General features: G+C 41.8%; 1 long non-coding RNA gene across 1 annotated transcript; it reads left to right on the top strand.

Annotated features, from left to right (window-relative positions):
• The first annotated feature begins 31,679 nt into the window (after positions 1-31,679).
• On the top strand, positions 31,680-46,753 carry LOC124270440. The gene is made up of 3 exons (XR_006896779.1): positions 31,680-32,128; positions 33,546-33,629; positions 46,619-46,753. It is a non-coding gene; the product is annotated as an uncharacterized LOC124270440 (long non-coding RNA).
• Positions 46,754-72,089: the final 25,336 nt, after the last annotated feature.

The following is a 72,089-nucleotide window of genomic DNA, read 5'->3' as shown; positions in this document are numbered from 1 at the left end:
TGTGAGAGACAAAACTAAACGGTTTGGACGATACAGACTTACAGTGGAGGAGTCACAGGGGCTTGTGACGCTAAAAAATGCCATCAGCCAGGTGTGCGAGAAGCACGTTCACGGACAAAGTTATTTATTCATTAACCTGTGCTGTGCCGTCTCCATCCGTTCTCAAACACCTGGCTGTCCCTTTCTCTGCACTCCTCCCTTGTAACAAATAGTGAACTGTGTCAATATTTTAATGATAGTTTGTTAAACAACTTTTTTATTTTTTGGACAAGAATTCTGCAAAAACCTCACAGAGTGGGTATGATGTTTTGATTATGATCAGCGTTTCGTTGAGTATGTTATGTTTATTAGTTTTCGAGTTAAATTGCAATTCATCGGTCTGCTTTTGAGCCAAACGGACTATTTTTTTTTATACATACTAGTGCCACTGTACATGAACAAACTTCACATGATTGTATAAAGTGTGCATGGTACCAGGATTCTTCGGAAAATTTCATTAGTAACTTTAAAGATTTAATCGAAACTGAACAAGAGACCTTGTGTGATAAGATAAATAACAATACTGACTCAGCAATATTAGCTATCACAAATAGTTTCTATCTGTCTGCAAGGAAACTATATAAACCTAACACAAGGAAACTGCAAACTCAGCCTCCCTGGTGGGACCAAGAATTAGATGAACTTAAATACAAGAAATATGCTGCTCTTAGAGCTCAGAGACTATGGTGTTGAATTTAATGTATTCAAATCGCTAAAATCATCGTTGAAATGCCTTTTTAAAGTGAAAAAGAGACAATACTATGAACACAAGCAACACAATCTTGTGGAAGTCAGGAAGGACCCTAAAATGTTTTGGCACTGACTAAAGTGTACTAGGAAAACACCTGTTATAAATGTTAATATTGACCCATGTGACTGGGTCAAACATTTCTCATCTCTGTTGAATTGTGATCAAGACTTACAGTTAGTTACCTTCATGTGACATTCCAGATGCAGTGTCTAATACTATGTGTGATGATGACTTAAATGATATCATTCACGCGAGGTGAACTCCAACATTGACAAGCTGAAGAACAATAAATCTCCTGGGCCTGATGGCATAGTAGCTGAATGTATTAAATCGTCAAAACCATATTCAGCTAGACATCTTAACCAAATATTTAATACAGGCAACTTCCCAGCTGTGTGGGGTACAAGTATCATATGCCCCCTTTTCAAGTCAGGACTTAGGCAAGACCCTAGTAATTATAGGTGTATTTCTTTAATAGATTCACTTTGTAAATGGTTACTTGCATTCTAACATCTAGGCTGCAGAAGTGGTGTGAGAGTAATAATACAATTAGTGAGTATCAGGCTGGATTTAGAGCTAATTACAAATGTATAGCACTGTTGACCATATTTTTTCATTGAATGCTGTTGCACAAAAGTATGCTTATAAGAAAAAGGGAAGATTTTATTGTGTTTTTATAGATTTTGCAAAAGCATTTGATAAAATTAATCATAAAGTTTTGTTACATTGTCTAAAGGATGTTGGAATAACTGGTAAATTTCATAACATCTTAGTGTCCATGTATTCGAAGTTGGTAGCCTGTGTTAAAATGGCCTCACTGATACTTTCTGGTGTAATCAAGGCACCCGTCAAGGTTGCTTTCTCAGTCCCCAGTTATTCATCATGTTTATCAACAAGCTTTTTTCAGTTCTAGAAAGTTTTGGAGGAAAAGGTGTTAATATCATTCTTAATGTTGATAATCTCTATGCATTAATGTTTGCTGATGATGTGTCAGGAGTTGCAGAAAAGGCTCAATGCACTAGCATTATTTTGCAGGCCTACTGGTATGAAGATTAACTTGTACAAAACAAAGATTATTGTGTTTCGAAACTCAGGATATTTAAGGCATTATGAAAATTGGTTCTTCGAAGGTAAACAAACTGAGGTTGTGTCATTTTATAGGTATCTTGGCATAGTTTTTACTCCTAGGCTATCATGGACTAAGGCTCAACACTGTCTGTTCTCTCCAGGAAGTAAAGCACTTATATCTATACTGAGTCAAAAAAGAAACTTCACATTCTTTGTTCAGGGCACTATAAAAGAACAAGAGATGGTAAGATGGTTAAATTGTTATTATTTCATTGCTTAGATCTGTGTGATGTACTCGATACACTGACAGTGCCATAATCAGTTCCATTAGGCTACACCGCCGTTCCAAAACATGGGTATACAGAATGTCAATTCACAAGAATAAAAATGCGAAATTTCTCAGTTCAATATCGTGTAAGGCCAGCCTGGCATCATTCACCACTGCCAAACACCGTCTCCTCATCGACTGCCTGATGCTTGTGAACCGTGGTTGGGGATTCTCGCGCCATTGCTCTTGCAAGGCAGCGCCAAGTTCCTGCAAATTCTGGGGTTGGTTCCTAAGACCACGAAGCCTTCTCCCAAGTGCGTTCCAAATGTGCTCTATTGGATTAAGGTCAGGGGACCTCGATGGCCAGTCCATGACGTTGATTCCAGTGTTTTGAAGGAAATTTCGTGTCAACATCGCGGTATGAGGCCGAGCATTATCATGCTGGAACTGTTGACCTGGGCCATGAGCCGCCATGAAAGGAATGAGTTCAGGGGTGAGCACCTGGTCGCGATGGCAGCAGCTGTGAGGTTTCCACGGATGACCAGAAGTCGGGGACGGTTGTTCCCACAGAAAGCACCCCACACCATGCAACTTCCGCCCCGAATCTGTCGACTTCCTGTACACAACATTGGGCATACCGTTCACGCGGCGCCGTCTCCAGACTCTTTGCCTGCCGTCCGCGAATCTGAGGGTAAACCTGGATTCATCACTAAAGACGACTTCGATTCCAGTCTCTGGGTCCATCGGAGGTGACGTTTGGCCCACAGCAGGCGTTGACGTTGATGAAACGGGGGTCAATATTATTACGATATGGATGTCGAGAATGGAGATTGGCAGCCCGCAACCGATGTCGAATGGTCTGTGAGGACAGTCGACCTCTAAACATCTCAGCCCTGGTTCGTGTAGCCGGCAGAAATCTGTCACGTGGGTGGCGTAGGGCGATTTGACTGTCTTCTGCACGCGTGGCGTCACACGGGCGACCTGACCTTGGGCGCGATCAGAAGTGGTGCCAGTTTGTTATAGGCGACCAAGTCATACACAGTGCGATGGCTGCATCCAATTGCTCTTGCGGCGTCAATAACTGATCTTCCCGCTTGCAACATGCCAGCGCACGGCACGCTGGCGTTGCACATTTGACAATCGTGGCATTTCAAGTACCGTTAGAACTGTGGTTTAAAAGTGTTTTTTCATTCTTGAGGCCAATGCAAACACGCGTGCATATGAAGAAACTTCGATCACGAAGATCACGTGATCGACTGCACGTGCAAAACCTGATTTGGCACTAACGTCATTTGCACGACGAATGGATGGATTTGAGTGGGTTTTGCTAACGTTTTTCTAGAGTCGAAAGATAGGGATCCCATTTCGGATACAAAGATGTATCATCAGAGAAATATTATTCATTATTTTTCAAATTACATTTTGTGAAGTTTCTTTTTTGACTCAGTATATTTATTCTTTTCAAAGACATTTTGGTAATTTGTCAGCTCAGGATCTCTTTAAGCTATTTGATTCTGTCATCCTGCCTATTCTATGTTATGGATCTGAGGTATGGGGAACATCATATTGTAAAATTATTGAAGTATTGAAGGCCTCACTAATTTCAGACTAATACCTCAGTGTTACGTAGAGGTATTCCCAGTGGGCACACAACGTTGAATCAACGTTGAATCAACGTTGAATTTTGGTTGTTTGGTTGATCAACCTTTCATAAACGTTGATTCAACGTTTATCATGCGACCAAAGAAAGTTAGTCGAGATTCGTTTAGTTGTCAACGTTGTTTCAACGTAAGGAACCAACAAATTGTCAACTAATTGTTTCCTTGGCAAATTTGATACATAATTCATATTGGTAATAGGTATCCAACTTAGCAACTATCCTTTCGGAACATTATTTTCATAAAAGATCAAGATCGAGCTAGTGACAGATATAATCTTATATATTATTTGATTGTGCATCGATCAACGGACGGAAATATTACGTAAATCGCAGTTTTAGGTATAAAGTCATCAGTTATCCAAATTGCATTACATTTGATATTTTCCCACAAAACTGTGAAAATTGTATAATTCCCGACAATTTGCTTTCAAACACAAGCCAGATGTTGACCTTTCGATCGCCTCGTTTGGCCATATCCGGACATGCGCACAATTATCGCGAATTAGGGCTCATGTTTTATCTCCCAAGGTTACCGGTATGTCACAGTACATGTTTCTCAAAATTTAGTGGAAGCCATGAACTTGTTTTGTTATTTTTCAATATATTTGCATGCATATATTTGGCATTTTATTATATAATCGAATAAGATTTCCTTTCATACCCATCACCTGATTTGAATTTTGCAAATATACATTTTCAAATAATCAATGAAGTACATCAATATAAGGAACCGTTCATAATTAAATATATGGCTGCGGGTGGGGGTGATGATTGTAAGGGTTGGAGGGTGGGGTGGGGTGTCACCCATTTTGTTCAGGGAGCTAAGGGGTCAGCATTTTTGTACACACGCACTATGTTTAGAAATTATGGGAAGGGAGAGGCGCCATAGATAATGTACATGACATGCAGGGTGGGCCGTCTCTTATTCTGTACATACTCATACACTTTTAGGGGTGTGGGGGTGTGTGTGTTGGGGTGTGTGTGTAATTCACATTGTACATAAAATGAACATCACCCCAAACATAAAAATGAACATCACCCCAAAGCCATACATTATGAACGATCCCTAAGGGCGGCTATACAAAATCGGATAGGATTAATCAACATTTTATATTGCATCCCATTATTATGAACATTTGTTCATTTGAATAGATCTATCAGTAAATGATGCATTGAGCACGCCCTGAACCCTGTCAACATATGTATATTATTGGGGGGAGGGGGTGGTGGAGAATGGCGTAAGGAAATGCAACGAAAATTTTCACTTTAAAATGTCTTGTGAAAGTCTTTGAAGGATGAAATTGTATATAATTTATTTGAACTTTTATTTATTTACAAAAAGTGTAACTTCACTAATGATTCTTTGATGGGACAATTAACAAAACTGCATCCACAAACTTTCATTCTTACACTTGTTTGGAAGGGATATGATAATTCATGTCTCGTAAAAGGTTAAAATCTTACATACAAAAGAAGTAATTTTAATGTAAGGAACATTTCATTATGAAATAAGATTATTTTAATGGAATTTGCAGAAATCTCATCTTCAAGACTGGGTGGCAGCAATTTTGTGGATCACATAAAAGGAGCAAGGCTAAGGTAACACATTTTTAACATTTCACTTGTTTCCAGTATATCCACCACAAAGTTTAAGAGAAAGATGATAATGCTCTTTCATTACCACCTGTTTTGAATATTTGTGATAATGTTTGGTCTTTTGGTGATAAAAGTTGGTCTTTATTTTCATTTATATATTAAGGTTGATCATTTAAGAGAAAAAAAAAATGACAATGATTTCTCGGAGATGTTTAGTTTAATGAACACTCCCTTGCTTGGCTTATATATTGTTTTTCACAGTAAACAGCTGGATGCAAGATAGCACGAGAGGACAGAAGTCATACATTTATAGATATATAGAGATGTTTATTGCTGGAAACACACTCTTCAGGTATTTGGTCAGCTGTAGAATTTGAATATGATGTTTTTATTATTGTCAAAGGGTAGGTTTTTCATTATTTGCAATCTAATATGTGTGCAGTGAAACATACTGAGATTTTGAAGAGTCCATTATTTAAAAGTACAGGTGTTGTTAGATATCAGCATTTTATGTACATGTTCCTTGTTAAGATCATCTATCGAGTATATTAGAGAGAAGGTGTATATTTGTAGTGTTTTAAATCAGAGTTATTTTCAGTGTATGACCTACATTTCAATATGTTTTGGCCACCTGTCACCCCTTTGGTCAAATAGAGTAGGACTTCCTTTTCTTGGAATTGAGAGTCAGAGATGCACTGTTTCCAAGAATTTATGCAGCCAGCGATATTTGTTTACGTACATATAAGTCTTTTTTGAGTGTAGATTGGAGTTGTGAGAGATGTTATTCAATGTCTTATTATTCAGGGTATGATAGATTATTTCTGGCAATGTAGAGTTTAATCTCATTATTTTATTGTTCATGATTCAGAGAAGCATAGTTATGACGTCAAAGAGATAATACATATGACACATAATTCATTATATGAGAGATTTTCTAAAGCGTTCCTATAAGAGATTAAGTGTAAACATTTATGAATTATAAAAAGTTATTTATCTGAGTTTTATGAGTGTACAAAATGACAAAGAGAGAGAGTAGATAATAGAGAATATATTGCATACTTATGAGAGCTCATTATTGTTTTCAGAACTCCATGCTCCATACTTCCTTGTGTTTGGGAACAAATGGTGTTGGGAGACCTCCCACAATAGACTTGTTCTTTGACCTGTGAACCACCACCCATTTTGTTTTCTTATCATTTAATGTAAAATGGCTTTTGTTACAATTTATGACTCCTGTTAGCAAAATTGCTACATCAGTTCAACTCCTATTAATTTGAAATAATCATTTCCGAGAATCTCTAAAGAAAACTAAATCTGAGAGAATAACAACAATCTTCCATTGTTTTGCAGGACAATGTCAAACAATTTGATGTCAAGAATGAATGTTGATGGGCAAAGCGGCAAGTTTTCTTTTAAGAATACAAGGTTGTATTCAATCATCTCTGGTAAGTTAATTACCAAGTGCAGCATTTTCATCATGACCATAGCAAATAATATATGACAGTAAAGCATCGTCTAATTCATCCTATCGGTAATTCATAGTCTAATTAAATAATCAACTTGCAATTGAGGATTTTCTTTGAAAATGTTTAAGAAAACTTCCATTCCTTCTCGGTTGAAAATATAAATTGTTTACACTTTTCGTCATATTTTGTATTGATGCTGTTCATATGTTCACATGCCAAGTTACAGCAGTGAAATGAACCTTTCAAGTGATTGATTAAACAAATACTTGAATCATTTAAGACAATATATCTTCCATATAACTTATTCATGTATTTAAATATAAAATTTCAGAATGTGTCCTATCTCAAGGGAATGAGATGGGAATGCATCCTAAGCAAATTTCAAGAAAGAGTTAGGAACGCTTCTGAAGTATCCACCTGACCGCCAGGCAGGGAGTGGCAAAACCAAGAGGAGCTGATAATTGTGTTTTGGAGTTGTAACTGTGTTGAAAAATCTGAACTGTGGTACTGAAATTGGTGGCTTAAATGTCACTTTGATGCTATATGCAGATGATATTGTGTTATTAGCACAACAGAGATCACCTACAGACTATGTCATGTGTGATGTTTTACATTATGCATTAAACCACGCTTTCTGTGTGCGTGTGTTCATAAAGATTTCATGAAAAGTGACTTGTTTTATGTGCTGTCTTCAGGTATAGTTCCTGGTCATCTTGGATCCCTTTCATGGTGAAAGTAATTGCATTGTGTTTATTCAGGGTCTGTCTAAGAGCTGAAATTCAGACAAAATGTCTTCTCGACAATTTTCACCTTTTCAAGGTAACAATACAACAGTAAATAGTTTTTCTTAATTTGGAATACTCTTTCTTCTTACTGGAATTATAATGTCCAACTGACATAAAACTTAAATGAACATTATATTGAATGTGGAATTTGAACCAAGTATTTTATCAGGTAAATATTTTTACTGCAATTTTCTGTTTGAACACTGTTTATTGCAGGTAGCTTTTGGGTATTTTAGCTGGATGCAGGAGTTTGGTGCTACTTTATTGTAGTTTAAAGATGAAGTGCGAGTCTATTTACAGGAAAGCGTAATACCTCCTGGTGACACAACCACGGAACAACCCATTTTCAACGCTAATAATATGTCAGACTTCAACATTGATTCCATCGTCCGGATATCTACGCCAAAAAACTTTCATATACAACCTATTTTCAATCTATTTTCAACGCTGAGGATCAACCTATTCTCAACGCTGATAATCGGTCAAACTTCAACGCTGATTCCAAGTCGGATATCTACCTCAAAAAAACTTTCATATACAACCTATTTTCAATCTATTTTCAACGTTGAGGATCAACCTTTTTTCAACGTTGATAATCGGTCAAACTTCAACGTTGATTCCACGTCGGATATCTACGTAAAAAAACCTTTCATATACAACCTATTTTCAATCTATTTTCAACGTTGAGGATCAACCTATTCTCAACGTTGAAACAACGTTGATGTGCCTGCTGGGTTGTAAGTACTAGTATAGTTCTGGGGGAATGTGGCAGGCTTCCATTACAATTTAATTATATGTCTAGAGTTTTTAAATATTGGCGTAGGTTAATTCAATTAGAATCACATACACTTCCATTTCAGGTATACCACATGTTGAAATCTCTTGATGATTCAGGTAGGACTACAACGGCCACAAATATAGAAAAATATCTTATTTACATTTGGTCTTGGGTTTGTATGGCTCTCACAGGCTGTAGGTGATAGCATGGTATTTATGCACCAGTTTAAATTCGGCTTTCTGATAATCTTAAATAATCATGGTCTGCCACTATTCATAACCTTTTAGATTGCTTGCAAACACTTTAAATCATTACTGCATGTAGAAAGCTACGTATCATTATCTATCTCTCCCTATTTAAAATCTCTTCTAGCAAAGTTCAGGTGTAGCAATTTTGGGTTAGGTATAGAGGTAGGCAGAAATAATAACATACCAATGGCTGACAGAGTCAATTTTTACTGTAAACTAGATAATATTAACTGTATTGAAGATGAGACCCATGTCCTCTTTGATTGTAAATTATATAATGATGCTAGATATAAGTTTATTACTCCATTTTTGTATAATACTGTCAGCAAACAAAACTTAATACACATCCTTAATAGTAAAGAAAGAAATGTTATCATAAATGTTATGAATTTTTAAAATGTATACATAAAACTAGAGCTGCAACTGTCAAAACATAAACCTGTCACTTTATATGTGCGCCATTTCAACTCTAAAATTTATTTGTATTATGAGCCTTTGGCCTTTATACTGAATAAAATATCTGTCTATCTAATTAGCTACTTATTAATTGTTGTTTTCATCATCTAAAATCTGCCTGAACTGTTCCATTGGAAATCTTGTTTTCCTCCCTGAACTTCCTTATTGTGACCATTTTGGAATGTAAACGTTTTGGCAGGTAAAAGTTTTCGGAGGGGACCTCCACTGCCTCGCCTGTATCAACGCAAACGATGGTCACGCCCGATATTGAGTGTTAATTGATTTGTTACACCGACTCTCTTTTAGGGCAAGTCGCTACCTCCGTCTCTGGTACAATGCAAATTTTTTCAAACAACTTGTCATGATAAAACACTGATTAGACCAATGAACAAATGTTATGTTGTTATTTTCAACAACATACCAATTACATTACTCCATTAGTTGATATGAAGCACAGTTACATTTTGCCGCCAGCATGTAACTGGAATGCATCTACATGGCTAAACATGGATATATATCTCCTGAATACCCGTGAAGATCCGGGTTACAATTGATCTTCAGTAACCCACGCTTGTCGTAAGAGGCAACTAACGGCATCGGGTGGTCAGGCTCGCTGAATTGGTTGACACATGTCATCGTATCCCAACTGTGTAGATCAATGTTCATGCTGTTGATCACTGGATTGTCTGGTCCAGACTCGATTATTTACAGACCGCCGCCATATATCTGGAATATTGCTGAGTGCGGCTTAAAACTAAACTCACTCACTCTATCTCCTCCAAAACTAAACTCACTCACTCACTCTATCTCCTGAAAAAAATTCAAACCTATATTCACCTTATGTAGAAATGCACGTTGGTACGTAAGTACGTAGGTGGGTCATTTTCAAAATTGGTAGGATTTTCAATTCTTTATTACAGTAAAATCAAACTCCTCAAAATTGATTTAATTTTTATTCAGATAAAACCTCAAACACTTAATTACTCAAAAATACCAACATGCAGACTGAAATGTACTAATTGACCTTTTAATTGATACATAAGTAATTACAAGGGTGGGGGACTGTCCTGACCGTTACCACTTCTTAGTCAGAATATGGATTTTGAAAAATAATTCATAAAAATCTTTTAAAGATGGCAGACACAGCTTTTACACAGACTTAATCAAACTTGAAGATAAAAACTGTCATCATGAATCTTGAAAGTGTTATTTTGTATCTTTCATTTATTTACCACAAAATGATAGCATTTTTCTAAAACATTATTATGTATATAGCTTTCAACAGGTAAAATTGTCTAAAATAAACATCAGCTACTAAGCCCAGAACATCTTTTGATGACACCAGCATAAAGAGGAGTGTTTCATGTATTATCATGAATTAATTAGAGCAGTCAATTAACACCAGTAACGGTTAGGACAATAGTGGTAATGGTTTGGACAGGAATGGTAACGGGCTAGACATAAGCCTTAAACAGTTTAATTCAACATAGAAACAGGTAACATGAAAGGAAAAATGTGATATCATTTACTTGAACTGCTAACCCTATTTTTGACAGACAGTGAAATGTGTAATAGAAATTGTAACTCGTAACTAATATGACATGTTTTCTTCCATGCTGTGGTAAAGGTTTGGACATTTGTTATATCAATATAAAACTTGTGAATGAATTTAGGCTTTTGAATAAAAACAAACTGTAGCTTCTAAAGAATAGAAAAACATACCTGTCTAGACTGAAAATCACTTATAATCTAAAGAAGAGTGCCATCGGGGAACGAAAATTGAATGAATAGTAACGGTTGTGACATTATTGGTAACGGTCAGGACATCAGTGTAACAAACAAATGTTATCCCTCTAAAATAAAATTCTGAAATGTACTGCAACAACTATGATACTGTACACATGGTCATGCTACACAGGCCACTGCATAGATGTCATTTTGCTGTTGATATAATGGTGCAATATTAGTCTCCGCGCGAAATATACTTCTTTCATTCACTTGGATACCTTTAGCTTTTGTTGATAGTGAGATGGTAACACATATTTATCAAATACAAAGGCCAACATATTAGCACTTATCAATATTCTAAGTAAATGGTAGTCTTACATATCTCACAAAGTCAAAACAGACTACACCAAAATAATCTTTAAAAGTTGGAATACAATTAAGTTGTTTACCGTTACTACAATTTGTCCTAACCGTTACCTTTAATTCATAAAGACTATACATCTTATAGAAAATAGAAATAAACGTGATAAATTCGCTTTTGGTTTTATTATCAAAAGCAGATAGACAAGTAAATAGAAATTTATTATCACACCATAGAACATATGCTTCAAAAATTGAAATTTATTAAAGAAATGTCCCTAATCGCTACTATTATTTGTCCAAACCGCTACTAGAGACTGTGTTTTTTATGCTACTACATCAAAACTTCTTTGAACAGTACAAGTCCATGCTTAAACTATCTTAACTCTTAAAGAAATTATAAATTTGTTATACTTCAAATATTAATGAATAACTTTTTGAAATGCAAATCATTTTGTCCTGACCGTTACAAGGACTGTCCAAACCGTTACTTTGCAGAATGGTAACGGTTTGGACAGTAAAGGTCAAGACAATTTGTAAGTAAATCTTAAATAAAAAAAATGAATGATCCCTAAAAAAATTCAAAGGACATGCCTTCCACCTCTTCCATTTCTGGGCACCATATCCATTGAAATTTAAATAAAAAGAGATACATATTTGACACAAAATACACTGGTAACGGTCTGGACAGTTAAGGTTGACACATAACATTTATACTTATTTGACGGTGTCAGTTTTCTTCAAAATGTATTGAATCTCTTTATTTCATCTGCTGTCACATCCACAAGGGCTAGCTCAAACAGACACAGGAAGTAGTATTACAATCCAGCTCCAGGGAGATATTATTGCAGGAATTTCATACACTGGTAACGGTCAGGACACAGGACAAGCATGTGACAATTTGTAGAAAAAACCTTTTTTAAGTTAAAAAAAAATTAAATGCAGTCTGAGTATGCTTGATCAATCCTAATTGGCATAATATGAATTAATTTGTCTATTTGCATTTATATTTACATTATTTGTGAACATTGATATTAGGACCGTCACCTCCGGACGGAGCAAATCTGTCAATTTTGACCCCAAAATGTGGTTAAGTATAAATTTCAAAATGACAAGACTAATGATATACCACATTTACTGACTAGTAAACATCTAAACATGTTTTCTTGAACAAAAAAATCCTTTTAAACTCACAGATTTTTTTTTTATTCGGAACGGACAGAAAATCCTACCAATTTTGAAAATGACCCATGTACATACGTAAAACCCTACTATATGCATATGGCCACTTCTGCTTACATTTGTGACTACATATTGTTCAGGGGTCTTGATACACGTGTGAATTGAAATTCTCATACACTCACGCTCGTGATACATGGTAATGTTGACACAACACAATGCAGCCAACTGTAACCAGAGACGCCAACCCTGAATCTAAGGAAAACGGAGTCATGACTGGCTGAAAGCCAGGTCTGACCACCAAAGGTGCGAGTTGGGCTTGAGTGCTTGGTCGGCTCTGCCATTTTGTTTCACTTTCTTTGACATGCTCTCAGAAAAACTTTGTGAAACTTCATCGTCAATAACACGTAATATACACAATCGACACCCAAAGGATCAAACGCTAAGCTTCTGAATGCTTTGCCAGTGTTAAGTTCAGAATTTTTTCTAAAAAAAATCTGAGTTTTTTAAAGAGAAATCGAAGAGCAGATTTTGTATTTGAAAATCAGAGTAACTCCTCCAAAATCATAGTGGTTAGCATCTCTGTACAGTTACAATGGGAAATGGATTGACTCATCCTTACATGGAGCTTATTATCTGGAACATTTCCGACGGTGCTACATATTTATTGTGTGTGATATATTGAACTAAAACCCCAACCAGTTGGTAAACATAGTGTATGCTACTATTTGGCTGTGGGTACAAAACCATGTTAATTAAAGCAAAATGGTTCATTAACACCCTTGGCAATGTATCGGTATGAAACAATTAATCCCAGATATAGAAAATATTATTTGTAAAGTGTGCCCTTCAGCGATCAGACATGTGTAAATATACCCTTTGGTGGAATATTTGGGTGTCATATTTTGTGTGTCGTCCAATGTTCCAGCAACTTTCATGAAAACTCTGTGTACACTTAGAAATATTGAACCATATAAGCAATTATTGATTAATTATTAACAAACAGCATGGGTCTTTCAGTTTCAGCAAAATAAAACTAATATTCAGTTCGAAAATAGTTAGCTGCCTACAGAGTGGAACTATTTGAATGGTCCGTCCACTGATTTGTATCCAATTTAATTACTGTTGGATGTTTTTTTGAAAAACAATAGCCGAAATCCAGCAAAGAACTCTGAAAGTCTGTAAAGAAACACTGATGCAGTGATGCTTGTCCCGCACATTCTAACAAAACTAAAAACATAATCGTGGTAAAATCGGATTCAAACCCACTATCAAAGTTTTCTGGCAAGTCCCGAAGAAACAACTCGGACAACTGGGCCACTCGCGTACCCTAAAGTAAGGTAAACTTAATGATCTGTTGGAGCTCTTTTCAGGTTCTTGCATCCAATGCCCAGAAAGCATAACAAACCAACATGGCTGTCAGTAAGGTGAGGTAAAATCCATGATAGTATTTGTGGATTATCCCACATGATATTTCATTACACATGTGACTTTAACATGATAACACAAAGATGTACAATGACAGAGAAAAGTCATTTATATTTCAAAATCACAAATGACATGTTGCCAATGTTAAAACAAATTTTAACTCTAGTTTAGATCCTGCTATATAATTAGGCACTAATCATTCTGTCTTTCAATATAAGGCTGCACCACAATGCTCATTAGAAGTCTTGCCCCATGTAAAAAGGGTTGACTCAGTGATCTTAGTTAGAAAAGCTAATTAGATCCTCATTTGGTTTGTAACGTTGGCATTCAATAATGACACATTTTAACAGTCCAATGCACAACTCTGATGATTTGTACCAACTTCACTCTACTGCAGCCAAATGTTACAACCAATGTCACTGAATACAAAGATGTTGATTCTTGTTTGACCGCTACTAGAGGAGTACCCATGCAGAGGTTGAAGTGTATTGTGTTGATGCAATTTCAACCTATCAGTCAACCATGGCTCTACCTGCAGCCGATAGAAACACCCAAGGAGAGAAATAACTTATTAAGGGTCCATCAGTTGTCAACTGATGTTATCCTGAAATAAAGGTGAACTTGTAGTGAGACCACCATCCCTTATGGTGTTGTGATCTGCCCTGGCTCCTAAATCTGTGATAAATAAGAGAATCGCTAAGTCTAACGAGACTTGGTGCCCCTGTCCCTTTCAACATTTCTACTTCCGCTGATATTCTATCCACCCATTGATTGCAATGTCATTCTGACGCCTGATATTCAGGGTATACATCAGACTGACTTTTCGCACCGATATATTTTTTTCTTATTTCAAATATATATCTACCAACTAATAGATAAATAAAAAAAACAAAACAGTCCACAAACCATTTCTAATTCAGGAACTAACCAAACCTGTAAGACTTAGAGATAGCATAACACATTACAACCCGTTTTATCACCCACACTGCATATTTTGACTGTGTCAGTGCTTGTCACCCTCTATTAGACTGTGGGGTTAATACTCATTGGCATGGGTTTGCTCAAATAATGATCTGATACTGCAGTGTTGAGGAAGACTTGTAGTTATAGTTTCATGATGTCTCTCTCCATTGCCGCTCTTTGCTGTTTCCTCTGATAGCTGAACTACACATTTTTATATCAGCTACACATTTCCTAAATGTTCCATGCAAAGGAAATATGCATCTGCTCACTTGACCATAATGTTTCAGTTACATTATTTTATCAAGAGTTTCTAACTTTCAAATAGTAGTATATACAATGGGGTTTTGGATTTTCACTTCCAACAAAGTTTGCAAAGCCTTATTTCCACAAATAAGGCTTTGGTCGGACCCTTAGCTCTTGCTACCATTACCCCTACTATAAAAAAGTTTGGGACGCTTAGCGGGATACTTAACTCCACATGTATACCCCACAAACCACGCCGCTTAACCGACTGAGCTACCGGGACTTGGCTGAAGTATGTTGGTTTAACGGGTCTATCCTGGGATTGTATCATTGCATCATCGCCTCCATGCCGCTATGCCGTTGACTGGAGGTAACACTGTGCCGCACGGTACGATCAATAATTCCGCCTTACAAAGCCTCTACCTGGCCCATCCCTCAAGTAGTACAAGTTAGGCTCTGCCGGCTTTCATGTCCACTTTATCTATGTTGTAAGTTTTGACTGACCATATAGGATCGGTGGCTCGCCACGGCTATCACCCCTCGTGTTCCCCTCGGCTGGTATAGATACCTCACTAGGGCCCTATCTGGTATCTGTTTCTCCTTCCCATGCAATGGAGCAGCCGACTCTGCCACTATTGATTTTAGTTTGATAGCGCCTGCCGGTTTCTTGCCGGTGAGACGGGTGGCTTCATGGTTGATTGTCGACACCACCTTGGGTAACCTCACGACCCATTCAGTCGATCGCTTTTCCGGGTTGCCATCTCCCTCGCATACTGATGCCCTAATAAGCCAGCCAAAGTTCTATTAAATCTCTCAACTATGGCTTGGCTGCGATGGGCTCCAGCCGCGCCACGCCTGACCTTTGTATCGCGGTTTGTCTAACAGGTGTGACACGACACCCATGAACTCCCCGCCCGGGGTCAACTTGCAGCTCTGTTGGCCACGCCAGCGACTGCGCTTGTATATGCGCTCAATCCTCTGGCTACCTGGGCAGAATCTTTCGCGTCAAGGGTTCGGCTTCCTTTGTAGCGACTGGCCACGCCCACTACGGTTAAGGCATACTTGTACCTCTTGTCGTGGGTAGGAACAGTAGGTCTGCCTGGTGAACGCTTATTAGGTATGTTAATACCAAACTTCCTTCTAGGCACGTAGCGCGGTGGCGGTAAATAGATCTGCCACAGGGCTTGTTTTTCGCCACGCTTTGGCCTCCTCCGGGTACTCGCGCCATTTTAGCCAGCTTATCTACAGCGCTAGCTCCTTTCCAGTACCCACGCTGGGCTATAGTAAATAGCCTCAAACTTTCTCTGGTTCCGCGGACATGTCACCCCGACAGGGTATTTATTTATACCTATGTTCTTGGTTCAATTTTTCATGCCCGTGACGCTGCACGTTTTTATCCCATCAATAGCTATCCAACGCTTAGTGTCCATAGGCGACAGGGACGCCTTGTTTATTGTCAGTCCGTATATCCTATGGCCATCACTTCTAAGTGTGTTCATTTTATGTCTAAAGGTACGGGTCTTGAACAGGGCTTCCTTTGAATCTGGCGTGTTTGATGTGTTGTTTCACCACGCACTTAACACCCTTAGCCTTCCGGATCTCACTATTGTCGGCCTTCAGGATGGAGTACATCTTAGGTCTCAAACCTATGTACTGGCTATGGGCGTGCCAGCACACTCGGCCCTTCATCTTACCTAGGACCTTTTTATTTACCGTACTGTGTATGGCATGGTCCTTGGGGTAGTCGCTGGTGTCATACAAATCGAGGTGTTTTTTCATGTCCTCGCACACGCCCTCGGTTCGAATCTCCATCAGCAGGGAATCCGGTCAGTGTACAGCACTTCACACCTGTCGTCGTACTGTTTCTTAAGCTCGTTGTAGTAAAAGTCGTACATCAGGTGTTTGATAAATCGAGGATGCTCATCCCCACGCAAACAGGCCGGTTGAATTTTATGTGGCTTTTCTTCATGTGTAGGGCAACCAGGTCATCGGTGAATATTTTGCTACGGTTGAATGCCGGACTGGCTATCAGTCTCCTGAGCTTGTCTTCCTCATTCGACCGAACCAGCTTCACGGTCACGCTGCTTCCTCAGGTTCTCCATAGTCTTACCGAACACCGAAGTTGTTCATGAGCTTGTAGAGGTTTTTCTCAAAGTCACTGGTGGCAAGCTTTCGGAGGTCTGTGTTCATTCTGATGTAGGGTTCCATCCATGGGCTCTGGTCGAACATGAGCACCCTGTGTATTTTGGTCAGCCTCATACCCAACGATTAGGTACAGCTGTAGGTTGCGATAGTGAACTATGTACTTGGTCTTATTCATTAAGTTGGGCACGAAGTTTTTCAACGCCTGCCACCCGCCCACCTAATAAGTTATGTTGGTACTCAGACATCCAGTTCGGGTTAACCCTCATACGCTCAGGGGCCAGGGGTAGCTGTTGTGTGATGTGTGTAATGCCTTGGGGTATTCCAAGTCAACCTCGAGGATATAACCTTTGTTCGAATCTGGTGCGATGCTCATAACATCGACCTCGCGTGACTTCCCATTCAATCCCCTGTGGGTAGATACTGGCTCATAGCCCAGCCGCATAGGTTGTTGGCGCCGAGGTAGAGAATGTGATTGGTTGGCTTGCTAGGGTCGTAGCCCTTCACGTATTGATTATTTGCTTTCGCAGATCGCTTGGTTGCCATGGAGATCCCACCTCGCAAGCCTTTCTCAATGAATAGGTGCATGTCATAATCTGTAAGCAATTCCAACTTAACTCCGGTCTTTTTTAAGCAAGGCATCCCACCTACAGACCTGGGCTGGTGTAATACCATGCGCGGGTCGAAGTTTATACTGCTTGAAACACGTCCGCCTAAACGCCTCAAACACGCCGGCTAACAGCAGTACATCTGTCCTCAAGTACAGGTCGTGGATAGTCACCCAGATTCTTACAACCCAGTTTATCCCATACATTAATAGCGCATGAGTAATCGCCTTGGGATATTTCCGAAGTCTGTCAGATTGCTGTAAAATTCTCTGATGGGGGTAGTCTGGTCTCGCTAACTTGGCCCAACTATCCATGTACTCATAGGGTACACACCCTTCCTCATAAGCAGGGGTCTAGTCTCGGCGCCTGTGTATCGATCGGTAATAGGGAAGGTATCGCTGGCCTTGACCAGACTGTCGAGTGATGACAGGAGAAATTGAACTGAGTCAATGAACCTAAGGCCGCTTAAGCTGAAGGAGATGTATCTCTCCATGTTGTTGGGGATACACGCTATATTACCATCGATTTTCGCGATGGCCTGCATGATTAAGTGAGAGTCGCACTCTCTCAAGTTGTGAAAGACCACGGGATGTTTATTGTCTTAGGGATGATTCTAAGCTTGAGGTTACACGCTGTGAGCGGCGCTCTATACTTACCGGTTACGCGGCAGTGATCTCTCACCAATCACCGCTAAGTGGTGAGTCACACACGCGGCAGTTAGTGCTACAGGCGTGAGCTAGCCTGTCGGTTTGGGTCATACGCATGGGAGCCGACTCTATACAGTGCGCTCCTAATAATTTTTCTTCCTCCCGCAAAACACTTAAGAAACCTTTCAGCCGCTGCCGACCCTCTATACACTACCGGAGCTTTCGCTTCCCCATCACAACGGATCGACCACGTGATCCAAACCCACAGGCCTCATGCTCCTGTGTTTTCTGTGTGGTTGGGGTACCCCTAACAGCCCTACCGGGCGCAGCCTCAACAGGTTTGACCAAGGCTTCAAAGTCGGCGATATGATATAAGGCACAGACATTTGGTTCTTGTGGTTACCGAATTTTAGGATATTATCACCTTCCTTAGGCATGTCGACTCGTATAGCCGTCTGCCCCACACCTTGGCAATCCTCCCGGTGGGATTCTAATAAATCAGCTCGTGTGAAGCCATGTAGGCACCGTTCGCAGAAGTGGGTCTTTTCTCTGTGTGCCGATTGGTCATACAACAGCCTGCTAAAGTGTTTTATCCATCGCCAGAGTGGTAATTTCTGTCACCTCGCTGGATCATGAATATATTGATAACGCGAGGGGGGTTCCCCAGTTGGGGTTTCCCCAACACTGGACTAACCCTGTGTACTATTGTTGTGTTACCTTCGTGCCCAAAGACATTTATAGCTAGATTATTCTGTTTTTCTATTTTAGTTATCTGGGATATGGGGGTGGGTTCATCTATACCATCCCAGTTGAGCCCATCGTCTTGGGGATAACTAGAAGGCCTGTTCGAATTAGTGTCAGCTGGAAACAAGGCTGACCTGATAGCTAACCTCAGGCAATCGTCTCCTCTATTCCTGACGTTAACCATGGCATGTTTTTTCCTATAGTAGGGGGGCAAGTCTAGGTATGACCCGCTTCTGAACGGCACGTAGTTAGCTATGTCTAGATAGACATTATCGATTTTATCTACAGCCCACCCGGACCCCAAGTGTGTGTAGCGTTCTAGGTATTCTCGTATCTGCTGAAAACTAGTATCGATTGATACGTCTATGGTCTCTATATGGGTCACGACTTCTTGTTTACCTCTGAAGTAAGGCTGAACGTACTCAGTGACCCCAGTGGGGGTTCCCCCCACGTTCTTATCGAGTGACATTTTCATTGTGATCTGAAATTTGATACTTCCTAGACTGTTTAGTTCCTGGTTTATTTTATCAGCTATCAGAGGCTTGATATCTGTAATGTCTATGTTCCTATCAACATACATGCGCCAGCCTCTCAAATAGTTGCCTACAGCGCGCTCAGTGCGCATGAACTGTAGGTCAATAGCTCTATTCTGCCGTAATAGTTCTACAAGCTGTGGTTTCCTCATACGGGAATATCCCCCTAAACCCAAATTACGTGCCTCGGCTTTAAGTTGTTTTACAGTGGCAGGTTGCGCTACGGAGGCATGTGATAACAATGCGATTAACCCGGCTCTCCCCAGGTTTGAATAACCCTTGAGCCCAAGCTGTTTTCCTTGAGCTTTTAATTGTTTTACCGTAGGAGGGGCTTCTAAACCTAGTAATCTCAACAAGGCTGGCTTCCGCATTAGAGAATACCCGATAACACCACGGCGTCCGGCGATTTGTTTGAGCTCACTAACAGTAGTCATAGTTGCGTACACACCTAAGAAGATCAATCTCTAATTGGGCCGCCATAAAGGTAAAAAATCATAAAATCACTAGATGGGCCGTTTCAATCCAGTACTTACACTGTTGGATATAGTATTCCTTGAAGTTGTACATGTATTCCTGTATACTTGTAAAACAATTGATTTGGTATTGAGTCGATATATCCCCCTCACATGTGAAGGCGGCGTATACTTAACACCCTCCTTAATCCATGCCACTTCCAATATGACCTGAAATCTGAAGCTTCCCAGTCGTTCAGTTCCTCTTTGAGTATGTTTTTGAGATTCGATGCCGGGTATACTTTCCCTGGGGTCAATTTCAACAAACATAGCTATACGTAGGTGTGTATAATCTCTAATTGGGGTCTATCTTGAGAAGTCGCCTACGCTCTTTTATGTAGGCCTTTTATTCTCGAGATGAGGTGATGTCTGACTACGTTAAGCCTGTGAGCTTTACATAGGCAGTAGTGCCCTTTAACCCCTATACCACACACAGAACACGCCAGTAGTTAGGGCTTCCCATGTGGAACCAACAGTACCCCTGAGTCCTGCATCTCCTATCACAGGCTTCTTTCTTCCCCATAAGTATGTATTCGCATCGGTATGGAGCAGGTCTCATGTTTAGCATACTTATATGAGTATTTAGTCTAATTGTTTCACAACCAACGCAGTCGCTGCAATACCCAGCTTATGAATACCAGTTCACGGTCCATTTGCCCCTTGGATGGTGTGTAGTACTGAGCGAGTGTGGGTTTATTGAGCAGTTGCAACCGCTACCTGTTAATAGGTAGTATTCTCTCACAAGCCTCAAATCGACATTGTGGAATGTTTGAACGGCATGGTTTTCACGCCTGAGCTGTTCGTTAATGTAATCGATCCTCTGGAGGCGTTTTTAGCGCAATTTCGGATTGGGCAGCCTGTAATTTCTCAATAGCGAGGTCGTGTCTTTTCGCTCTTTCCTGTATTTCAGCCGCGCGTGTGACTCTCGTGAGTTTCGAGAAGAGGAAATTACTCCCGCGAAAATGCTAGGGCATTTACTAACGCCCCACCAACCATCATGACGATCGTAGCCATCCTATATTTACTTCATAATATTTTCAGGTAGTATCCCTTGTTTTACTAGGATGTCTTTTGTAGCCATCGCCATACCAAGGTTCATTATGAGCATACCCATATCCTGCAGGTTGAAATCTAGCTTGATAGTCGGTTGTTTAAGCACCATTTTAGTCAACCGAGCGTATCCTACGGCTAAACTGGCGACCACTGTGGCGTGGTATGCGTCGTTGACGAACGTTTTCCCCTCAGACATTATGTATATGATATAAAAATATTAAATTATAACATGATATGTGGGTTGACCTCTAATTGTGGGTGAGGGTTTCCCTCACTGGGATCCCTGTGTCGTGTATATAACCACGAGATAACCACGGCAGCAGTTACGCCTACAGCCAACAAGAGTCGGGTCGGGTGAGTCACCGTGATAATTTTATGTTGGTTACACCACCGTTTTTTACCGGCAGCTACTCTCTTAGGATTCTTCTGCCTGGTGACTGTGGGTGGTGTCTCCTCCCTGGGGGTTTCCCCCAGGTGTGGGGTCTCCCCCTTGGGGGTTTCCCCCAGGTGTGGTGTCTCCCCCTGTGCAGCATCCATCTATACTATTATTATTTTTTTTCCCTCTCAAATTGACAATGCTTTGCCGTAATAATCGCCGCCGTAACCGGGGTTAACAACATACCATATTTGTGGTACAGCTCGCAGCTAATACTACTAATAGAGCTCAAGGCGTGTTCGATAAAAGGGTCTTTCTCGAGGTCTTCCCACAGGTAAAGTCGGCGTTCCTGGGGAATGGGAAGGAAGTATGACGCAATACCAGTGTACAGTCAACTCTCGTTAATCCGACACTTGTGGTTGCAGAGAAATATGTCGGATTAACGAAAATGTCGGATTAATGAAAATGTCGGATTAATGTATTTGTGTGAAAATATCAATGTTTACTAAATATCATGATCGTCATACTGTTGCATGCATATCAGAAATGGTAGATCTAGTTATCTTCATCGTATGTAAAAATATTCACAGAAATAAGAAATACTAACAATACATACTTGTTTTCATTTATTAACATTCATAGATGGCATAACATACATATATAATCACATAAGCGAACAGTTTCATATCTATTTCATGACCACATTGGCACAAAACTCACGTTTGTTTTACCGCATATCAGCTGCCATTATGACCCGATGTTGAATATGTTACAGTTTCCATACAACTAATTCCATAATAACATGTGGACGCCTAATGTACAATCAGGCGTATCATAACATATATAATTTATAACTTGAAAAAGTCTTTGATGGTCATTAACATCAAACACGCCTAAGTGGTGTGTCAGAAATGTTTGCAAAATGTTCAACGATGTTTTGGCCTCAGATAGCTTGAAGCATTGGAATCAGTCGTGAGAGACGCCAACCACTAAGCAGACCGCTTCAGGATGTCAGATAACGGTTGATCGTCCAATCTTCACATCAAACTTCTGCTCAGCAAAAGTGATGACTTCTTGTTGTGCTGTCTGGGGTTTGTCTTTCTTCAAAAGGAGATTTCTTTCTTGATCAATGGCGGACTTCTACAAGGGTCGCTTAGCAGCTGGTGTACTCGCGGACAGACATCTTGTGATGAAAACTCATGTCGGTTGTAAACATTTTATACTGCTCGCGCTCTACTGTTATTTCTTGATTAAATCGCCTCAATTAATTATCCTGTGTTCCTAATTAACAAGTGTGATGTTCACTGGACGGGTGTTAAGCAGCCAGTAAGGCACGCGCTAATCAACTTTCATGTGTGATGTTTGTATACGGTCGGATCATCTGACCGGCTGTGTTGATTGTCGGATTAACGAATGTTCTTACAATGTATTTACAATGATCGGTTGCTAGATTGGTGTGTCGGAGTCGGAATGCGAGAATGTCGGATTAACGAGAGTAATTATCACTCTTTTAAATGGTTCCCTAATTTTTTGTCGGATTAACGTGATTGTCGGATTAATGAGTGTCGGATTAACGAGAGCTGACTGTATATCTGGGTCATAGCCGATCCTATTGTCTTTGTCATCTCTGCTCCGAGACGGGTCTCGTATCTAGCGTACAGTTTATCGATTTCTTCAGCTGACATTTTGTGAATTTTATCAGGAGTGTAGTCTCCAAAGTAATGTTTGGCTTTGCCGCCAACAGCCAACGCCACCAGTTTCTCTCGCTTGTCATCACTCACCTGTGGTGAGTGTGGCACCAACAGTTGCTCTAGCAATTCCTCACACTCCATCTTATAATGTGATAAGTAAGTTTTAGTTTTAACTATATAATATACGATATAGGCGAAACACAGAGAAATGAAGGTTAAGTTGCACACGACAAACACTTCAAATACCATAGCTATAACTAAATGCTAAGTATTTATACTAAGCATTGCTAAGCTTTGCTAAGCAATTACTAAGCTTTGCTAAGCATTTACTAAGCATTGCTAAGCATTGCTAAGCATTGCTAAGCATTGCTAAGCTAAAACACCCTATAGGCCACGGGTTGGTCGGTCTTGAGCACGAGCTTAGCGTGTTTAGTTTCAGCGAAGCTGTTTCTTCACATCGCTTCTCTATCATGTTTGCTCATCACATCGTTTTCTCAAACACTCCTCGAACGAATCTCTGTCCTTGCAGTGAAATAAGGCCACCCATCGCCTGCTCCCTGAGGTCTTTCAACACCGAGTTGAACTACTGCGTTAGCACCCAGACGCTGTGATTTGCATGCCAGCCGGAGAAGGCCAGGTACGATAGCATATCTCTCTTTTTGTTATCTCATGATTAGCTTCGCAGTCGTCCAGTATGAACAGCGTAGACTCCCCTTTAAATTTCCCGTGAAGAGCTTTCAACCAGTCCTGCAGGCGTGTTCCCGGTCGACTTTGTGTACGTCCGGTCCGTCATCACCCAAGGTCTTTCCGTACGCTTTATTCATGCTCAGAGTAGGGCACATGATAACGATGTTGTCGAACACATCCTTGTAGTAAGCCTCCAACATATCCAACACGAAAACGGTCTTCCCATTGCCAGTCTGCCCGCACTATGGCGCAGTGTGGGTCATGAGGGCAAATCAGTAGGCAACTGCCTACTAGATGATGGCTTACCGCCATCAATAGATGGCTTTGCACGAATCTCCCATTGTCTATATTAAGTTGCGCCATCCATAATAACGCATACAGATATAATTTCAACTTGCCAGCGGGTTGAGCCTTCTTGGTAATCTGGATTGTTATCCCTCGCTGCCGTTATCGATGCGCGGCGGCCGCTACCGCGTAGTTTATCGTCCATCCGTGGATCGCATGTCCAACCACAGCTGCGCATTTGGTTGTGGTCAGGTATTCACCGATCTGCACGGAGGATAGGTCCAGGTCCTTGGTTATGTATGGGTGTTGTTTGATGGCCGGTAGCTTTTTATCTCATCCCACTGCTGGTATGCCCTCATACCATGACTGAACAGTTGGTTGGGCACGCCTCTATGGTCACTTCCACCTTTTCAATCTCGGGTTGAAAACTTCGCTGTCCCTCCGAACGGCTCGTAATCCTCCACTGGGACCGACCAGGATACCTTTCATCGATCGCTACCGCACGCTCAGGTTGATATTCCACACAGTGTCGCTCTTATCTCGCACGCCTGATCTATGCCTCAGTATGCGATCGTACAGGATGGCCATCTTCCCAGAGTACTGGCTTCAACCTGCCTGGCCAGCTCTGGGCTAGTGACCATGTCGAACTCCAGAGAGATGTTGTCTATGGCGTAACTGGCCTCATCACCGCTCGGGCGACGCACTACTTTGCTGTAGTCGCTAAACGCGGAGCTCGTGATTCAAGCCTATCACCCAGCTGCCTGGTAAAACGGGCGCTGCGTCCCGTGAGCAACTCGAAGTCGAGCAGCACGCAGAACCTGTTCCCGTGACGCTTGGGCGATGGCCTTGTCACCGTCCGCGATCTTGTCTAGCTGGTCTTGGCGCGGAAGCCATACCCAATGCGCAACCGGGTCGATTTTGCTGATACCCTGGTACACGCCATTGACACGCTCTCCTCGCTTTTCCAGTGATCCCCGTAGCAGTGAAACACGCCGCTGTCGCCGATGCTCAGCACCTCGCTACCGCTGATCTTGATGGTGGTTTTCTTGATGATGGCTCGACCTACGCCCGCGACTAGCTCACGCTTGTCGCTGGTGGAGGTCAACGTGAGGTTGAACGCCAGTCGAACCGCGTGCCTGGTACAATGAGGTCATTCTCGCCAAGGTTTGGAAATCTAACCAGCAGCGCTTTGGTTCTGGTCTATCTTGCTGGGATTGTTGGTGATGGTCACCGACTGGCGCGACGGCTCTGACGCCTAGAGGCTCTCTCGACCTTCTGAAAGGATCTAGTTTTCTACCGTACATTGTTATATAAATGAAATATATAAGTTTTAATACTAAATAATGGCAGAGTACATACCTATGGATGATATGTGGGATGATAGTGCCCAGGCATTCGAGGATGACACCACATTCACTACCCCTTAAGTACTGAACTTGTACAGCCTGCTGTCGACGACATTATTACGACGCAGTTGAAAATAGAGACAACATCAAGCCGCTAAAGGGACTATGCCAAGTTTACCGCCGATAAGAAGGGCACGCTGCATTGAAGGCTCACCCGGGGTCGATATCATAAAAAAGACGGAAGCCATATGCTTTGTCAACACTCACCAGTCGCCCTGGTGGGGTCAGCTGATCCGCGATGAACTAGGCTTCATAGATTACGGTGCGCGCGCAGCCAAAGCTTCCCCGGTCGCCCAAGATCTGCAAGCAGCCAGACCCAAAGGCGATGAAGGTGATATACCCCAACGCTAAAGAAACGCCGGACAGTATCGAAAAATATTGACCACGCACTCATGACAAACCCTTGCCGGGTCTCGAATTTCCCCTGAGGGAACTGCGAGGCCTAGACGGCCTTTGAAACATGTACGCTGAGAACTCGCGGAACAACATGGGGAAACTTAACGAAATCGATGAGCACATCGCCATGAAAATAAAACTCACCGGCGGATGGTGATATGAAACGTCGTGATCGAGGAGAGAATAAAAACTTGGAAGACGAGAGACGGACTCGGTTGAATCCGCTTCTCTAACCGGAAGCCCTCCGATCACAGATCAGTAGAGTACGGGAAACCATCGATCGAGTCCTAAATGAGGACACCACGCTAGCTAACAGGATTCGATCCTCTTCCGAGAGCAAGGCATCACCATCGCCAGCATTCTGACTGCATTGGGCTTCATCATATCAACCCTGGTCGTGTCATTAACGCCTGCCGGCGCGGGGGTACCCCCACGCCTGCTGGTAAACCAAGTGGTGGGGCTTCAAAGCCTGGATAAAAACTCGGGAGGCCCTGGCTAAACTGGCTGGTAAGGTCACCGGCCCTGCCCGCATCCTGGGTAGCATCGCCTCGCGGCTGCTGGGCTCTGGCTAAAACTGCCACGCGGCTCAGTCAAAACCTATGGGCAGCCATTGTCGCCATGGTGGGGGTTTGGTGTAATGAAGCGCTAAGAAATTTTAACCAAATAAGTCCCAAAGCTACCCCACCAACCACCAGGGCTGTTTTACGGTCGATGTGCTGCTGTGTGTGTGGGTGACCCCACAGGGGTGTATGTTGAACCCTAGGCTCCGGGGTGGGGTGACTATACCCATTTCACCGGGTCGTGGGTGGTGGGACGGGGGGATGTTAACATCGGGTTGACGCCCAACTTTTGGCCGCCGCGGGCTATGACTATTTCGTTGTTGTAGCCCACCACTTTTTTACTCTCAGTTGCATATCGCCGGAGCCATGTACAACCCCACGCCGAACACGTAGTCGACTTTCGACCTGGCGTATTCCAACACGCCTTGGTAGCGTTTGATGGCACTCGGAGATCAACTGGAGCATTGATAGCATCCTCAACGCTAACAACGAACTGTTTCTGAGCCGCCGTAAGCAGTCCCCTTTACCGAGGATGTTGGAACGCTTGCTTATGCGTCTGCGCGCACCCAACAGCTTCACACGCACGCTCAATCGAAGTCGCTTAACCTGATTACCCCGCACGAGTGAATCCTTCGACGCGTCCAGCATGAACTTTTTCCAGTCATCCGCCCCCTGCTCGAACCTCCAGACTCGTAATCCTTACTGTTGTCGAAAAGCCATGTAACGGTCATCCCACTCGCTCGTTGTGAGGTGATGATACGACTTGTATCCCCATTCTTTCAACTTCGCTGGCATCCACGAGGTGCATGTTGTGAACGATGGGGATACCCAACCCGTGGTTCGGTCCCGCAAACGCCAATCCGCCTTCGTGTTTAGTTCGAATTGCTTGCAAATACGTCAGAGGGCCCGCCTATCGTATTTGTTGTTTACTGCGCTCCATGCGTTGTCCTGTGGGACCGAGCTGATTTCTTTAAGGATACGCCTGACCTGGTAGTACACGTGGAACGTGAACACAGACTGACTCAGCGTCCACGCCGAAAGTCGGTTAATGTCACACCACACCCCGCTGTAGCGCACCACACGGCGAAGTTGAGTTGATTCTGCCAGAACTGCATCGGGTTGTTGAACCAAGCATGAACTACCTTAGCGCTAGTCACCGAAAATTTATACAGGCTGAACACATCTAAAAGCTGGGCGCTGAAATACATCCCATCAGCCAATCGCTGATCTTCATGGGTGAGAAATCTACGTCCAGTTTAGGGTAAAACACTCCAGGGGAGTACATTTTAAAACTATTATATAATGAGCATATATACTCTAACATGTACATAACACTTCCAGGAATAACGAGCGGCGAGGCCGCTCAGCTGACGACGCGATCGATAATACGTCCGGGTCAACTCAAGTCGCGACTCTGCGATATCACCTACCTACCGCAATGGACTAACATCAACGCCAGCAACAATAAGCTGTTCGTCAGTGGAGCTCGCGAGCCAGATAACTGACGGCTACTACAGCGCAGTGCTCGCTAAGCGACGCAGGTCTTCAAACCCCTGGGAGCCGAACTCAAGATGAACGACTCAAACGGCACAGTGGTGTTAATCAACAACGGAAGAAACTCCTTGAGGCTCGGCCGCCATTAGCGAGGACACTCGGTATACCGCCTGACGAGATAAAACCAACAACAACCGTCACAGGTACGAAGTTACCCGACCTAGTACCGCACCGAGCTGTACATTCATCTCGGTCAGGTGAGCACAACGCATAACATTCAAGGGGTCACCCTTCCACTATACTGAGAGCCGCACCGGTGAAAACAGAGAAAATACAACGACGGTAGAACTGAGTCGCTTTCACCGCTGCAGTATAAGAGGTTGACTCAGGGCAACATACCTGAGCTGATAATATCGGTGTTAGATATAAATCATAATCCCGTGAATATAGGATACCTCAGCTTAACGCTTCACATAAAATGACCAGCTTACAAGGGCCCGGGTGAAAAAATGCGCCAATGTGGGGATCTCCGACCTCGGGACACACGCGGATTCGACGCCCCGGAGTAGATGGTAAATTGTACTTTACAACTGAAAAACAACATTTACAAACGCGTTGAAGTCCTCCGTGGAGCCCTAGGTGATATAGTAGATACCACAAGAGCGACAGTCAACACTCGGTACACCCTAGTCACCACCGGGATGATAAATGGATAATATACCCATCGCTCGGGGCAAACTGTTCGACTTAGACGATGTTGAGAGCACTACCGTCGCCCGAACAAGCCATATACGCCTCGTCACCGAAGATGACAAGTGGGTGTTGTTACCAGATAAAGACGACTGGTTTCTCAATATTAGGCTCGGCTCCCCTACGCGTTCACGGATAACAAAGACAACCACCTAAACAAAGTCGTTAACAACGGAACCCTGCTCGTGGCTTTACGCCCCGACTCAGAGACGAGCGCAGCCATCAGCCCAGTCGCCAGTATGGCAGCCCACATGCTATCGAGTAAACCGGGAATGCAAAACGTGACATTGCAGTTGGTGTCTGAATTTGAAGGCGTGGTCAGGATACTGAGAGTCTACCGCTTAACTCAACACTGATCATCAAAGTCTACCTAGGGGAACCATCGGGAATGAGGTCGAGATCGTGAAGGGGTCAAACTCGGGTGGGTGAAACGACACCAGTATCACGCTTGCACAGTTTACGCATGGGTGGGTGTCGGCTCCAACACCAGTCTGCAGGGTGTCACCGTGATCGTGGAAAACACGATATCACTAACCAAGATCTTCCTACCTGACAACATACACTTCATGGGGTGAAGTTCACCCCTGAACTATTATCAGAAAACCAGTTGGAAACTATATCGTAATAGTATTATAGCAATGACCAGTCATCGACCCAACACTACGCTTTAATGACCTAGGGGACACGGAGGGATTCGATCAGCCTGGTGAGGAAGGTGGCTCATACGTCCTACACTTGAAAGACAACGTGTATAGGCGGGCGGTAATGGCCGATCATCTACCCAAACTCACACTCAGGGACCTAGAGGGATTCGATCAGCCTGGTGAGGAAGACGCCTTGTACGTCCTACAATTAATAGGTGGTGTGTACGCGCTGAGGCTCCTGCCAGACGACTTTATGAGAAGTCTGCACAACCACTTTATGGAGTCCAAATGGTTGCTCAACATAACCCTCACCACACCTTACGCCTCTTTTCATAATGGTAGGGATATCGCTGAAATTAAGAACAGCGTATCTTGCTCGGGGGTTTCAACCGACGGCCCTAAAAAATTAGAATTTCCCAAATCCCAAATCACCCTGGTTACATGTTAGATGCACCCGGGAATGCACAGTTATCATTTAAGATATACTCTGACCTACCACCATTTCCTAGGTTTATGCCTCCAGGCTCCACATTAATCATAATACTCTTTTAAAAACGTCCATGGGTTCTCATGGGACCTTTTATCTGGGGTGCGAATAGACCATTCTTTTATTGGCTTTGAAGACCGCCATTGTAGTATCGTTATAATGACGGACTCGGGGCCGGGTGAGGGGTTGCTGCCCCCTTAATAAGCTCCAGTATATTTAGGGTAAATTCCCAAAAATTACCTATTGACCTTTCCTCTATTCACCTACCCGAGAACGTAGGCCTTATAAACTTCAAGTACGTTGATCGGCTATTAACTGATACCCAATTAAAAAATATTTTATCAGATATATTATAGGCACACAGAATGGGTCTATACCCAGTCGTAGAGGAAGTAGCGAAGACCCTGGAAACCGTAGACGGGTTCCGTTTGAGACAGTTATGTGATGTAAAACGCCAACTAGAACAAGACCAAGGACACGCCGTAAAGCACTATGTAAGAAGTACCATAGAGCTTTCAATATCGTGGACGGGGCTGATACTGCCCTTATGACAACCAGCATGGGGCTAGGAGCGACAGGTGTTGGGTTGTTAGCTACCATCGTGGCTACCCCCGTAGTGCTAGGCATTGAAATAACAGCTGGGGTGGCAGGGGTGTTAGGGTTGGTGCTTAAGTTTGCATCCCGCAGACTGCATCGTAAGGCATTGAAACACGACGAGATCAGGGTTCTGGCTGAAGCAAAGCTGAACACAGTAAGTGAGCGTATATCCACGGCACTCACTGACAGTAAGATCTCCGAGGAGGAGTTTAGTTCAATCCTCTCTGAACTCACAAAATATAATAAAATGAAACAAGAGATTCGATCCAAGTCTCGTAAGTCTGCTATCAGTGAGGACGAGAAAAAAAAGTACATAGAACAAGGGGTGAAAAAAGCCCAGCAAGCCTTTATTACAAACACCAAAGAGATCATAGGCGATTCACATTAAACTGTTTCATCGAGGTCAACGCATGGCATAGTGCCCCAGGATAGATCCAGCCCAAATGCCCCAGGATAGACCCGTTAAACCAACACACTTCAGCCATGTCCCCGGTAGCTCAGTCGGTTAAGTGGTGCTGCTAGGAGGTGTAACATTGGGTGTTCAGTATCCCGCTTGGCGTCTCAAACTTTTTTATAGTAGGGGTAATGGTAGCAAGAGCTAAGGGTCCGACCAAAGCCTTATTTGGGAAATAAGGCTTTTCAGAGGCTTTGTTGAAAGTGATCCAAAACCCCAAACAAATACATGTATATGCACTTGAATCTCTGCATCCTGAACATGACTTAGAAGCAACCCATGAATAAAGACATAACTTTGTATATTGTGTGAGTAAATCTGAAACTATGTTTCATCACAATCATGCATACTATTTATGATATTATGGGTATTCTTAAATTCCATTCAAATTGACTTGATGGCACAAGGTTTTTCCTTTGGTCACCCTTCAAATCAAGTTCAAAGTTGACAAAGACTTATAAAGTCAGGAAAGGTCTAGCCTGTCTCATAGTTCCTGAACTGCATTACTTTTACTTCCATCTATGCCTTTCTGCAATGCTAAAGCCCTAATTGAAGCAAGTCTAGTTTTATTTGGGTTCAGGAATCTCCCATCTCACTGAAGCTCCTTTTTAGTTTAAAAGGAATTATTTGTTTGTATCAAAATTATATATATTCAGAGACTAAGTGCTAGTCTCAGATGGTCCTGTTAGACGTGGAAATCATATCCAATCCAGTTTATGCCTGGTAAGTTAATTTTATTTTACAAAAGTTTCTGAATATGAAACATTGTAAATTCATAATTTATGTATGTTGTTAGGATGATAACTAAATCTAGTAGTATTTTAAATACTTTATCAGTTCAGGAGAAAAATTATAATTTCTTAATCTCACTTTTGAATTTAAGTTCATAATCATTTTGAGAATAATATTGTTAACATTTTGATGTTACATAATGCAGACAATTATGAACGGGATCAAGAGACGTTGAGCTTGGAAGAGGAGAAATGTGATCTTCAAATTGCAGAATCAGAGGAGGAGTCTGTGAGGCATTCCAAAGGGAGGAAGGGGTAGGTTATGTGATCCAGAGATCAATACCTTCACGTTAGTAGGTTTAAATTGTGAATACTATTTTCACAACTTTGTTAACTTTATTTCTACCTTAACTAGGGATGGCGTGATACATAAATTTCATGAATCGATACGTTATACTCATGACGTGATTCGATATGTATTATGATACCTATTTTCGCTGCATTACTGCGTGAATTTATTTACATTTTGAACATTAATATTTCATATTTTATGATTGTCCATGAACAAATCAACATTTTTTATCCTCAGAGATTAAAAAGTTCTAATTTCCCATCTTTGTGCATGAAAAATAATCATTTATGACTCTCATAACATAAAAAAAACATGATACAATTGCAAAATGTAAACAATATATATTACAACATATTTAAACAGATACTTTCAAAAACTAAATATCGATACAGTTTTGAATGTATTGATAATTGTACCGTCTTAGAAAAAGTATCAATGCATCGATGTATTTAGGCATCCCTAACCTTAACAATGTTCTGGCCTACCTTTAGAATTCAGCACCACAAACTTGCAATACCCCATGTAGTAATGCCTCATGAATCTTTGCAAATTGTTTAATCTTTCTCAATATTAGTACAGTTATCTTGAATGGTTGTGTACCGATCAGTACCGTGTGAAGCAATTCATGTTTTAGGTATTATCTCAATACATACAGATCGTCTGTCTTTGATGACATATGTGAAAAATTTAAAGACAAACTGTATTTACTCTCATAACAAGGAGTTCCAGACAAGTATTGTGGTTCTGATCATGGAAAACTTTACAGTAAATGTAGATTTTTTTAAAAACTGGCAGAATTTGCTCTGTTCATATATCAATAGGGTAATTTTCAACATTTTTAAGCTTTTCTATTAACTTTTGCACTTGCATGATGTCCAAACATTTACAATTCAAAAATTAATCCCTGTAATAATCATGTTTTTTACAGAGACATCATTTTCACTTTTAGGTTACTATCTACTCATATCTTACATGTTTCATAGAGAGCTGATGCGTGTCGTGTTTCGTAGCGCACACAATTCAGACCAGACCCATGAAGAGAAATTGTTGGCATTTCTCAATACAGAGTATACAAATTAACATATTGCCTACATTTTGTTGTTTTTCTGTAGTCAATAATTCAATCTTCCATCAGATAATCAGGTGTATGAAAGTTCTGACACCATTCTGTTCATATCACAGGGGTGGGTTCTCAAATAAATTTGTTTTACATAATTGTATCAGGTGTTTAAATGGGTTGTTATCAAATGATTCATGTAATTGTCAATACATTTGCATTAATGTTTTTGTGTCCTTCATACACAGTAAATTCAGCAAATGAGAACTGAACACACGTGTATTCCATGCCAGCAGATACATTTTCTTCCTTTACCTTTTCAGGATTGAGATGTAGTATCTGTGAGAAGGTACTAAAATGTAAAGGTGGATATACTGTTCATCAGCAGATGCACTGGAAGTGAAAAGGTACCAACAGTTTTTAGTAGTTTCTTTCTAGTTATCAAGATAAGTGAACACCCATTACATATCATATCATGATACGAAGTCAAGAAAGTGTTTAGCACGACCGCTTTTCATCATATTATTGGCAGGTCATTAGTAAAACAATCAAGCTTACGCTATTAAATTCAATAGATGTTTATGATGAATAGGATGTATTGTGTTAACCATCGGGGCAACTTATATATATATATATGTATTAATATTCAGCAGGCTCTTGGGCAAGATATGTATATCATTATCATCAGAATGTTGGGTAACACATCCTATCTGTTATAATCACAGCCCATCGGGCAACACATCCCGTCTGCTATAATCACAGCCCATTGGGCAACACATCCTATCTGTTATTTTTACATACCTTTGGGCAACACATCCAATGTTATATTTTTTACAGACCAATGGGCAACACATCATATCTATTAACAGCAGACCTTATCAGTAGACCTTTGGGCAACACATCATATATATTATCAGAAGACCTGTGGGCAACACATCATATCATCAGTAGACCTTTGGGCAACACATCATTTATATTAACAGCAGACTTTTATCAGTAGACCTTTGGGCAACACATCATATATATTATCAGTAGACCTGTGGGCAACACATCATATCATCAGTAGACCTTTGGGCAACACATCATATATATTATCAGTAGACCTGTGGGCAACACATCATATAATCAGTAGACCTTTGGGCAACACATCATATATATCATCAGTAGACCTTTGGGCAACACATCTTATATATCATCAGTAGACTTTTGGGCATCACATCATTGATATCATCAGTAGACCTTTGGGCAACACATCATATATATTATCAGTAGACCTGTGGGCAACACATCATATATATTATCAGTAGACCTTTGGGCAACACATCATATATATCACCAGTAGACCTTTGGGCAACACATATATATCACAAGTAGACCTGTGGGCAACACATCATGTATATTATCAGTAGACCTTTGGGCAACACATCATATATATTACCAGTAGACCTGTGGGCAACACATCAAATGTATTGTCAGTAGACCTGTGGACAACACATCATATATATTACCAGTAGACCTGCGGGCAACACATCATGTGTATTATCAGTAGACCTTTGGGCAACACATCATATAATCAGTAGACCTTTGGGCAACACATCATCTATATTATAAGTAGACCTTTGGTCAACATATCGTATATATTGTCAGTAGACCTTTGGGCAACACATCATATATATATCACTAGTAGACCTTTGGGCAACACATCATGTATATTATCAGTAGACCTTTTGGCAACACATCATATAATCAGTAGACTTTTGGGCAACACATCATATATATTACCAGTAGACCTGTGGGCAACACATCATATGTATTTTCAGTACACCTTTGGGAAACACATCCTACAATCAGTAGACCTGTGGGCAACACATCATATGTATTATCAGTACACTTTTGGGCAACACATCCTACAATCAGTAGACCTGTGGGCAACTCATCATATGTATTATCAGTACACCTTTTGGCAACACATATATCCCGGTGTCAGGGGTTTTCGACGATGTAAGACAAAAACGTAATTTGTATCTGTAATATCATTTAAAGTTTTTATTTTACTAACCTGGGGTGATAAAGGATATATTCATCTATTTCTGCCACAAAAATATCAAGTGTTTCCTACAAAATAGCGTTTGATGACATGCGTGATCGGTGAAAACAGTGGCCATTTCAACATCCGGGTGTTTTGTATGGGTTTTTGACGATGAGCCATACTTTTGCTCCACACTGCGCAGGGAGTGTTGTGATCACATTAACTTCCCTGTTATATATTGCCTGTCACCAGCAGACAACTAATCTTACTGAATTTTCAAGCTTGCTTTATTTTTTTGTTATAAAGGCAACTGATTTTGCATCTAAAGTATGGTGATTAATCCATCTCGGGTAAATAATATTGATGCTTGTTTGCTTTATATAACTTTACTTCTCGCCATTTCCATTGGGTCAATAAAACTTCTCAGGACAGCCGATTGGGCACCACCCTACCAGTGAAACTGTTTGTGCACTCCGATCGCACACGTACTCACCCGATATAGCGCGAGCAATGCAATCGTCGAAATCACCAGAACGTCGAATTCAGCTCCTGTTGGGATACATGGTCAGTGGACCTTTGGGCAACACATCATTTATAGTGTATATTAGATAGCATTAACCAACTGAAATGTAATAAATCACCAGGAATTGATAAAACAATATCTGAATTTTTTAAATACTCAGCAGATCTTATCGTCCCGTACTTAGAATTGCTCTTTAATTTGATATTAGAAACTGGTACGTTCCCCAGATGTTGGGCAATTGGCATAATAGTTCCTATCCATAAACAAGGTAATATAAATAATCCAAATAATTACAGGGCATAACACTACTGAGCATATTTAGTAAAACTTTCACCTCTACAATAAATAAAAGACTTGTAAACTGGGGAGACTCAATGGATAAGATCAGCTGCGCTAAGCTGGCTTCGTGACAGGGATATACGACAGTAGATAATATGTTTATACTGCAAAGTATTATTCAAAGGTATTTAAGCTCTAAAGGGGAAATTTTACGCATTATTTGTAGATTTTTCAAAAGCTTTCGATTCAATACAAAAAAAACTTTGGCTTCTATTTAATACCCACGGTCTCAGTGGTAAAATGAGTAAACTTTTATGCAATATGTATGAAAATGTCAAGGCTTGCATTAAAAGTAATCATAATTATTCAGAAACATTCGACTTGCAACTTGGTGTGAGACAAGGCTGTATACTAAGCCCATTTCTATTTTCTTTTTTTATAAATGAGTTAACACGACAAATCGAAACTAATTGTGTGTACGGATTCAACTCCACCCTGATATAGTTCATATTTTCCTATTGCTATTTGCAGATGACATTGTTTTTGTTCTCAAGCTTTCCATTAATGGCTTACAGAATCAAATTAATGAACTTGAAAGTTACTGCGATAAATGGAAATTAACTGTAAATAGAGAAAAAACGAAAAAATTTGTATTAAAAAATGGAGGCAAATTGTCAAAAAAGGAAAAATGGTTATATAAAGGTATGCAGCTGGAGTGTATTGGCTTTTATAAATATTTGGGACTATATTTCACCAGTGACCATGGACGAGGCATGTAAAATATGCAGCGTTACAGGGACAAAAAGCATTAATTGGATTTATAATAACTTAACGACAAGGTGAGCATAACAATGACAAGTTTATTAACATACATCTTTAAACCATAGACACAACGTATACACAAAATTTGGCGTTAGGGGATTCTCATGCTTATACTCTGAATACCTGCTAATACTTGTTGGTATAAACCTGAACTGCTGTGGTTGAGCATCAACCTATAATTGGTACACGTTACCCCAGCATTGGGTGCGAGCTTGATACTAACCCCAGCATGGGGTGCTGGAACACCTGACCCAAGCATTGGGTGCGAACTCCTAATTTTTAGCATGGTTGAGCATCAACCTAGATCCGAAGCTTAGACTGAGCATCAGTCCTCGATAATTCCAGCCTGATGTTATATTGCACATACTACTATCCATACCTGAGTTTGAAACATACTTTGACTGAGCATCAGTCTTACTAACCCCAGCATGGGGTGCTGTCAGTTCATTATAGCTGCCATTTAGCTGGTCGACACCCTGAATGATGGGGGTGAAAAATATCCCCTTGATCTTTATGATATTTGACTGATATTTGACTAAAGCAGTAGAGCATACTACATGAGAATCCCTGGAGGACTAATGAGGGATAAGCCCCCTAATATAGAAGACATGCATCAAATACATATGAATATACATATATGAGGTGGTGTTGAGGGAGGAGGTGGGAACTTTCCACTCACAGCATAAACAATACCAGCATGGCGAACTATCGCTAGTAACTGCGCATGACTGGAAGTAGAATTTCAGACAACTGCGCATGAGCGGAAATAACCTGTGCATTAAATAAAAATAGACTGGCTCCTTAAAAGAAGATGAAGTGGGAATGACCCGCCTGTTATGTAAACAAGGAATATTTGGCGTGGCGACAATGGTGATAAAATAATAGTGGTATGTCAATATTTGTTCACCCCAGTATATGGTGTACATTAAAACGTGTCTAGTCTCCCTTCAGGGATAAACAAGATAACTAACCATGAATGGTAGCGTAATACAAATAATTAATATTCTATACTACATGTACCGTGATGGGCTGTATGTACAAACAACACACATTTATAAACCATGTGAATGGTAACAAAGCATATCAAGGAAAAACAGTGCGTAATAAGAAGTTGGATATTTGTTGGTCTTCCGTTGTTATAAACCTAGTTAATTACATTAACCAACATTTATAATAACTTAACGACAAGGTGAGCATAACAATGACAAGTTTATTAACATACAATCTTTAAACCATAGACACAAGCGTATACACAAAAATTGGCGTTAGGGGATTCTCATGCTTATACTCTGAATACCTGCTAATACTTGTTGGTATAAACCTGAACTGCTGTGGTTGAGCATCAACCTATAATTGGTACATGTTACCCCAGCATTGGGTCGCGAGCTTGATACTAACCCCAGCATGGGGTGCTGGAACCTGCAAGCATTGGGTGCGAACTCCTAATTTTTAGCATGGTTGAGCATCAACCTAGATCCGAAAGCTTAGACTGAGCATCAGTCCTCGATAATTCCAGCCTGATGTTATATTGCACATACTACTATCCATACCTGAGTTTGAAACATACTTTGACTGAGCATCAGTCTTACTAACCAGCATGGGGTGCTGTCAGTTCATTATAGCTGCCATTTAGCTGAATTAGGACACCCTGAATGATGGGGGTGAAAAATATCCCCTTGATCTTTATGATATTTGACTGCCACAATGATCGGGAATAACCTTGTTATAACTGAGAATACCCCCAACATGATGTACACTATAAACAGAAAGGAACCACTTGGCCTCCCGTGATGGCAAAGTACAAGATGCATAAAAATGGGAAGACCAACAACTGACTAGACACTAGGTAAACCACACATAGCATAATGCGGCTTTTCCAATGGCACTGTCGAATACGGATGTATCTTAGGTAAGAGTCTGAGGACCACCGCTAGCGTTTTGATGAGGTGATCTGGGACATTTGCTGCTGCTCGCGGAGGTGGCGCCCAATCGCGGAAGGAATGACCATTGAACTGTCGGTCATTCCAGCCTGCTGCGGTAAGTACTGATTTAAGGCTGCTAACAAATACTGTTCTGGTAAAAGCAGTACCATCGTTCATGGCCGAAGAAGCGGATCTTTTGCTGTGGCACCCGCTTTCCTCCTTTGTTTAACATGCCGACTCATAGCGCACTGGGCAACACACGTGTGGAACTGCATGGACTGTAAGGGTCACACCCCTCCGGAATATGTCAGTTTTTGAAGCCTTTAGTTTTAGGTGGAATTTAGAATTCTCACTGGCAAACACAACATCTTCCATCGACAGGTTTTGGCTTGGGTTGAAATGGTGGTAGGTCAACTCTCCACATCGTAGAAAACCGAAAAAGGCTGTACAGAAAGCAGCTGCCAGCATGATGTCTAAATATGCTGAGAACAGACCGCCATTCAACGTCCTCACTATGTGTTTCAGAATCACGATTGTCACTGGGAGGCGTGGTGCTGCTCTGACACCTGCCAGTTTCTTCAATGATCTCATTATTGTCTGTAAGCGCCAACAAGGTGTTGTTGCACCATGGATTGTTAACTCCATGGCGAAGATATGCAAATCTGGCGCCACTTAGGTACTCTCTTGTCATTAGAGTGAGTCACTTTCAGCTTGTAATGGCAATGTGACACAAAGTTTAGCAACACTTGTTCATTGATACAGGGTAATGCTTGAGGATACCACGTAACACCTGACATACTCATAAACATCAGAAGCGGCTCTCAGGCCTGAGTTATAAGCGGTTCTTGTGTGTGCGGAGAGGGGCTTGCTCCCAGAGGTGATCTAGCCCTGGAGTCCGTGACATAGTCAATTTGTCCATAGGCAGGCAAGGTTAGTCGGGCATGGTTTAACTTCGGGGGCTAGCTGCTGGAACTTCTCTATCTGTAATCGAGATAGTGCATCAGCTATAAGATTATCCGCGACCTGGTAGGTGTACTGCATTGAAGACAAAGTTATAAGTAGCTGCATTCAACACTAACTTCCTTACAAACAGCATAATCACTGGGACTTTTGATCTGCCCTTGTTCAAAATTGTAACAGTGGCCAAATTGTCACACACAAAACAAATGCTCCTTGAAGTCCACAGGTGACCCCATAAAGATGATGCCATTATGATGGGGTACAGTTCTAATAATGCTATAGACATGTCATCTCCTGCAATGTCAAACAATTGGAGTTGGCCACTTGTTAGCACACCACTGTCCTTGGAAGTAGGCGCCCGAACCCGACGGCGGCGGCATCGGTAAACAGTTCAAAATCAGGAGCAGCTATTCTTTCATTAAGGAAGAGCGATTTTCCGTTCCACTGGCTGAGAAAAGTTCTCCACATGTTTAAGTCGATCTGACATTCTCTGTTCAGACCCACATGGTGATACAGCTCTGGCACTGAATGAGCTAACTTCAGCAGATAGCTGATAAAGGAGCGCCCTGGTATAATTTGCATGGCGAAGTTCAAGTGGCCGAGCACGCTAAGTAGCTTCCTTTTGGTGACCTTCTTCTTACTGGCGACAGAGTCCATCATCTCTATTATTCTCTTCACTTTGACTTGTGGGAGGCGGGCTTCCATATTCTTAGAGTCCAGAGTAATGCCTAGGTATTCTAGGCATTGTGTTGAGTCCAGCTGTCTTGTGCATGGACAGAGGAATATTTAATTCTGAAAATAGGCCAATCATTTTTTGCATTGTGGATTTACCATTACTAATTGAATTGTCCATAGTTAAGAAGTCATCTAACAGATGCAGAATATGAGTTACATCACACACATGTTCCGCGATCCAGCATATTGCCTTCGACAATTGGTCAAATATTTTGGGGCTGGATCTGGAACCAAAGACTAGTCTTGTATAATAATAATAATGTCCTTTCCACTGAATTCCATGAAGGTGCCACATTGATGGATGAATAGGAATTAATTTGAAGGCGTCAGCAATGTCAAATTTGCACATGTAGGCTGTTGGCCCAATCTCCTTGATGATGTTGATGGCATCATCCACTTTCCTATCGTAAGGGAATGCTCTTCCTTGCTGATTAATGAGTTAAGGCTGGGATGCAACCCATCATTGTGGGGTGATGAAAGGTCGACAATCAGTCTTTTCTTGCCAGAATATTTGCCTTCCACAATGCCGATTGGATTGATCCTATGGGAGAGAAATGGTGGCTGTAGAAATGGTCAATCAAAAACCTTTTCCTAGTTCTTTCTGCAGGAGAGTAGAGGTATCTTCAGGATTACAACTAGCCGATAATAGGTTTCGACAAATCTTGGTGTGAATAGGTGGGGCCACAATTCCAGTCATAAAGCCATAAGTCAAGCCATGAACAAGATTATTGGCGAACTGAACTTCGACCACAGTCAATAAGTTTATCCGCTAACACTTGGACATTGATGGGGATGGGGTGCACTGTAGTCACTTGTCGCGGTTTCCTCCCTGTCTCTTTGTCTATGTTCTGGGGAACTTGCCTTCTTGTCCGACTCTCTGTTCTGGTAACACTTGAACTGGGCATGTGATTTATGACCGTGAGGCAGATGTGTCTAAATTTGCAACTGACATGTACACATCGATCTGTGTTGTAGTTATTGCATATTGGTACTCCTTGATATATGGCGATGGGTCGTCCATATCGGTCTGCAGAACGCCCGCTCCATTGCAGATGTCTTCTCTTGTAGATCAGGGTATTTCTGTTGGCCTGTGCTGGTGGCCCATCTGTTAAGCTTGGTTGGGAGGATTGGTGATCACCATAGAACAGAATTCTGTCATGTGGCCAATATCTTGACAGAGCTGACATGCCTTGACTTCGCTGACCTGTGAAAATCACTCTGTACAGGTCATCATCTATCTTACTCCAGTCCACTTTCCAGTTTTGTTGTTCGAGCAGGGCAGCAGCTTTGCGGGAGAACTTGCGGTGATATTGGTAAAAAGTTGGTTTTAAGTACTGGGCATGCATCTCCAGGATATTACGTTCATACCTGTCCAGCTCCTTGTCCCTCTGTGGCCACCTGATACACATGATGTTTTTGTATCTGCCAAATGCAGTGACGAACATGCTGATGGTAAGAGGCATAGTCATCCTGGCATCAACCTGGGGTTTAAGTAGCATTGTGTGTTGTCATTAAAAGGCAAATGAGCGGGCTGTAGTGGACATCTCATCTGGGATCATAAGGAGAGCTAGATTTACATCCTTACCCTCCCAGATCTGTTTCCTCAGCTGGCGACACTATCTCGACCTCCGGTATGCCAAGCAGGTTGTGGTTGTTCACTTGTGTTGGCAAGCTTCCTCTTGTAGACATGGGGTCATCAGGAGCAAATCTTGCAGAGAATAAAGTGGTTCCTGACTGGGCCCGGGGTATTCCCGTAACATGGTCTTGATATAACCTGTGGTCACTTTCTTGCTGTGGTTGTTGTATGGCTTGCGACTGGTTGGAATTCCTATTATCCACTTTGTCAGTTAGACGGGCTACCTGTTGTTGCAATTGCTGAACAGTGGTCAGTAATGTCGCCATATTGTCGTTTCCGCGTGGTTCTGGTTCCATAATGCCTTGACTCGCTGACCTGTCTGACCTCGCACTGTGATTGGCCACGTTAATAGAGTACAGCTCTTGATACTGCTTCGAGAAAGACCTTGCGGCGGTCGTATTCCCAACATCTGCTTTCGATATAGTTCGTAATCCTCTCAATGGACCAATTCCTTGGGAGAGTTGAGTGCGGTCGATTGTCTCACGGTGATATCGGTATAACGGCGTCTGGAACTACTAAGCCTCTGGCTCTTAAACCGGTTCCATGGTTGTCTTGCTCTCCAGCGTCTTCGATGCGTGTCACGATTGTTTGCTGTTGGAACAGGGCGTGTGATCGTCGTGGCGAGCGCCTCGTGAATTTCCTTCCGTCTTGCTGGAGGCATGGCGGATCAATCGATCGTTAAAAGTCTAATCACCTCGATAATAAAACTTTTAAGCTCACAGAACTTTTCAACTTTCCACTCACAGCATAAACAATACCAGCATGGCGAACTATAAGCTAGTAACTGCGCATGACTGGAAGTAGAATTTCAGACAACTGCGCATGGCGGAAATAACCTGTGCATTAAATAAAAATAGACTGGCTCCTTAAAAGGAGATGAAGTGGGACTGACCCGCCTGCTATGTAAACAAGGAATATTTGGCGTAGCGACAATGGTGATAAAATAATAGTGGTATGTCAATATTTGTTCACCCCAGTATATGGTGTACATTAAAACGTGTCTAGTCTCCCTTCAGGGATAAACAAGATAACTAACCATGAATGGCGCGTAATACAAATAATTAATATTCTATACTACATGTACACGTGATGGGCTGTATGTACAAACAACACACATTTATAAACCATGTGAATGGTAACAAAGCATATCAAGGAAAACAGTACGTAATAAGAAGTTGGATATTTGTTGGTCTTCCCGTTGTTATAAACCTAGTTAATTACATTAACCAACAATTATGAAACAGTTGAGTGTACTTGGTAATATTAACTACTCTTCATTCTTTAAAATATTTGATGCCAAAGTCAGTCCAATTTTATCATATGGGGCCGAAATTTGGGGAATAACAAAATTTGTCGATATTGAAAAAATCCATTTATACGCATGCAAAAAGTTCCTCGGAGTTATTAACGCAGTGATTTATGGTGAATGCGGTAGGTACCCAATGCACATTCTTACAAGCATTAAAGTTATTAAGTACTGGCTAAAACTGTTGATTATGCCTTCAAATCGGCTTACCTAAGAAGTGTTATAATATGATGTTGTTATATGATAAAGGTGGACAAAAACTGGGCAACCAATGTAAAAACTTTTATATTCTATTGGTTTTGGAATTACATGGAATACACAATATGTCGAATCACCTACGTTATTCATACAATCCTTAACGACAAGACTAAAAGATATGTATATTCAAACATGGAGTGAAAGGATATCATTATCAAATAAATGCATGTATTATTCATTGTTTAAAAATGCCATAGTTCTTGAGTCATATCTATCCTGTGTTAATGTTAAAAGTTTAGAATAGCACTGGCACGATTCAGATGCTCTTCTCATGATTTGTTGATTGAAGAAAGAGGCAGATATATGAATGTAAAAAGAGAAAATAGAATATGTACACTTTGTAATTTTAACGAAATAGAAGATGAATTACATTTTCTCCTAATATGTCCATTTTATGACCGGTTGCGAACAAAATATATTAAAAGATATTACTATGTCCATCCAAATGTGATAAAATTCTCCTCATTGTTAAGTAGTAAAAATCCAGTTCTTCTACAAAATATTTCAATGTTCATTTACTATGCTATGATTAACCGATCTAAATTCCTCTCAAATGTAACATAACTTTATGTACTATAGGCCTGTGGCCTTCTCAGTGCAAATAAAGATTATTATTGTTAAACCAAGCTCTCTGTAGTTCACCTGTCTACAGTCAAATTTTATTCATACTTTGTACCACTAAAGAGGCCATTTAACTAATCAGTTTGTAATCTAGTTATATCATATGGATAAGTGGAGTTTGGTTGTCACACTGCGCACTCAGCTGTAGTATTAAATCATACATACTAAAGGATTAAGATTTCTTCCTTGCAGTCTGTATTGACTGATGTCAGTTATGATTCAACACTTCAGATGATATATGTCATACCTGACTGAGATGCATAAGTGGTGTTCTGCCAGGAAAAGGACAATTAGGGACCTTTCATACATAAAAAATATAGGGTCAGTTCATATGAATTATGGGGGTCACACTCAGAGATATCATATACAATTTGAACCATGATTGACCAGTATTGTTATTGAATTACAAATGATTTGCTCTGTCTACTGAGTAAGTCAGTGCATTTCAAGTTTTCCCTCCACTTTCTGATGAAGAGCTCAGTTATCACTGTAGCATGTGATCATGGTGATGTCATGCATTCTATCAAGGTGTTATTACATTCCATGGTGAACTCATAGCATTCCTGACCTTTCTCATGTCTCACAACTTTGAAAGTCACCTAGATAGATAGAAATTAGAAAACGACAGATCATGTTTGTATTCTATAATGTCAGTACATACGGTATGTTTCTAGATTTGTAGTTTTCATTGAGTAGTCAATGCCAAAATTGTTTACATTTCAAACCTCAAGCTAAACTTGTCTGTTCCAAATGTAATTTCTGTTTATCAAATACTCAACAAAACTCTCAAATCTGAAAACATACCATGTCTTTTTTCTAACTAGATGACTAACCCTTAGCCTTCAGCACTGCTAGAACTTGGCTGACATACTGCCGACATATGTCATCAACTGGTTCCAATTGCATCATGCATGACATGTAGGAGATTTGGAGAAAAATCACTGAGCCAGTTGTATGCAGAATTTTATGAAGTTTGGTTTAGAAGTTAGCGAATCAGATATCTTTTATTTGTTTGCATATTTTCAGTTCAGACCTTTGTTTTACAAAAACCTAATGCTGCCATTTTTGTCCATCAAAATGTTGTTTTAATCAATATTTCTCTTTTGTTCAATTACTTTCTTGTTGCTGTGATTATTTTATCATTGCTGTAATAATTTCTCTGAGTATATACCAAAACATGCACATGTTGCTGCATATAAATTATGTCAGTGTTTTGTTTCATCATCACTTCACTTGTTTGATAAACACTGCAATAAAGTTAACCAGTATTTATGTGGACATCCTTCTCCTACCTTTCCCTTTCTCAGTGGTATTCAGTCTCTATCTGCTTAATGAAGCGATTACTAATACTAGTGTTGACAGGCGGTGAGGTAGCCTAGGGGTTAAAGCGTTAGCTTGTCATGTCGAAGGCTCCGGGTTCGATTCCCCGCATGGGTTCAATGTGTGAAGCCCATTTTTGGTGTCCCCTACCCTGATATTGCTGGAATATGGCTAAAAGCGGCGTAAAACTAAACTCACTCACTACAAGTGTTGACCCTCGTTTCTCTCATAGACATTGGCAGTCACTCCCATTCAATTTTCAGCCATGTTACAAGATATAAAGTTTCCTCAATACTCAAGGCTCCATCTTTATAGAACTATTTCTATTCTACCTTATTGCAAAGTTAATCGAAGGATTATACGTTGTTATATTGAATATTGCAGTGATTAGAAACTAACATAGACTGCTCACACTTTGCTAAGGATCACAAACTTTACTTAAACATAGATTTATAATTTGAAATTGTATCCATTTAAAACTGGATAAATAGTAATATAGTAACCCTTCTTTAGGCAAACATCTACTTTAATCTAACCTTATGCACTTGATACATGAGTAACCATAAAAATGGTTTTAATGGCACCAATCAACCATTTTGCAAATCATGGAATGAGTCATTTACAAGTACACAACACCTGTCAATAGCAGGTATGGGATCCACAAGATTAAATGACATACTGAAACCTAGGATCCATACTTACAATAAGCTTAGATATTTAAACCAAATCAGATCCCATATCATAGTTTTCTGTTGAATCAATGATTTGATCCTTAGCAAAGTGGGAATAGTATATTTAGGCCACAAGTCCTCATAATGATAACAAATGAGCTAAATCTTTAAGATGGCAAATGTTTACTTGTCCTAATAAAACCTTAAGTTGGGGAGTTGGGTAAAGGCTATAGGACTAGAAGCTGAGTGATGATACTCACTGGAATTGTACCTTGATGTTTTAACATAATTTTGAAAACTTTGTCATATTTCAGAAAAGTAGACAGTTCAGGCATTTCTACAGATTTCCAAGCGTGAATGCTCTTATGTCCAGCTGAGAACAAAAATGATGAACAAGCAGAAAATACAGCAGCAAAGGACAAGGAAGAGATGGCACACATTTCAAGAATAAGATTAAAGGTCACATGCAACGTAAAACACAACTTTGCAGATTCTGATACCTTTCGGTATGGACTTACCGAAACAAATCGTCAAAAATGCAAATTCAACTTATAAAGTTGAAAAATAACGCGATGAAAAAAATGCGCGAAATCGGAGTTCAAACGTTTCACTAATTTTCCCCCGACTTTTCTGGGGAAAACGGGTTTCAACAGCTGGGCTGCGCTCATAGTACGTGCGCAGTGAAATCGCGCTGGAAGCGGGTTGTCCGGTGAATACTCGGCGAAGGCTTTGGTGTGAGCTATTTTTCTAATGTTTTGTTGATATCTCACAGGCGCGAGCTTTTTATATGTTATGACAGTAAATTAACTGTTTATATAATTTCACCACACGTTCTTCTTACCGAGTCACTTTCTCAGTTCGATACTTAAAAGCAATGTCATTATTTAGCATTGACACAATTTCTAACTGTGATATAGATATGTCGTTGTCACAGATAAAACTCAATGTCTTGTTTTATTGACACCTGTGTGTCTGCCTGCCTGTCTGCTAATGACAATATTTAATACACAGCTGCTATCACTGACCACATGCAATTTGAACTTAACACCAATCAGGCTATACACCATAAACAAAATGCATTGATTTATGGCCCGAGTTCGGTCTCTGTCACATTATGTAATTACACAGACAGGCAGGTGTGATAGTTGAACACTTGACATGTTATGATGTCTGTTGATTGCAAAATGTTATACACAAAAAATGAGCATGTATTTACAAAACCCAACATCTCTACATATACACACACAATAAGCCGTGAGGGCATCTGCAAATGAACCAGCCGTTACACTTGAGTGCACACCCACCCGCTCTGACTGGGTTCGGTATCCCGGCTGCTTCGTTTCTTGGGAAGTAAACCCGAAGTACACAATATTGCACTTTTGATTTGCGATTGTGCGCTTATAATTTTGTTTATATGTTTTCATAACCAGCAATGTATATTATATGTCACGAATAAGTGATAATTGTGTTTTAATTATGTTTGATTTTTGGTTGCATGTGACCTTTAACATTTTATTCAGGAGTCGTTTGGTATGGCTAAGTGTATGATAGGAGAACCGGAATAGTCCCGACTGGCTCAAAATGGGTTGTGGTTAGATATTATTCAGACCAGACATCAGGAAGATATCAGTGTCGGAGCCCCAGTTTATTCAGGAGTCGTCTGGTATGCCTCAGTGTATGATAGGAGAGCCGGAATAGTCCTGACTGGCCCAAAATAGGCTAAGTTTAGATGGTATTCAGACCAGACATCCGAGGAAGATATCAGTGTCGGAGCCCCAGTTTTAACAGGAGTCGTCTGGTATGCCTCAGTGAATGATAGGAGAATGGGAATAATCCCTACTGGCTCAAAATGGGTTGTGTTTAAATGGTATTCAGACCAGACATCAGGCAAAATCAATGTCGGAGCCCCAGTTTATTCAGGAGTTATCTGGTATGTCTCAGTGTATGATAAGAGAACGGGAATAATCCCGACTGGCTCGAATGGGCTGAGTTTAGATGGTATTCAGACCAGACATCAGGAAGATATCAGTGTCGGAGCCCCAGTTTTTACAGGAGTCGTCTGGTATGCCTCAATGTGTGATAAGAGAACGGGAATAATCCCGACTGACGCAAAATGGCCTAAGTTTAGATGGTATTCAGACCAGACATCAGGAAGATATCAGTGTCGGAGCCCCAGTTTTTACAGGAGTCGTCTGGTATGCCTCAGTGAATGATAGGAGAATGGGAATAATCCCTACTGGCTCAAAATGGGCTGTGTTTAAATGGTATTCAGACCAGACATCAGGCAAGTATCTATGTCAGAGCCCAATTTATTCAGGAGTCGTCTGGTATGCCTCAGTGTATGATAAGAGAACGGGAATAATCCCATCAACCTTCGCTGATCTTTTCGTCGTGATCAGTCATTTGAAATAGTGTCAACAAATCCATATTTAATTACACAAGTTAATCATGTTGTTACTTTATCTCGTCATGAAACATATTTTTTATATCTGGACTTTGCAATCCAGTTTATTAATTTTACTCAAAAAGTCAAAAAAGAATGTTTATATCAACTGCAGTGAAATCCTGTGTCTCCCTGATATTATAACTTCGGTCTGCATTAGTCACAAAAATCACTGTCATATTGCATCTACCTTTCGAAATGAAGTGTATTTGGCAGAAAATGGATCATTATACATATTTCGTTTGGCTAAAAGAAATAGTTCTTGTAGCTGGACGATCACATGTCTTCGCTGTGGAAATAAGCGAGATCGCTTGAAACCTCATTGGTGACAGGTCAAATTGTTCCTTGCATAAATACTATCCAGTAATACACCAAAGAGCTGTCGCATAACCTTACTTATGATTATATATATTTTTCAGTAATAGAGCAAAACCTGCAATTAAAATGAAGCAATATACTTGTCATGGTAACATAATAATTTCAGATACTATATTTTTCCGATCACTCCGATTAAATAAATCACCAGTCGATGGTGGGGAAAAGTGTGCACAGCTGATTGCCATTTCCGATGGTGTATATGAGGCAAATGCACACGCTAATTCTAATCCCTGCATATAATACAATGCCTAGCAAAAACAAATTAGAACTGAAAAGATACATAAAATTGTTTAATGATTTTTAATAGAAAATTTTACGTCTTTACTGACAAAATCGTCTTCTCTTGTTAGTTCACGGGAAACGATACGATGTCGTTTTCTTACCCCCCGAAAGAAAGACTACATATCTGCCTGTCTTTATCAGGGTGTTGATTTCCTATAGAGGTTTTTGGTGTTTGAGAATGAGAATATTTCATATTTAGTTGTTGGTTAATCTTAACATATCCTCAAAACTTATTCCATAGCAAACCATGAGTGGTAAACAATGAAAAATAATCTAAGGCAAGGGCACATCGGCGCTTGAGCGGGAAACAAGTTAAGCCAAATGATAAATGTATGTTACAGCATAATATTTTTAGAAATATTACAAGTAATCATAATCTCAGTGTTTATTCTAACTAGTCTGGTTTGTTTGACTGCATCATATTTGAGAAAATTAAGCACAAAAGTATCAATTGATTGTATGTACAATGTTACACATCGGAAACAAGATGGTCAGTTTCATGCACACATATGAAAGACAATTTTCTCGGCGCGCAAGACACTGAAACACATAAACAACCAATGGGCGACATGTATCAAATAAGCAGCCACAGAAATGTATACACGTATATAGTATTAAACAGCAACCATTGTGCGACATATATATGTATATTACATAAGCGACCATTGGGCGACATATATATACGACCTTGGGCGACCTTGCAAGCACACACAGGAAAGAAGTTCCCTGCACTTGCACATGAGTAGTATATACACTGGGGGTACGAGATCACTTTTGCCAAAGGCCTCTGTAAAGCTTTATTTCATAGATAAAGCCTTTATCAGGCCCCGATCTCGTATCCCCAGTGTATATACCACTTTTGAATCCCCCAACCAACTTCCTGGTCACTATGGCCTTGAATCGCTACTTGGGTGGCAACATGGTGCCGTGAGGTATGATCAATAATTCCTCTCTGACGAACCCCCTCGGCGGCCCGTCTTTCAAGTAGTACAAGTTCGGTTCGTCGGGCTGTCAGCGGGCTGTGCTTGTATATGCACTCGAACCCGCGGGCTACTTGGGCCGAGTCTTTCGCGGTTAAGGGTTCGGCTTCTTTGTAGCGGCTAGCCACGTCAACGACGGTCAGGGCATAATTGTACCTCTTGCCGTGGGGAAGGAACAGGAGGTCAGCCTGGTGGACGCTATTGGGTACGTCAATGCCGAACTTTCTTCTAGGCACGTAGCGTGGTGCCGGTAGGTAGATCTGCGACAGGGCTTGTTTCCCCAACCACGCTTGGGCTTCGTCTGGTGATACTCTCGCCATTTTGGCAAGCTTATGTATGGTGCTAGCCCCTTTCCAGTACCCACGCGGGCTGTAGTAAATGGTCTCAAACTTTCTCTGGTTCCGTGACATCGTATACATACGGCTATGTCTTTGGTTAAATTTTCTCATGCCCGTACGCGTACATGTTGATTCCATCGGCGGCTATCCAACGCTTCGTGTCCATCGGCAACAGGGACGTCTTGTTTATCGTCAGTCCGTATATCCTGTGTCCTTCGCTTCTCAGCATGTTCATCTGATGCTTGAAGGTGCGGGCCCTGAACAGGGCCTCCTTGAACCTGGCGTGTTTGATGTGTTGTTTCACCACATACTTCTTGACACGCTTCGCTTTCCGGATCTCGCTATTGTCGGCCTTCAGGATGGAGTACATCTTGGGCCTCAAGCCTATGTACTCCGCTATGGGTGTGCCAGCACACTCGTCCTTCATCTTACCGAGGACCTTTTTGTTAACCGTGCTGTGCATGGCGTGGCCCTTGGGGTAGTCACTGGTGTCGTACAAATGGATGTGTTTTGCCATGTCCTCATACACGTCTTCGGTTGAATCTCCATCAGTAGGGAGTCCGTCCGATGTACAGCACCTTACGCGCCTGTCGTTGCATACTCGCTTCTTCAGCTCGTTGCAGTAGAAGTCGTACATCAGGTGCTTGGAGCTTCGAGGATGCTCATCCCAACATAGGCGCATGCCGGTTGAATTTGATGTGGCTCTTCCTCATGTGCAGGGCCACCAGATGGATTCCAGTGAATATCTGGCTCCGGGTTGAATGCCGGGCTGGCTATCAGTCTCCTGAGCTTGTCTTCCTCTTCGACCGACCAGCTTCACGGTCACGCGTTTCCTCAAGTTCTCCATCGTCTTACCGAACACCGAGTTGTTCATGAGCTTGTAGAGGTTCTTCTCGAAGTCACTGGTGGACAGCTTTCGCAGGTCCGCGTTCATTCTGATGTAAGGCTCCATCCAGGGGCTTTGGTCGAACCTTAGCACCCTATGGGATTTAGTCAGCCTCATACCCAGCGACAGGTACAGCTGCAGGTTGCGATAGTGAACGATGTACTTGGGTTTGGCCATCAAGTTGGGTACGAGTTTTTCAACGTTGGCCGGCTTATTACCCCCCACCCTCCGTTGGTAGTCAGACATCCAGTCCAGGTCACCCATCAAACGTTTTGGAGCCAGGGGGTAGCCGTTATGTGACTTGTGTAATGCTGCTGGATACTCCAAGTCCACTTCGAGTATGTAACCTGCCCCCGAGTCTGGCGGTATGCTCATGACGTCTATCTCAGGCACCCACTCGAACCCCACTTTGGGGAGGTACTGGCTTATAGCCAGTCGAGCTTGATAGTCGGTTGTTTGAGGACCATCTTGGTCAACCGAGTGTATGCTACGGCTAGGCCGGTGACCACGGTTCGTTAACGAACGTTTTCCCCTCAGACATGATGTATATGATATAGAAACATATATTTAAATATAGTTGCGGGCAACGATGAGGTCTCCTTGGCTTTACTTTCCATCTATCTATTGTATCTGAGGGCTAGATATCATCGTCCAAAACGGAGCCAGAACACATGTTTTGACAGGCGAGCGGATCCTCCAAATACAGCCGGGGTCACGGGGGTCATGTACCTTTTAAGTAGTTCAGGAGAAGAAATAGTTCCCTCTTTAAAAGGCTGTATCTCAGTTGTTCTTGGGTCTACGTTCAAAACAATCACCAGGAATCACCAGGACATCATCTACCATACTGGCACTTTTGTGTGCAGAATTTGCACATTTTGGGAGCAAACTACTCAGAAAAACTGAAAACAAAAATAACTGCCAAACGGTGCGTTTTAGCGACTTGACCCGTCCAGGCAAAATTGTTGAGAATTCGATTGTGCATCTGTACAAGAAATTTGGAAGTGTTGGAACAATTAGTTCTTGAGATATTTGCTGTCAAACGTTGAAATTTTGGAATTAATTTTGAATTATTTCCCCTTTGCTATTGGGCCAAGAGCCTAGAGATTTTTAAGGGGAATATCTACACCTGGGTGCGCATCTGTGTGATTTTTTGTAAGCGATTCGGAGCATTGGTTTAGGAGTTATGTCTGGTACAAAAATCGGCGGAATAATAAATAATAATAATAATAATAATCCGAACAATTACAATAGGTCTCCTGCCTAGAGGCAAGGAGCCCTAATTATAACACAATATGGGGGTTGACCTCTACTCGTGTCTGTGGGGGTGAGGGTGGTGCTGGTTGTGGCCTATTATATAGCATGAAGAGAGACGCGGCAGCCGAAGCAGCTGCGCCTATCCACAGAGTATAGTTGCTATGGCGCTTGGCTAGGCCCCCTTTTGTACCGGCGGCGACTCTTTTAGGTTTTTCTGCTTAGTGACTTGTGTCGGGGTCGGGGTTTCCTCCTCTGTCGGGTCCTCCGTCAACGGGGTTGTCTGGGCAGCATCCATCTTGTATACTATTACTATTATTGTTCCCCTCTTTAAATTGACAATGCTTCGCCGTGATGATCGCCACCGTCACCGGGGCTAAGAACATGCTGTATTTGTGGTACAGCAGGCAGCTGACGGCGCTCAAAGCGTGTTCGATAAAGGGGTCCTTCTCGAGGTCCTCCCACAGGTAAAGCCGGCGTTCCGGGGGAATGGGGAGGAAGTACGACGCCAAACCGGTGTAGATCTGCGTCATGGTCGACCCTATAGTCTTCCTCATCTCGGCCCCGAGCCGGGACTCGTATCTCGCGTACAGCTTATCGACCTGATTGCCGGGTAGTTTCTGAATCTTATCGGGAGCGTAGTCCCCAAAGTATTGTTTGTCTTTGCCGCCGACCGCCAGCGCTACCAGCTTCTCCCGCTTGTCAGCATCCACTGGCACCAACAGTTGGTCGAGCAGGTCGTTGCACTCCATCCTATAATGTAACAAGCGATTCTTAACTCTAATGATATAAAGCCGATGCACGCGAAACACAGCGAGATGAAGGTTAGGTTGCACAGGATGAACACTTCACAAGCTGACATATAGAACTGTAACCTTTAATTGCTAAGCATTGCTTGGTAAGCCACGGGTTGGTCAGTCTTGAGCACTAGCTTAGTATGCTTCGTCTCGGCTAGATGTCTCTTCACCCGTTCCCGTTCTAGTTTGCTCATCACATCGTTCTCCCTCAAGCACTCCTCGAACGAATCCCTGTCCTTGCAGTGGAATAAGGCTACCCATCGCGTCTGTTCCCTGAGGTCTTTCAGTACTGAGTTGAACTTCTGCGTCAGCACCCAGACGCTGTGCTTTGCGTGCCGGCCGGAGAAGGCTAGGTACGATAGCACGTCTCTCTTCTTCGTTATCTCCTTGTTAGCGCTGCAGTCGTCCAGGATGAACAGCGTCGACTCCCTCTTGAATTTTTATGGTAAGCCTTCAGCCAGTCCTGCAGGCGTGTTCCCGGGTCGACTCTGTGCACTCTGGGTCCGTCATCACCCAAGGTCTTTCCGTGTACGTCTTGTTCATATGCAGAGTAGGGCACATGATAACTATGTTGTCAGACAGACAGACAGACAGAGAAGTTTATTTCTCAACCAACAAACGGTGGTACATGAGAATATATAAATACATAGGTAAACAAATATATACATGGCAAGTGGCTGGACATGATCATTTGAATATTACTTAGTAAGCGATTTATACAATACATTCAGAAATGACTTTAAGTTCTTTAGATGTTTAGTAGTTTTATTACATAATAATTTCTTTAACATTGAATGTTTTTGGAGATCACACATATATATCGCGAGATAGGTATTTCGCTGTTGGAGAATAGTTTCACATCTAAAGAGGTAGTGAAACTCATCCCCAACAACGTTAGCGTTACACAGCTTACATATTCTTTCCTCTTTTTGAATAGAATGCCATCCACTGGTTTCAATTGGTAGGTTATTGTTGCAAGTTCTTAGTTTTAATATAGGAAAATATATATCCCTGGATAAGTATAAGTAGTTTTCAAAACATAGTTTATCTTTAAAACATTTATAGAATTGACCTTTAGAACTAGTTTCTATGGAGCAACGCCAATGTTGTAAAAACTGATCTTTCAGAGTAGCTTCAACTTTTAGGACCAGCCATGACGTGGTGACATTGTGGGGGTTTGAGAAAACCTCTGATAAACCGCAGGTATTAAGTATTCTTGTAACAAAAGATACTGTAAACGTACTTATTTTCGCGTGGTGCAATTTTTGCGGAATTGACAGTTTAGACTACATCGCGCGGTCAATTATTCGCACAATCAGTAATTGCCGGAACTGCCAGCTGTCTCTTTGGCCGCCACTAATAGCAGTGAAAACAAACAGAGTGGCTTAACCTGTCAGGCGGCGTTTATTGCTTACTCACAGGAAATCCCTATCTGTGCGATATACTAGTACACAGTAACCCGTTTACTCCCGGAAGAGATGAAAAACACATCAGTCTTATGTTCCGAATTCTGGCGAATTAACTTATACTGTATATGAAGCTTTTGTGATTTCAAACAAGCGGGTTGTTGTGAATGAGATGATTGAGTGTTAAGTGACTATTAAACTTCATGATGATACGTTTGTATCTAAATGAATAAATAAAAATACTGCTGTATTATTTCTTTCCGAGTCGTTTCATGGTAATCTGTTTTGTATCAAACCATCTGTCATGTGACCACAACACACATTGCTGTTTTCGCTAATTCGGCGATGGGATTTGGCTCATTATTTAATTATGTTTTGGGAAATCCATTACAGCGACAGTTAAGTATGATTGTTTATGCTACTATCAGTCGTCATTTTAAGATTCCCGTAGATTTCTGTCTTCAAACTTGATGTGTTATGGTTTATTCGCGGTGTATCAATTTTCGCGCTAAAATGTTTGGTTTTGTTTTTTGTGAAAATAAAACCTGCGCGAAATATACTACGTTTACAGTATCCATCGGAGTTGGCAAACAAAGTTATTAACAGAGATAAAATTATACACCAGTGAGGAGAGTTTACAGTATTGGTTATTTGTTGCTACTTTATGCCAAAAAGAAATAACTCGTTTGTATAATTTGATGTAGAGCGGTCCTCGGCCAAACTCGCCATACACCATAAAGTTTGGAGTGGAGCGAGAAGGCCAACAGCAAATTTAACAAATCTGAGATGTACTTTTTCTATAATGTTCAGGTTTTCAAATCCCAATACTTCACCATGAAGGAGAATCAGACTTATCATAGTATCAAATGCTTTTAGGGTGCAATCAATAGGTAGGTTTAAATTTCGGCTTTTTCAAAGGGCAAACATAGCTTTAGTTGCATTTTCTACTAGCGCTTTAATACCTGTCAAGAACCTACCATTTCTATGGAACCTTACGCCAAGATAGGTATATGTATCTACTATTTCAATTTTACTGCCCCCCAGCGAAAATAATTTTTTTGAATTGACTGTTTTCGAGGGCCCACCTCCGAATATGACAATCTTAGTTTTAGATAGATTAACTTTAAGTTTCCATTTGAAACAGTATTCCTGAAAGTTATTTAATGATTTCTGAAGTTCCTTAGGTGATTCACTGAAAATGAGAGCGTCGTCGGCATATAATAAGACAATCAAATGTAACCAAAGGTAAATGTCATCCTCGTTTGCATTTTCAAAGTTCACACCTGTACATCGAAGGTATCCCTGTAGTACCCCTCCAGCATATTCAGCACGAAAACGGTCTTCCCACAACCAGTCTGCCCGCACACTATGGCGCAGTGCGGGTCGCGGGGTAGATCAATAGATGGCTTGTACGAATTTCCCATTGTCTATATTAAGCTGTGCAACTTCAACTTGCCCGCGGGTTGAGCCTTCTTGGCAATCTGGACGGTTATCCCCTCGCTGCCGTTGTCAATGCGGAGTCTGCTGCCGTGCAAACGATCGTCATCCGTGGATCGCATGTCCAACCACAGCGCGTACTTGGTGGTCAGGTATTCCCCCGATCTGCACGGAGGATAGATCCAGGTCCTTGATGATGTGTGGGTGCCGGGCCGGTAGCTTCGTCATCTCATCCCACTGCTGAACAGCTGGTTGGGCACGTCCTCAATGGTCACTTTCACCTTCATGATCTCGGGGTTAAAAAACTTCTCGCTGTCCCTTCGGAACGGCTCGTAATCCTCCACAGGAACAATCAAGATGCCTTTAATCGATCGCGCCGGCACGTTCAGGTGGATGTTCAACAGCATGTCGCTCTTGTCCCGTATGATCGTTCTATGCCGCAGGACCTGGTCGTACAGGATGGCCACCTTCCCCGAGTACTGGTTTCGAACCTGCCTGGCCAGCTCCGGGCTAGTGACCATGTCGAACTCCAGAGAGATGTTGACGATGGTGTAACTGGCCTCATCACCGTTTTACGCCGCGCGACTTTGCTGTAGTCGCTTGAACGTGAGTCAGATTCAAAGCCTATCACCCAGCCTTGTGGCCTGGTAAACGGCGCATGCCCAGTGAGCAACTTCGGAAGTCGGCGACGCACGCAGAACCTGTTCCCTGCGACGCTTCAGCGATGGCCTTTCACCCGCCGAGAGCTTGTCGAAAGCTGGTCCCTGCGGAAGCCGCATCCGGCGCCGCTAACCCGAGTTGATTTACTGTTGCCTTGGTACACGTCGTTGACGCGTTCTCCCTTGCTTTTCCAGAGGTCCCCGTAGCAGTGAAACACGTCACTGTTGTCGATGCTCACCACCTCGTTGCCGCTGATCTTGATGGTGGTCCTCTTGACGATAGCACGGCCGACGTTCCGCACTAGCTCGCGTTTGTCATTGTCGGAGGTCAACGTGAGGTTGAACTCCAGTCGAACCGTGCCGGGCATGATGAGGTCATTCTCGCCCAGGTTGATGAATCGAACCAGCATCGTTTGGTTCTGGTCTATCCTGCTGGGATTGTTGGTGATGGTCACCGACTGACGCACGGCTCTGGCGCCTAGAGGCTCCCTTGATCTTCGGAAAGGGTCTAGCTTCCTACCGTATGACATTATTATATATACAAAATATATAAGTTTAATATAATTAATGGCTGAAGGTGGTTACGATGACATTCGGATGGATGACTTGTGGGATGATAGTGCCCACTCGGTCGGGGAGCAGGAAACCTCGTTCTCCTGAAGCAGACCGTCGACGAATACTACGACACGTTGAGGCGTAGGCACAACGTCGAGCTGTTGGGACTAGACTATTCCAGGTTCGCCCTCAACGAGAACGGCACGCTGCGATTGAAGGCTACCCCGGAGATCAATCTCATGAACGCGCACGAGAGAACCGCTTGCCTTATCGACACTCATCAGTCGCCATGGTGAGCAACTGATCCGCGGTGAACTAGGCCTCATAGATTACGGTGGCGCACGGCCCAAGCTTCCCCCGAAGGTTGTCCAAGATCTGCAAGCTACCAGGGCCGAACTCAACGATGAGCCCCAACGTGCCATCAAGAAACTGTTGGATACGTACCATAACAAACCCTTACCCGGGCTCGAGTTTACCGTTCGGGAACTGCGAGGGCTGGACAAGGCCATGCAAACCATTCGTGGGTCACTCATGGACAACACGGCCAAACTGGACGCGATCGATGAACACATCGCCCGTGAAAGAACCAAACTCGGAGAAGCGGAGGACAAGTCCAGCCGATGTCGGATCACGGAACAAATACGCAACCTGGAAGAGGAAAGGCCGACCCGGCTGGAAGCGGCGTCCTCCTTCCGAGAACAGCTTCGATCCCAGATCAGCCGCGTGCGGGAAACCATCGATCGAGTCCTCTACCAGGACACCACGCTAGCTGACAGGATCCGAATCCTCTGCTGGGAGCAAGGGATCCCAACACCCCCAACTGGTGGCGACGCCAGAGACTGGGTGAGAGGGCACCTGAAATCTCTCGGGGAGGCCCTGGCTAAACTCGCTGGTAAGGCCGCCGAAGCCCTGCCCGGCATCCTGGGTAACATCGTCTCGTGGCTACTGAGTATGCTGGCTAAAACTGTCACGTGGCTCGGTCAAAACCTGTGGGCAGCCATCGTCGCCGTGGCCGGGCTGGTGTACGTAGCTGCTAAGGCGTTTTTAACCAGATGAGGCCGACGGCAATCCCAGCGACCACTAGCGTGGCTTTACTATCGAGGTGTTCCTTGTTCTCAGCCACCCGGTGTGGTGGAAGTGGCTGTGGGGGTGCGGGACGAACCCTGGGCTCCGGGGGTGGTACGTCGACTATGCCCGTTTCACGGGTCGTTGGAGGTGGGACGTGACTCACGTTGATGCCTGTGTTGATACCCAACTTCTGGTCGGCTGTGGCTATGACTATTTCGTTGTTGTAGCCCACCACTTTGTTGACTCTCAGTTGCATGTCGCTCGGGTCCATGTACAGTCCCATGTCGAACACGTAGTCGACTTTCGAACGGGCGTTTTGGTAGCGTTGGATGGCACTCGGCAGGTCGACCGGTCTAGCGATGGCATCCTCGACGTTGGCCACGAACTGTTTCTGCGAGTCGTAAGCAGTCCCATCGCCCACGATGCTGGAACGCATTTGTGCCTGCGCACCCACCAGCGCCCACACGTATGTTCGAATCGAGTCGTTCAAGCATTCGGTGCGGGCACGAGTGAACCCTCTCGACGTGTCCAGCATGAACTTTTTCCAGTCATCCGCGGGCCCCTGCTCGAACCTCCAGACTCAGTAATCCTTGCTGTCGTCGAAAGCCATGTTAACGGTCATCCCCCCACGTCGTGATGTGATGATACGACTTGTACCCCCATTCTTTCATCTTTTCGCCGGCTTCCACGAGGGGCATGTTGTGAACGATGGGGATACCCAACCCATGGTTTGGCCCCGGCAAACGCCAATCCGTCTTCGGTCTAGTTTGAATTCGCTTGTAAACGCTGCGTTAGAGGCCTTCTTCGGTCGCCTGGGTTGTTTACCGCGTCCCCATGCCTTGTCCTGTGGGCGGCGCTTCGCTGATCTCTTTGAGGATACACCTGACCTGGTGGTACACACGTGAAGCGTGAACAGACCGCCCAGCGGCCCCGCACCGAAGTGTCGGTCAATGTCAAGCCGCACCCCGTTGTAGCGCACCACACGGCGAAGTTGAGTTGGTTCTGCCAGAACTGCATCGGGTTGTTGAACCAGGCATGGACTGCCTTGACGTTCGTCACCGAAAGCCTATACCGGTCGAACACATCGATGAACTGGGCTCACAAGTATGACCCAGCCACGTCGACCACGATCTTCATGTTCGTGAAGTCTATCGCCATCTTAGGGTAAAACACTCCCGGGGTGTACATTTTAAAAGTATTATATAGTGGTATATATACTCTAATATGTACGTGACACTTCCAGGGATAACGAGCGTTGAGGCCGTTCAGCTGCTGCACGCGATCGATAACACGTCGGGTCTCCTCGAAGCCGCACTCTGCGATGTCACCTACCTGCCGTGGTGGACCAACATCAACGACAGCAACAACAAGCTGTTCATCAGTGGCGTCCGCGAACCACATAACCGACGGCTACTACAGTGTGTGCTCGCTAAGCGATGAAGTCTTCAAGATGAACCATCCCGGAGTTGGTAATATCAGTGTTACATATAAAGCATAATCCTGTGAACATAGGATACCTCAGCATAACGCTGCACATAAGATGACTAGCGCGCAAGACCCCGGAATGAGGTTGAAAAGATGCGTCAATGTAGGGTTCGACGAGGGTAGACTGTACTCCTTACAGCTTAAAAACAGCATTTACAAATGCGTTGAAGTCCCCTCCAGCGGTAGTACCCTAGGTGATATGGTCGATACCTCAGGAGCGCCCTCAACACTCGGTTCGACCTAGTCCCAGAGATCGGGTGATAATAGATGGTCGGTATAATACCACATCGTTCGGCGCAAATTGTTCGGGACTTAGAAGATGTCGAGAGCACGACCGTTGCTCGAAACAAGCAGTATGCCCTCGTCTTCACCGACGACGACAAGTGGGTGTTGTTACCCTCTCACGACTGGTTTCTCAACATTAGTCTCGGCTCCCCCTATGTGTTCACGGAGAACTAAGACAACTACCTAAACAAAGTCGTGAACAACAGAACCCTGCTCGTGGCTTATGTTCCAGCGCAGAAGCGTAGCGTAGTCATCAGCCCACTCTCGAGTATGGCAGCCCACATGCTGTCGAGCAAGCCCGGGGCGCAAAACGCGGGGTTGCAGGTGGTGTTTGAATCGGGCGTGGTCAACATCCTGGAGAGTCTACCGGCGAATTCCACGCTGGTCATCCAAGTCTACCTAGGTGAACCATTGCAGCGCGAAGTCGAAGTCGTGAAGGGGATCAAACTCCGGTGGGCCAAACAACACCAGTATCTCGTTTGCACTGTTTACGTGCGGGTGGGTGTCGACTCCCACACCAGTCTGCAGGGGGTCACCGTGACCGTGGAAGCCACGATATCACTCACCAAGATATTCCTACCCGACAACATACACTTCATGGGGGTGAGGTGCACCCCTGAGAAGTTATCAGAAAGACAGTTGGAAACTATCTTGTGATAGTAGTATAGCAATGACCAGTCATCGTCCCAACATCACGCTTAGCGACCTAGGAGACACGGAGGGATTCGATTGGCCCGGCAGGAACGGCACCTCGTACGTCCTACGCTTAGAAGGCAACGTATACCTGCGGGTGCCTCTGGCAGACGACTTTAGAGAGCCCAAATGGATGATCAACATGACCCTCACCGCACCTTATATCTCGTTCAACAAAGATAGGTATGTCTCCGAAATTAGGAACAACGGTATCTTGCTGGGGGCTTTCATTCCGGATCCTGGCATAAGTGCTCGGCTAATACCGGATCACACGGGCAACATGTTAGTGTCATACCATTCAGAGTTAAGGTTTGACGTACCCGATTCCCAGTTGGGTCTTATGACAAGTCCATCTCGGGGTAGATCCTTATGGTACAGCAGGGCTACAACTTTTACCCGGGGTGACAATACACTGGGGCCCCCTGAACCGTAACCAACGTTGCCGTATCGCCATACAACCGGGCCCCTTAACGGGTTCTATAGTCCCCTCAGTAAGCCTCTATGGGGTTCGTGTGGACGCAGAGTTACCTATTAGCCTCTCACCTATATCCCTGTACAATGATCTAAGCCTTATAAGCCTCAAATACACTGTGCAAGGATTAAATAGCACACAATTAAAAGATATCTCATAGAATATATTATATACACACAGGATGGGGCTGTACCCCAGTCGTAGAGGAAGTATCGAAGACACTGGAAACCGTAGACGGGTTCCGCTTGAGGCAGTTATGCGACATAAAACACCAACTAGAACAAGACCGCGACAGACGGGCAGCATTATGCAAGAAGTACCATAGAGCTTTCAATGTCGTGGATGGGGTTGATACCGCCCTTATGACAACCAGCATGGTGTTTAAGTTTGCATCCCCGCAGACTGCATCGTAAAGCGTTGAAGCACGACGAGATCAGGGTTCTGGCTGAAGCAAAGCTGAACACGGTAAGCGACCACATCTCCACCGCACTCACTGACAGTAAAGTCTCCGAGGAGGAGTTTCGTTTGGTCCTCTCTGAACTCACCAAGTACCACGAGATGAAGAAAGAGATCCGGTCCAAGTCTCGTAAGACTGCCGTCAGCGAAGACGAGAAAAAAAAGTACATAGAACAAGGGGTACAACAAGCCCGGCAAGCCTTCATCACGAAGACCAAAGAGATCATAGGCAATTCACATTAAACTGTTTCGTCGAGGTCAACATGATGTAGGGGTTGGTTCGCGGTCATAGTGACCAGGAAGTTGGTTGGGTGAGGTGAGGTGAAATTGGGTTTAACGTTGTGCTTGAGAATATTTCGCTCATATGACGACGTGCATGCATGTGTATGTGTATGTGCGGCTGCTTGTAATAGCCCAGACTTTAGTTGGTTTTATAGTGCTAACCCACTGAGATTCCATGCCGCAGTGAAGCATGAATAGCTCACTCAGACACATTATACCGAGCCGACCAGTCCTTGTTGTACCCATTAATGCCGAGCGCCAGGCAGGGACCAACAAGTACCATATTTTAACGTCTTTTGGTATGACGCGGTCGGGGATCGAACCCGCGACCTTCCGCTCTCCAGGCGGACGCTCTAACCACTACACCACGGAGGCGGACGGAAGTTGGTTGGGGGCTTCAGAAGTGGTATATACACTGGGGGGAAGAGATCGGGGCCTGATAAAGGCTTTATCTGTGAAATAAAGCTTTACAGAGGCCTTTGGCAAAAGTGATCTTGTACCCCCAGTGTATATACTACTACTCACATGTGCAAGCAGTTGTGGTGTCAAGTTGCACAACTGTGATGGACAGCTCTCAGTGAGGAAGACGTTTGTTGAATGTGAACCTTTCATGTGATTGCAGAAAAAATGGAGGATTTATGGATGAGGAAAGTTGTAAACTTGAGACAAAATGATTTGTTCTAAGGTTCAGTGTAACAAAGGAGTTACATATCATTCGTTCTCACTAATGAGGTGCAATTGCTGTCCGCCCTGATCAGATCAAATACTTATGAAAGCTGATTGGATAAGTTACCATATTTTAACAGGGTACAGTGAAGACAACTTCTGACATTTCAGGATTCTCTCAGAATTCATTTCGTATTTGACAGCAACACCTGAAACACGTAAAACGATACCTATGTTACCTGTCCGCCCCTTTGGGTTGATAGAGATATATTGCAAAAAAGAAATGAGAACAAAAAGTATTGATTATTGTTACAGTTATATCGATTGGTGAGTGATCCAGCCTTGCTTCCATGTCTGTTATGGTGACTTCCATTCATGCACAGCCAGATGAGCTCAGACAAAAGACTTGTCCGCTATGCTGAGGATACCTACGTTACTGCACCATTTAGCCTTAAAAATGAAGCACATAAAGTTACACACCCTGACCACCCATTGTTAAAAATAAATTGGAAAACGTCAAGAAATGTATGGTGACACAAACAGCTTGGTCTATGGCATAACTCTTCATACATCTACTTTTGAAACTAGTCAATTACAACCGTATATGATATTGATAAGTAAAACCTACGTTACTAGGGCTGTATTTGCACGAGACCTTCAACATGAAAGTAATTAGCAAATAGCATTATAAAAAATAGTACAGTCATTGGCTTCATACAGATATCGGTGCTTTTAATTTTCACATTTTCCCTGTTTGGTCGATTTTTCCGGTTAAAAATACATATGTTACTGATACTTACATGATCAAGATATACGAAACAATGCCTTCAGAGCTTTTCTTGCTTCCAAATTTAAAAGACCCCATTGCTGTTTAGATGTGTATTTGTAGGGAGACGTAGCATCATGTTTCCACTACGTTCTTGATTAGACTCGAATCTATTGATACCCTCTGATACTTAGAGCTTGTCAGCATTTCAACAGAATTTTCGAGGTAAGTATTTGATATGATGGTTATTACATTATGCCTTAGTAAATGCGAAAAAACATTTACTCCGCTGTGAAGGGTTCATGATTTTCACCCAGGTCTCATTACAAGATGTGATACCTACGTTACAAGTAGTAACGTAGGAGTAACAAAGGTATCACCAGTTTCAGTGTTTATTTTAAGGTGTATATTGTGCATTACGCAGCTGTTATATGATGTTATATAGCAGATATTGAATGAATCTACTGCAAATATATAACCTGTGAACAAACAGAACAAATACACATGTAAAAATTGAGTTATGAAAGAATGTATGTATATAACTACAGTATGGCTAACTGTATATCTAGCTAAGCATTCAAATGCAGATCTTCAGCATGATAAATGGTAAACTTTCAAATGATAATGATGCTACATAGTTGAAAGCTTGATTTCTACAAATTCAGAAGTTGATAATTTGACAGATTCACAGTCACCAGTGTGTTGACAAGGTCTATGTGGTCTGCTGCTATTTATAAACTCTTTGCATCAGACTTGTGAACTTTGGGTATGTCGTCGTTTACATGTTGGCTTTGTAAGTGGTTTCAAATTTAACTGAGTTAAGAGTATGGGCTGAAGTTTCAGTTAAAGCATAAATTAGTTTACGAGAAGATATCTTTCAGGAGGACTCAGCTGTAGCTTTTCGTAAAGGATATATACGTTACTCCGGGATATAATGTGATGGTTGAGGTTATTTTTTATTGATACAGTGGTTTGAACTGGTTTAAATGTTTCAGAACCACCTTAGTTGCCATTTTCCTCATAGCATTTTGTTTAACATATAGTGTTAACCCCCTGGATGCCACAGGGACATATATGTCCTTCCCCTTCAACCCTCAATTTCAAGTCCAATAAAAATCAAAATATCCCACGCACACAAATACACTTCACATTTTCGAATTCTGCGGGAAATTTCCTGTTTCTTGATACCATCCACTATTATTTTAGACAAAGCTCAAGTGCTCAAAATGACCTTTCAAAATAGGCTTCATCGAAAATGTCGCCACTTTGGTCACAGCACTAAATCGCGATTCAAAGCTTCGCTATTTGCTGTATGTTTTTAAATGTGAAAATCGGATAATTACTGGGAGTATTGAATTTCAAAATAACACATTCATGATCACTGATATCAGTTTTCCATGAAATCGCTAATGATAACTCTGAAACGTTGCCGATGAATCTAGAATCGGTTGGGATGTTTACTAAAATGCACTTTACACTAACGCCGTAGCCGCTCCGCCATATTGGATAGTGTTTACAAAATCACGCTTCGCAAAGGCCGGTATTGAGACTTACCTATTACATCATGTATATTTCATATTCAGCTTCAAAAAATGCATAAATGAATTCTCCATACATTTTAGAATCAAACTGCAACTGGTCTTTGTCACCAATGCCAACTGTCTAGATAAAATAAGACCGAAACATATAGGTGTGTGAAAAGCTAACGCTGTGCTCGAAAAGATCGCTGCGCTTCTCAAATGTAAACAAAGACAAAACCTATTTTATACTGTGTAGCATTTTCTGAAATTTTCCAACATTCATCCGTCTATTCATTGCTTGCAATGGCTCAATACCTTTGGAATATGCATGGAAAGAGTATCGTAGAGCAAGAAATAGGAAATTATAAATAGATACAATGCAATGATTTGATAATTCATAAGAAATTGTCAAAGTTTCCGTGCAGCGTGATCGCCATGACTGATGCAAAATCACGAGAACGACAACTGTAAGCATCAGCATTTTGGCTTCTTCTCTTACTTACATTTAAAATGATAAAAACATATAACAATACACAGATAGTCAGAATCATTCTGATTACTTACATCTCATATTTATGTACAAACGCATCCCTGAATCAATGGAAGGGTCCTCGAAAAATCCTGTGTATCCTTGTCAGCAAAGTTTAGCCATTTTGTAAGAAATAGGTCAGTGGTAGTGATGTCATAATCAACATTGTTGTACATATTAGGCAATTTCTTTGAGGTGAAGGTCGGTTGAACAAGAGTAAACACAACGCCTAATCCTTCCGATTACACTGTCAGTATTATGGTGTATATTTTATGGATAGTTCAGACACTTTTCATGAAACTGACTTCAGTATCTAAATTTAGCCTTGTTCAATATCATATCATACGTGCATATAGGGTTTACGGTGTTTTATTCTTTGAAAGTTTTTGATTGTTTGAATAATATTTACATAAGAAATTGACACATTTAGTGCAGTACACCATATTTTAAACCTTTACACAAGTGTTAGAAGATCAAACGTAGCCATAACTGCAACTACTTTAGTTCCTATGATGAACAATATTCAATGCATTTGAAATAATATTGCAGTTTCACATGAACAGGTTAATGAACGGCGATTTAATTCAACCTTATAAGTAAAACTGATAATATTTAATGACCATGATTTATATATGTTATGAAATGTATATGCACCCATATTTAAAGGAATTATCTTGTTCTTTGCACATTTTGTGACGCTTTTATAGAAAAACAATGGTGTAAATTGATTGGCCAGGTGCTGCTTCTTATCGGAAACGCTTTATGATCCACTATCATTGTTTTCGATAATATAATCAATTCATATTCGATTTAAAAATATTGTGATGACAGGATATCAAACTCTAACTATATTTATAACGAAAAAAAATTAAAAAAATATATAAACCATGTCATGTCTTAATTTGGACAAATGTTACATCCATGTTCTAACATATAGTAATGCTCTAGTTCCATATATAAAGCTATCTGTTTGCATCTTCCATTGCATACTTATGAAGAGAAATAGCTACATAATCATAAACAAAGAAAATTTTATCCTAAACAATATATTCGGGTGTTTTGAAATGTTATCTTTCATTTACGCTAAATTAATGCCAAACAGGTGCGCTAGAATGTGGTTAAGCTCACAAAAGATACACAGTCAAACTGTCTAATTGTTGATATATTCAGGACACTATTTAAACGGAAAAATCAGTCATTTTATGTTTTGTCTAAAGAGTGTTAATTCTGACAAAGAAGCCGGTGACCTTTCACACAATTAATGGAAATTAGGTGAGATATATACTAATCAGCATACCAATGTCGCTCTTTTTCCAACGCCGCAAAATGCACAAAACAAGCAATGACGCCAACTAAAATGTGTTATTTTCAGCAATTTCATTACATTTGAAGATATGGCTATTACTCTGGTAATAACAATGCAAAATTAGTCAAAATACATCTACACAAACAGGAGAATATGGGAATCTAAGAACTAACTTATATATCGGATAGGGCCATCCAAATCGCTATTACGTGCTTTCACATGTAGAACGCTAAGGTCATCTTTTTCTTATAAATTGTGTAACTGCCAAAGCCGTGATCTGCTCTTATTGGGGAACTTTGAATTGGAATAGTTTGGTTCACCGTGAACAAAAAGATAACGAAAATATAGCGTCCGTGATCCACAACAAAAATACTCTCCATGTGATCTGAGTTACATTGACCTAGTTTTAAGAATAACAGAGTTATGCCCCCCACTTATCATTATATCGCCAGATGACTTCTGTCGTCAGCTTGACGTCGTGGGAAGAAAATCCATTTTGACATTTATTGCGAAGTCATTTTTAATGTTGGTAGCGATAATGTTATGCATAAGCACATAAATCCAATTCATATACACTTATGTCGCTCAGATATCAGGCTGTATTTTCTTCACTCACACTTTCCTAAAAGATGCCAAAATAAAAAAATCGTGAGCACAGTGCTTTTATTGGTGCGCGATAAAAAGTGGAGAAATTTACTGTTTTTTAACGGATAACAACAATTTGGACAACATTTAGCAAGGTCTATTTCTCAAACCGCCGAGGTAGTTGCACCTATATTTATACCAACGGATTGGAAATTTAATATTCTACATTTCTGTGTAATTTTATAGCCGTACGTAGATCCAGGACCACGCGAGCGCAATTCTCACACAACGTTCACTTTTCAAAAAGTATGAAAATGTGCGCCTGAAAAAAACCTCGGCATCAAGGGGGTTAAAGTAAGCTGACTGTGCATTATGCCTTCTGATAAAGAACAAATAAACTTTGTTTTTTTGTACACTTTTAACTATTACATATGAAAGATTTGGGGATAGTCTTATGCGGAACACCAAATTCATTGATCTCCAAGATATTTTTATGGATTAAACTTCTTTTTAATTTCTCTCACGACGTTTCGAGACCATTCCAGGTCCCTTTTATCAGGTGAACTGGCAGTTAGGACTATGACGTCACTATGACGTCATAACTAAGTTATGACATCACAATGCAAGTGACATCACAGTACACTAGGGAGAGTACTGTATAAGTGAGTTTGAAGAGTTAATTCATAATGATGAAGATTCATGCTAAATAATAGAGTTGAAAGTTGAATTGTCAATACACTACAACTGCTAATTACACAAAAGTAACTTGATAGCAGGCTTTCCAAAAAGAATAGTAGAGTCGTTTTTCTAAAGTTCATCAAAAGTTAATCAAGAGGTCCCACAGTACACTTGGCAGGTATACACCTTGATCACGATTCATTGCTGGTGTATGTCTCCTTATCTACACAGCCTCCTGTAGTTTTCTCCGACGCCAGTCAAGCAGTTATTTAAAGCACCCTGATATCATTCCACATGATTACATGACTTGGGTTATTTGCCTTGTGCTCTGATATAGCTGACTTATCATTTTGTTTGCATACTGACGACTTGTGTTCAGCAACCAGGGTGTAAATGGGCCTGAGAGTCTCGCCAATATATTGATCGCCACAGCTGCATGGTATTTGGTATACACATCCTCTAGGGTTGGGGCTTCCATTGCTAGATCCTCTTCCATTTGCCCGGAGGAGTGTCTTAATTGTTGTACCGCTAGAGAAAGTTACATCAAAGCCCGCTTTGCTCTTGATTAGTCGGGCTATCTGATGGCTGACTGGTCCCACGTAGGGTATTGTGATCCTGATTGGGGATGGTTCAGGCTTGAGGCGCGGTTCTGATGATTCAAGCGTTTTGGTGATAGTCCTTGAGACAAGACGGTCTGGGTAGCCATTGAGGACACTGTCCTCAATGAGGTAATCAATTTCACTGTTTAAATTATCTATTATTTAGCATGAATCTTCATCATTAAGTAATTAACTCTTCAAACTCACTTATACAGTACTCTCCCTAGTGTACTGTGATGTCACTTGCATTGTGACGTCATAACTCAGTTATGATGTCATAGTGACGTCATAGTCCTAACTGCCAGTTCACCTGATGAAGGGACCTGGAATGGTCTCGAAATGTCGTGAGAGAAATTAAAAAGAAGTTTAATCCATAAAAATATCTTGGACATCAATGTACAACTTCTAAATGACACTGAAAGACACCAAATTCATTCTTAAAAAACTTGTGGTTAATTAATACCGAGCGATTAAAAGTTGCCAAAAAATCGCCTGCTTCACTCTCGCCCGCCAACGAAACCACAGACAGGTTGCGTAACTCTGTCGCCAGAGCAATGCAGTGACGTCATATGAGGAAGGATTTTCAGTTAGTTGTACATAAAGTGTGTAGCACGCTCGTCATTTTGATGATTTCTCGACATCAACGAAGACATGACGAATCGTTGAGACTGATGAACCAAGGCGCCAGGCAGTGTAGTTACGTACAAATCAGACTCACCCGTATGTAGTGATCGCACAGATGTGAGCAAGAGCAGTTCCAGCTCAAGATTCGTTGTAACGGCCAAAATCACATTACTTTTACATTAACTGCTGTGTTAGTGCTTTTTTCTTTAGCGGTATGCATTTTAACCTTTGAGTTTGGAGTAACCTGCCTTGAGCACGGACTTTTCAAAATCTGGCAGCGCACATGGTCATTAGCACGACAAGTTTCGATGAGACAAGTTGAAAATGCCACCGCAAACAAACGGTAACTATTTTATCACCAATGTTTTCTTTGTTAATCTTTCATAAAAGTAGGGAAAGTTAGAAGTAAACTTCATTCATTTTAGCTTTCATTTTGTATTTGAACTGGACATGTGTTAGCATTGTTTATGCTATTTTTCATAACAATTTCTAGGCAATTACCACAAACTTACAAATTCTGTTTGTGTAATTTCAACTGCTTGGTTTATTTAAAGTGGTAGTGCTAGTTATATTTGGTGTGAATATTTTCAGTGAAGGAAACTTGGTTTGCCTTTTTTAAGAACTACCGTAAATGCCCTAAATATTTGCATCGATTTATTTTATAAGAAATACATTTTATTTTGGGCTTTTCTTTGTTTATAAGTTGAAGACATTTTTCCAAATAGCTTTGGCATAAGGCCATTGATATTTTATTTACAATATTTCATTGCATAAGGCAATTTATTTTGTTATGCTTTTTCAGTCAATCTGACTCTGTAACAGTGACAATGAAACTGAACTGTAAGGATGCAAGGTTAAGAATGAAGAAGGAATACAATAATAAAGAAAGAAAATCACAAGAATAAAGAAATTATAACAAGAAACTGAGTTTGTGCACTCTAGAACATACATTCGTGTACCAGTACATGAACTGAGGACTTTCAGCTTTTCGTCCTTCACACCAAGTACTGAAACTGTCTGTGGAATCTTCAGAGTTGTTTGCAACGTATGCATCATAACCCTTTTTGAGCAGGATATATAATGCACACGCACTGATTTGATGGGCATGTCGGGTTCGAGTCACATGTGATGCCTTTAGGAAGGATTCTGCAATGCCTGGCGTGGCAACTTAGGCTTCCTGCAGAAGTTCCACCCAACCACTCCCCTCCAGCCAATGACCCAACACTTTGAAACCTGTCATTTCTATGTGGTGGCCTCCCAGCAGTATGAGAAACTTGTCCTCACTCTACAGTGTTGGCAACGACCACTGTAGTTGTTTCAATTTAGCATATAGAGGTTGATCTACGCTTATCACTGGAGTCTGGCCAGGATTAACGTGTTGCACAGCTGACTTCACAACTTCAAGGCAATGCCGAAGCATGGATGGTGAGCTGGCTTCATCTACAAAAGGAGGCAGCATGGCATTGATAGATGGTAGAATGTCTGGATCCTGTACTGTGCTGGCATGGTATGCTGCCCAAGACAGAGTGGACTCTGCAGATACTTCATCATCATGGTGCTTCTCAACAAGACTCAGCCAGTGATATTCTTTTTTCCATCTCCTTTGTCAAAGTGTTGTTGGATGAAATCAGATTACCAGCGCATTTTGGAACAAATACATTTTGTTGTCGCTAGACCTGTAGGCTTTATTTTAGTGTATGTGATGGACAAGTCCTTCATCTTTCTCAGCCCCTTATCTTGGGTTACTGAATTAGTGAAACCTCGCCATTGTCCCCATCCCCATTGACATCTTGTGGAGTGAGATTCTCAAATAAGGACAAGCTGGTGCCATGGAATGAACTTGTAGATGTTGCAGAGGTAGGGTTATGATCGATGTTGTCTGCAGCACTTGTAGATGCGTGGATGAAGTGACCCTTTCGGGACCCTTGGGGGGACAAATTGTGCCAATGTGGTGGTAATAGTCACAGACATTATTACCCAGTGATGTGATCGAGTCCATTGTACGGTTGTATGATGTTGATATACCAAGGGCAAAAAGACTGTCAATCAGCTGTCTTTCTCTGGTTAATGCATGGGCCTTAAGACCGACATAGAGGGGTAGTGGTGTTGCACGCATCCTTGCTGTGATACACTTGTGGAATTTTCACAGAGTCCCTACGCTCTCTTGAAGCAGTTGTACACCAAGAGCTGTGCAAGGGAGAGTACTGGCTGACTGAGATTTGTGTCATATGTTTGATCTGTAATGTTTGACCCACTGATTAGCATGCTGACTAGTGACAAAAGGGATCGCGGAACAGATTCCACTTGACTGTTGTGGTCAAACGCTCATTAAACTGGATGATGTTCAGTGTTCACAAAT

This window comes from Haliotis rubra, unplaced genomic scaffold (assembly GCF_003918875.1).
Source record: "Haliotis rubra isolate DU_JTF1 unplaced genomic scaffold, ASM391887v1 Scf1519, whole genome shotgun sequence".
Taxonomy (NCBI): domain Eukaryota; kingdom Metazoa; phylum Mollusca; class Gastropoda; order Lepetellida; family Haliotidae; genus Haliotis; species Haliotis rubra.
Note: the sequence above shows the minus strand (reverse complement) of the source record. Positions and strands in the feature narration are given on the sequence as shown.